Genomic DNA, 72,089 nt, shown 5'->3' with positions numbered 1-72,089 from the left:
ACGCAACATCCAGGCGTGTACATATCATAGCATACATTATTGAACCAACCAATGATGCATAAGGAATCCCACTCATTCGTCTATGCTCATCTAGTGTTTTTGGGCACTGGGTCTTGCTTAGAGTCATTCCATGAGACACGGGTAGGTAGCCTCGCTTGGAGTCTGCCATGTTGAACCTTTCAAACACCTTATTGATATAAGTGCTTTGACTAGGTCCAATCATCCTTTTAGATCTATCTCTGTAAATCTTGATGCCCAGTATGTACTATGCTTCTCCTAGATCCTTCATCGAAAAACATTTCCCAAGCCAAATCTTGACAAAGTTCAACATAGGAATGTCATTTCCGATAAGTAATATGTCGTCGACATATAATACTAGAAAAGAAATTTTTCTCCCACTGACCTTCTTGTATACACAAGATTCGTCTGCGTTCTTGACGAAGCCAAAGTCACTGACTGCTTCATCAAAACGTATATTCCAGCTCCTTGATGCTTGCTTCAATCCATAAATGGATTTCTTAAGCTTGCATACCTTTTTAGCATTCTTTGGATCCCCAAAACCCTCAAGTTGTGTCATTAACACAGTTTCTATTAAAACACCGTTTAAGAAAGCAGCTTTGACATCCATCAGCTATATTTCGTAATCCTAATGTGCAGCGATTGCTAACATTATCCGTATAGACTTTAGCATTGCAACTGGTGAAAAGGTTTCATCGTAATCCACACCGTGGACTTGCTTGTAACCTTTTGCACCAATCTAGCTTTGAAAACTTCAAGTTTCCCATCCTTTTCCTTTATCAGTTTGAAAACCCATTTGCTTCCTATGGCTTGGTAGCCATCTGGCAAATCGACCAAATCCCAAACTTGGTTTTCAGACATGGAGTCTAATTCAGATTCCATGGCTTCGTTGCTATTGCTTGGAGCTAGGACTCCTCATAGCTTGTTTGTAAGTCGCAGGTTCATCACTTTCTAGCAATAGAACTTCATGGGTCTCATTCGTCAAAATACCTAAGTATCTTTCCGGTTGAGACCTATATCTTTGCGATCTACGCGGGGTTACATTTTTAGATGGTTCTTGATTCTCACTGGATACTTCTAAAGATCTCTGAGTTTAATGTCATCTTGAGCATTCTCTAGAGTTTGTCGTTCGACTCGAATTTCTTCGAGGTCAACTTTTCTCCCACTTGTCATTTTGGAAATGTGATCTCTTTCCAAAAAGATGCCATCTCGAGCAACAAATACCTTGTTCTCAGATGTATTGTAGAAGTAATACCCCTTTGTTTCCTTTGGATAGCCACAAGGATACATTTGTCAGATTTTGGTTGAAGTTTGTCTGAAATTAATCGTTTGACGTATACTTCACAACCCCAAATCTTAAGAAAAGACACATTTGGAGGCTTTCCCAACCATAACTCATATGGAGTCTTTTCGACAGCTTTAGACGGAGCTCTATTTAGTGTGAGTGCAGTTGTGTTTAGTGCATGTCCCCAAAACTCTATTGGAAGTTTGGCCTGACCCATCATTGATCTAACCATGTCTAGCAAGGTTATGTTCCTCCATTCTGACACACCATTCCATTGAGGTGTTCTAGGAGGAGTCAATTCTGATAGAATTCCACATTCTTTCAGATGGTCATCAAATTCATAGCTCAGATATTCACCGCCTCTATCAGACCGAAGTGCCTTAATCTTCTTGCCTAACTGATTCTCTACTTCACTCTGAAATTCCTTGAATTTGTCAAAGGATTCAGACTTATGCTTCTTTAGGTAGACATAACCATATCTACTGAAGTCATCAGTGAAAGTGATAAAGTAGCTGAAACCACCTCTAGCATTTGAACTCATTGGTCCACATACATCTGTATGGATTAAACCCAATAGTTTAGTTGCTCTTACTCCAACTTTAGAGAAAGGTTGCTTTGTCATTGTGCCAAGTAAGCATGATTCGCACTTACCATAATCCTCTAAGTCAAATGGTTCTAGAATTCCTTCATTTTGAAGTCTTTCCATGCGCTTCATGTTAATATCGCCTAATCTACAATGCCACAGATAGGTGGCATCTGAATCATTCTTTTTGGTTTTTTTGAATTTGGTATTTATGTTATAAACTTGTTTGTGGTGATCTAGTAAATAAAGTCCATTGACTAATCTAGCAGATACATAAAACATCTCTTTAAAATAAAACGAGCAACTATTGTCTTTTATTAAAAAGGAAAATCCCTTAGCATCTAAGCAAGAAACAGAAATGATGTTTTTAGTAAGACTTGGAACATGAAAACATTCTTCCAGTTCCAAAACTAGCCCAGAGGGCAAGGACAAATAATAAGTTCCTACAACTATTGCAGCAATCCTTGCTCCATTTCCCACTCGTAGGTCGACTTAACCCTTGCTTAATCTTCTACTTCTTCTTAGTCCCTGTGAATTGAAACATAAGTGTGAGCCACAACTTGTATCTAATACCGAAGAAGTTGAATTAGCAAGTATACAGTCTATAACGATAATACCCGAAGATGGAACGACCGTTCCGTTCTTCTGATCTTCCTTAAGCTTCAAGCAATCTCTCTTCCAATGCCCCTTCTTCTTGCAGTAGAAGCATTCAGATTCAGAAGCGGGTTGGCTCACCTTCTTCTTTTCATACTTGGTGCCGCCAGCTTGCTTAGTTGGGCTGGTCTTCTTGCCACCTTTCTTAGCATTCCTCTTCTTACCAGATTTCTTGAACTTGCCCCCTCGCACCATAAACACATCTTGCTTATCACTTTTGAGCGTCTTTTCAGCGGTCTTCAGCATACCGTGAAGCTCAGTGAGCATTTTGTCCAGACTATTCATACTGTAGTTCAGCTTGAACAAATTATACCCGCTATGAAGAGAATGGAGGATGGTGTCTACAGCCAATTCCTGAGAGAGCTGCTGATCTAGCCGACTCACATTCTCAAGGAGTCGAATCATTTTGAGAACATGTGGACTTGCGGGCTCGCCCTTCTTGAGCTTGGTGTCAAGAATTCGTCTATGAGTCTAGAATCTTTCGACTCGAGCAAGATCTTGGAACATGTTCTTTAACTCACTGATGATTGTGAAAGCATCTGAGTTGATTAACGTTTTCTGTAGATCTGCACTCATGGTTGCAAGCATTAGACATTTTACATCCTTGTTGGCATCAATCCAACGATTGAGGGCTGCCAGAGTGACCCTGTCCGGCAGGTGTGAATAAAATGAATCCAAGATCCTTAAATCATTGAATAATTAAGCACATTATGTATTTAGACTTAATTCTAAAATATTTTAGGTAAGCAAAGCCTTTGCTAATAGTCTAGAAACTACTCTTGGTTGATAGGTACGTCTAAGAACTTATTAAGTAAACCTATCTCATTTGCCACAACATAAATGGACTCCTTACTTATATCGTTGACTTTCACCAAAACTAACATGTACTCACAATTATTTGTGTACCTTACCCCTTTATGGCGGAAAACTATAACTAAGATTGATGTAAAGGTTATCTAAGTAAGTGTTATTTTGGCATGGCACCTTTTAACTCAATTTTTAAAGTTTGTAACTTAAGGCTCTTACTATATTGGTTGGATTTTAAGTGAACTAAAATCATTAATCATGCAACATAATCAAGCCACAATCTCATGCATAATTAAGACATATTTAAAGCAAAAAATAACTTAAAGCATGCATAAGATATAAATGTGATCTAGTATGGCCCGACTTCATCTTGAAGCTTCAACTTCAAACTCCGTCTTGAATTTCACCATGGGAGGCGTCATTTTCTTCAAATAGGATAAGCTATAATTGAAACTAATTACAACTATTTGATGGTACGCAGACCATATTTAAAATTAAAAACTTTGGTTCATTAGACCAATTTTACATTCAAATTATTGGTACTCAGACCATATTTTCTATCCTATTTGGGGCATACTAGTCACTTTCCATAACCTGAAAATCAGTACATTTACAGTATACCATTCACCCATTCATTTATCAATGAATGTCCCACATAGCAAGTTAGTAGAACATATTATGCATCACATAAACATTTGGAACAACTAATTAAGGCTTCCAATAATCTACAAATAATTTAATCCGATCCTTATTAGTTCTAATCGAGTTGTTTTAACCTTAAAGGAATGTAGACCTAATCAAGAGTTTAATGACTAGAAGCTCCCACTAAAACCAAGAAATTTACATGCTTTATAATTTTTAAACATAAAAATGTATTTCCTAGTCCAACCGGAAATTTACAAATTTAATTAAAATTTAAAGCTCATATAAAATATTATTTAAATCCATTTATTTTATTTTCAGTTGATTAAAATTAATTAATTTAAATTTTATCAAGGTTTTAATTTTAGTAAAATAATTAGTATAAATAAATTTATAATAATTAAATAAATCAAAATTAAATTCCGAGAAAAAATTAAAATACGAAATTTAATTTAATTAAAATCGTTTTCAACCGAAAAATTAAAACGAACCAACGGGATAAGACAAAGCAACGGGCTTGCGCCCATGCTTCATCGAAGCCTTGTAGTAGCAGCGCCCATGGGCCGCGTGCACGAGTGCAGCGCCCATGGCCTGCCACTGCGATGGTCGTAGCACAAGTGTCGAACATGCCACGCAAGGCACGCAGCAAGCATCGCTCGCTGGGACGAGCCAGCGCTCGCTGGGCGGACCAGCGCTCGCTGGAGCGTACCAGCGCCCGTCGCTTGCGCGCGCGGCTTGTGTGCGCGTTGCCTTCGTCTCGCCACTTGCTCACATGCACACAGCACACACCGCACAGGAGGGCAGCCCCCCCCCGCGCTCGTGTGCCCGTGCTTTGCTCGTTGCCTAGCACCACATGGGCGACGAGCTCCCTTGCTCGTCGTCGCATGCCCGCACCATGAAACACCCCTTAAGGGTAACACTTAGCTTCCATTGCTTCGTGCGTACAATATTTGTGAACGATTTACATAAAAATCAAAACTTTTATAATTAAATTTATTGACAAATTAATAACTCATATTAATTTCATAAATTTAGGCGAAAAATCAAAAATTTATTAATCATATTAATTTCCGATTATATTTATTTTCTTGGATTCAAATCTAGGTCATAAAATTTTTCAATTTTAACAAATTTCATGGTGGTTTTTAATCATAGGATCCTAATTAAATTGCTAATTAATTATGAAAATCAAAACAAATTCTAAATTATTCGAATTTCAACAAATTAATTACAATTACAAATTAGGTTGTATAATTAACAAGATTAGGCTTTAAAATTGTTAAACATATACAGTAGGTCAATCATAGATTCAAGATTTACATACAAGATTCGCAAATATTTAATTTAACATCATAAAAATTACAAATTTTGCGTTCGAAAAACTAAAACCTCCGAAAAGTCATAGTTAGGCTTCGAATTTGGGAATTCTGGGTTCGGCGACAAATCTATGATTTTTTTAAAAAAATTTTAAAACGTCGTTTACATGCGAAATTCACTATAGAATTATAAGATTCCGACCATTATTGACAAAACTGCTGAAAAATCCTGCGAATATATAATCAAATAATCGCACAAATTTGCAATTAATTACATACACGGAATTAATCACCCATTTTAATTCATTGCAAATTTATAAATTTATCCATGTTAACTCTAATCGATTATGGAATTAATTAGAGGCTCGTGATACCACTGTTAGGTTATGACAAATATAAATCATATATTTCATGCGGAAAAACCATAAAGCCAGGAATCCAAATTAATTACCACATAGTCAATTAGCGTAATTTAGGATACATACATGTGATGCGTGCCTTCCCTAGCTGCTCTCGAACCGAACAAGTTTAGGACTCCAAATCTCCCCCTCCGTAGATAGTCCACACACGTTCAGATCCGCCTTAGATTCTATTAACTATAATATTATCGAAGGTTTTATGTTTATTCGAAAGCTTAATTATATATTTAGGAAAGTTATTAAATCCGTACTTGAACTTAAACTATATAAATACTTGTTGATTATGATGTATAAATTGTAATTATGTATCACCTATTTATAGGGAGGAAATATCTGTGAGGTTATGATACATATGAATAAACATAAATCATGCGGAAAAACCATAAAGCCAGGAAACATATTATTTACACATAATCATTTAGCATAATTCAGATGCATACACTTTGTAGCGTGCCCTCCCTAGCTGCGCCCGAACCAAACAAGAACAAGTATTTAGGACTCCAAGTGTCGTACCTCCGTAGATAGTCCACATCACGTCCGAATCCGCCTTAAGATTGACCAACTAGAATCGCCCTTAAGGTACTAAGAATTTTCGGCTAATAGGCTACAAGTGTTTGGCTGATTTTGTTCCAAAATCTTACCTTTGAATAATTCAATCCTCGATTTAAATATGTGACCCTAGGCACCTATTTATAGAGTTTATGGAAAGGAATTATAATCCTATTAGGATACTAATTAGTTTAATTAGAATTTCATTAAAACTCTTTTAAACTAATTCTATCTTTATTAGGATTAGGATTTAATCAATGAACGAATTCCATCAGCTTTAGGATTCGTATCGAATACAAACATTGCACGACCACGAGCGTGCCGCACAGCCCGCGCAGGCCTTGCGGCCCACACGAGCAGGCGCTGCTCGCAGCCCACGAGCGTCAGCCCCCGCGCGCGCGCCTTGGCCTTTGCTGGGCCTGGCCTGGCGTGGCCTTGGCTGCGTTGTGTTGGGCGCTTGGCTTGCTGGACGCGGGCCTGGCTTCGTGTTGGGCCTTCGTCTAGCAATTCTCGTCCGATGCTAATTCGTACGATACGCTTCCGATTAAATTCTCGATTCCGGAATTCATTTCCGATATGAACAATATTTAATATTTCCGGTTTCGGAATTAATTTCCGTTTAGAACAAATATTTAATATTTCCGTTTCCGGAATTATTTTCCGATTTCGATAATATTTTCGATTTTGACAATATTTCCGTTTCCGGCAATATTTCCGATTCCGGTAATATTTCCAGTTCCAATAATATTTTCCGATACGTACCATGTTTCCGTTTCCGGCAACATCTACGACTTGGATAATATTTATATTTCCAATACGATCCATATTTCCGTTTCCAGCAATATCATCGTTTCCGGAGTATTCACTTGCTTGCCTTTGACGATCTCATCTCCCACTGAAACCAAGATCCGTCGATTCCGAATATCCATAGATGGAGTACTTAATTCCATTAAATACTTGATCCATTTACGTACTATTTGTGTGACCCTACGGGTTCAGTCAAGAGTAAGCTGTGGATTAATATCATTAATTCCACTTGAACTGAAGCGGCCTCTAGCTAGGCATTCAGCTCCCTTGATCTCACTGAATTATTAACTTGTTTAATTAATACTGAACCGCATTTATTAGACTTAACATTATATGCATACTTGGACCAAGGGCATTATTTCCTTCAGTCTCCCACTTGTCCTTAGGGACAAGTGTGCATTTCCTAATTCCTTTGTCGCTCGATGCTTGCTCTTGAACATAAGGTAAGAGTTGTCATCCTTATTACGTCCAGAGGTGTTTCTCGGTTTCAGAGTTCAACTGATCAAATAAACAGATAATCATAGCCTATGATTCATCCGAGCACGGCCATGCATTTTACAGTTTCTAGCTCTCCGAGTGGCCTTGTACAACTTTTAAGCATCTCATCCCAATTTATGGCAGGACAATCCCAATCTTGCGATCTTGAGATTAGACTTTGTTTGATAGGTGATTACCTGAGCGTTGCCTTTATAGCCTCCTTTTACGATGCGACGGTTGGTCAACGTCAAAGTAAGCAGTTCTCAAACAAGTAATCTCAAATCACTCAGGTATTGAGGATTTAGTGTCTAATAATTTTAATGAAATTTACTTATGACAGATTTTCATCTCTTAAAGTAAAGTTTCATAGGTCTGTCCGATACTAGTCTTCCCAAAGTTCAAGAACCAGAACTACTAGTCATGTTGCATTCTAGTCGTCTAATGTTTTCTATGCGTCCATCTTTATAGAAAACTCCGACCAGGGACCATTTTCAACTTTTGACATTCAAGTTCACTTGATAGACATTTCTTAGTCACAAGACTGGTCCTGACAGTCTATCTTGAATATATCGTCAAATTGAAGGGACTCATCATTTAATACTAAACCAAGATTAAATGGAATATGAAAATACATTTCATATATGATCAATGTTCAACTATGCTTGATTTCTAGTACCACAATGTGAGTGTTGTTTCTCACTTGTTGCATAGGTTTAGTTATCATGCTTTGCCAATCTTAATATCCTTTTCATCGAATAATATTCGAGATATGATGATAAGATCTTTTGAGTTTGTTTATTATGTGATCAAGTCTTTCTTAATACAATAGTGGTTCTACGCATTTCTCAATGAAGAACCATCAAGTTAGCAGACGTTTTTCTTGCTTCAAGAGTGGTTCTACGCATTTTTCAATGAAGAACCATCAAGCCAGCAGATAGGTGATCTACCCAAGTTTAGTGAAGAACTTTAAACAACCCTGCTTTATTGCTTCTTAGGCAATAATTACTTTTACTTCAACTGTATAGGTTGCTAGTGATGCTTTGTTTGGATTTACCTATCCAAGCAGTTCATAGATATGTGGAAGACTTTCCAACTATATCTTAGAACATAGAAATTTTTATTTTAATTTCCCACGCAACAACTCATGGTCTTCAATCCATGTTGCCATTTCAAAACACGATGCTCTATAGCTCGTTCTTGCCAATGGTTAACTCCAAAGGGTCTTGCTTGATCCTTTGCCAGTGTTTATGCGTGTAGCATCAATATTTAGCATATCTTTATTTCCTTGAATCAAGAACTAATCTTATGTACCTTTTCAAGTACCATACGTTTTTCTTGATTTCAATCTAGTTGATCTTCACTTAGATCAATAAAGATTGGTATATGTTCGTCATGCCTAAAGTCATACGATACGTTTTTGGCGATCCTCATATTATATCATACATGATAAATTCTTTTGCAGAATAATTCCCAATTGAATTCTATTCATGTAACTTTAGCTCATTCTAGTTTCAGTAGATACTAAATCCAGCTAAATTCTTTGACATATAATATAGGTTTAAGAATCTCATTTAGATCCTTTGATGTTTAACTTAGTAAATGCTTATACATAGTTCAAAGATTCATTACTTAGATTTATTCACATGGGTCGATTATCTCCAATGCAGTCTTTTGTGTTTGATTTAGTAAATGCCATTACTTAATCTAAAACAATATCATAAGATCTTTGTAAATAGATCTTAATACCCAGTATGCACTAAGTTTCGCCATGGTCCATCATTGATGAATAATTTCAAATCTAAGTCATTAGCATTTGAATGTTATTTCACAATAGAGAGATATGTATGTGATACACATAGGACCAATTAAGTTTTATGTACTCCCACTAAACTTCTTATATATCTATAAGAATCATGTACATTTTATGAAACTAAAATACTTATTAGCTTCACTTAAAATACAATTTAAATTCCCAATTGCTTGCTTAAATCTGTATTTAGATTTTATAAGCTAGCTTTCCTTTTCAAGCATTTATTTGGATCCACAAATCCTATGACATTCCATGTACATAGTTTCTTCCAACATTTGACTGAGAAAGATGTTTTGTCATCCAATTGCCATATGTACCAATATGCAATCATTGCTTGAATTATAGACTTGAGCATTACGATTATGCATGAGGTTTCAACACGTACAATCCATGCCATGAATTTTGTTGTAACCTTCAGCAACTAATCTAGCTTTGTGTGTGAACATAATTCCATGTTAGATGGTTTTTATCCTTAAAACAAACTTGCAACCAAAAGGTGTAAACCATTCTTGCAAATCAACAAAATTTTAATTTTGTCATTAAAACATTGGTTATGTTTTATGGCCTTTAACCATCTAAAACATTGAGTCTATATATGGACTCTAACCATTTTAGGGAATCTAGGTTTCGTCATAGCTTTCTTACAAGTTCACAAACTACATGATAAGAGTTTGACTGTAAGTTGTAGGTTTCTTCACTATCTAACAGAAGAATTTCATAGCTTCAGTGACCTGAACTCCATGCCTACTAGGGTATAGAACATCGATCAAACAATAGAATATCACCAGCCACTTGAAAGTCCTTTGATTATTCTGTTCTCCTTGAAGCACTTGTGAAGTCTTCTAAGAGATGTCTATTCTTTAAAAGCCACTTCTAAAGTCCTTAAAGAATACGTGTTCGGATTTTCTAAAGAACTTCGAAAAGCCTCCGGAATGTCCGTTTATGTTTGTTGTTCGCCTCGAAGACTTTCGAGGTCTATTTTCTCCCACTTGTCATTTTGGAAACGAATCTCCAAAAGGACATTATTTCGAGCAAACAAACATTGTGTTCTCAAAAATTCGTGGTAGAAACAATACCCTTGTGTCTCATTTGAATAAATCACAATGAAACATATATCTATACTTGGGCCTTAGTTTATCGAATGAAAAACACTAAGCTCCCACTGAGTTTAGCAACTCTCTAGATATATATTATGAAAAGATATTACTTTTCAATAGCTTTTAAGAATTTGGTTTAGTTTGGTGGTAGTTGAGCATTTTGTTTTAGAAATTATAGGAAAAGTCTTTATGATTCATCATTGATCAAATCAAGTACTAATTGATTTTGATTATTCCAACGTGAAAACACAATCATTGATGATCATTTTTGGTCTCAAGTAATCATTAACATGATCTATCCTAGATCTTTATGACTTCTTACCAAGTGGATTTTATACTTCTGAATCTTTGAACTAGCCAAACAGATTCAAACTTATATCACTTTGAGTAAATAAACCTATATTCACTCAAATCTATGTGAAATAATAAAGTCATAAAATATTTCTTTAGCTTTGAACTCTATTGTCTAGGTGTTCTAACAATAGTTCATATCTTTTGTTACTTTCAACAAGTAAGACTTGCTTGTCTTAAATTGATCTAGAAATCAATCAACTTTCAAAAGTCCATCAAAATAGAGCTTATGAATGTTAACTTGTTGATATGGTCTAAGCAACAATGCCAAAGATTAGTGGAACTCAAATCAAGGGGTTGATTTGAACCTAGTAAAGTTTTTATTGTTAAAGAGTTGTTTGTTTTAATCAAGCATATTGACTTAACCCGTAAATGACCATTTCATTCAAATAAACAAACAAACATTGTTTTTGTTCTTCTTGAATGTGAGTCTTTCTGTGTTTGAAACAGAAATTTAGGTATGCTGATTATGGAACAAAATAGCCATTAAGTTCCAGCCTTTGAAAGGACTTAAAACAAACTAGATGACCCTACAACTAATGTAGCATTGCCATGCTTCATTTCCCACTTGTAGGTCATTAGTGTAGCCTAGCTTCCATTGTTTGAGTTATTACCGAAGTAAGAACCTCAAGCGGTATATGATACCAAGGAAGTTTGATTGCTAGGTCACTTCTCTTTAAACATAAACTTATAGGTAGAAACGGAATCGTAAATTCCTTTCATTTGTTCCTTGCTTTCCTATTTCTTGTACCCTTTCTTATAGTTTTAAGAATTGACTTCTCTAGTGTTGACTTTTATACTTTGTTTAGACATGTCCAATGTCACTCCAACAAAGTTCTTACCATTTTATTTATGTTGAATATTCTGTTTCAACTAGATGATCTTACCAGAAGCTTCTAAAGTTCTCTAAGCATCGATCTATTCGAATGTCTAGGGACTAGACTCATTCGAGAAATAAATGGACAAAGACATTAGGTTGTTAACCATTGGTAAAGATGAGCGTTTAAACTCGATTCTTTATGATCTCAAAACTACAGTGTATTTTGAATTCACAAGCACCAATCGGTTTGCCATTCGACTTTGATACTCGAAAATAACCATAAAAGTCGCTAAAAGAAACGTACATTTTAAATTGCTCATTTTCTCTCATTTCCGTGAATCGTTCTTTGATTTATTGCCAATCGAGGAAATTTACTGTTACCTTTCTAAAAGGGTTTACTACAGTGCTAGATATTTAGTTATAAAGAATAATTAAAACATACATTGAAGCATGCAAAGTCTAAACATTTATCATGAATAACAACTTGAAAATTAAAGCAATCATGCAATTTAAACAAGTGATTAGCATTTTATTCGAATTTATTGTTCCGGCAGGTGTGAATAAAATGATTCCAAGATCCTTAAATCATTGAAGAATTAAGCACAATATTTTGACTCAATTCTAAAATATTTTAGGTAAGCAAAAGCCTTTTGCTAATAGTCTAGAAACTACTCTTGGTTGATAGGAACGTCTAAGAACTTATTAGGTAAACCTATCGAATTTGCCACGACATAAAAGGACTCCTTACTTATATCGTTGAGTTTCACCAAAACTAACATGTACTCACAATTATTTGTGTACCTTACCCCTTTAGGATCAATAAGTAACACCTCGCTGAGCGTAATCTATTACTAGATTGATGTAAAGGTTATCCAAGTAAGTGCTATTTTGGCATGGAACCTTTTAACTCAATTTTTAAGTTTGGAACTTAAGGCTCTTACTATGTTGGTTAGATTTTAAGTGAACTAAAATCCTTAATCATGCAACATAATCAAGCTTCAATCTCATGCATATTTAAGACATATTTAAAAGCAATAAATAACTTAAAGCATGCATAAGATAAATGTGATCTAGTATGGCCCGACTTCATCTTGAAGCTTCAACTTCAAAGTCCGTCTTGAAAATGGATTGGAAACTTCGTCTTTGAATTTCACTGTGGGAGGCGCCATTTTCTTCAAACAGGATCAGCTATGATTAAACTAATTACAACTATTTGATGGTACGCAGACCATTTTTGAATTGAAAAACAAATTTGGTGCATTAGACCAATTACATTCAAATTAATGGTACGCAGACCATATTTTCTATCCTATTTGGGCCATACTAGTCACTTCATAACCTGCAAAACAGTACATATAGAATATATACCATTCACCCATTCATTATCATGAATGGCCCACATAATTGGTTAGTAAAAACACATTGTATGCATCACATAAATATTTGCAGCAATTAATCAAGGGCACCAGTAATCTACCAATTATTCAGTCCTTATTAATTCTAATCAAGTTGTTTAACCTTAAAGGATTTGTAGACCTACTCAAGAGCTTATGACTAAAATTGCTCCCACTTAAACCAATAACTTTATATGATTTACTAATTTTAAACATAAAAATGTATTTCTAGTCTAACCGGAAACATACAAATTTAATTAAAATTTAAAGCTCATATAAAATTATAATTGAATCCATTTATTTAATTTATTTTTCAGTTGGATTAAATGAATTTAATCTATTTCAAGGTTTAATTTTAGTAAAATAATTAGTATAAATAAAATTTATAATAATTATAATATTCAAAATTAAAATCCGAGAAAAAAATTTAAATTATTAATTTTAAAATTAATTAAAATAATTTCCGAACTGAAAATCTGAAATTAAAATTCAAAACGCGTCAATCGTAACACGACGAGGCACTTGGGCTTGCGCCCAAGCCCCATCGAGTTATGAGGCATCCGCGCCCCATCGACTGATCGCTAGGCGCGCACGAGCAGGCCACACGCATCGCAGCTATGCCAGGCCACGCTGCGCGCAGCCCGCATAGCACGACACTACTGCTTTGCTCGCTGGGCGAGGCAGCGCGCGCTGTGGCGCAGCTCGCTTGCTGCCCACACGCATCTGCTCGCCTGGCACACGCCACGCCCTCCGCCCATCGCCCATTGAGTCGCACACGCCCAGCTCCCTTACTTCGCGCGCGCGCCTCTTGCTTGTTGCTCGTTGCATTCGTACCGCATGGGCGACGAGCTCCCTTTCTCGTCGTCGCATGCCCGCACTATACAACACCCCTTAACGGTAACACGTAGCTTCCTTTGCTTTGTGTGTGCAACATTTATGAGCGTTTTCATAAAAATTTAAAATTTTTAATTTAAAATTAACGACAAATTAATAAATCATATTAATTTCATAATTTTAGGGCGAAAAATCGAAAATTTATTAATTAATTAATTTCCGATTAACATGGATTCAAATATAGGTCATAAAAATTTAAAATTTAACATAAATTAACAATTTTTATGGTGGATTTTAATCATGGATACCTAATTAAATTATTAATTAATTATGAAAAACAAATCAATTCTAAATTATTCGAATTTCAACAAATTAATCATAATTACAAATTAGGTTGTATAATTGTGAGGGGGTCAAAAAAGCACGAGGCTAATGCGTGACCTCGTCCCTCGTGGGCGTGACGTTGTCAGATCAAGTGTAATTGGATTTCCTGTGAGTTTACACCCAATCGACTAGTAATATAGGAGTCGTCATTCAGTTTTTAACGACAATGAGAAAAACTAACAAAACCCGGTTATCGTGACATAAAGGGAGTGCAATTATGTTCGACCACGACGGCCATAGGTTCCCTAGTGATCCCTGGTGTGGGGATCGCTCAACGTACACCCGCAGGGCAGAGATTGAGAGTTCGGGGGACTGTAGCTACCGAGAAGAGTGCTCATCGATAATACTCCAGAGGCAGGTTATCCTTACTAGCTCAGCATAAATAATTGAAAGGACATGCGTTAAACTATTAAACTATTCTGAATTGATTTTAGCAATATGCAACACATAATACTAAATCGATCGTGATTATCTTATTTAGATTGATTTAAGGTACCTAGCATGATAATTCAATTGTCCAAGGTATTATCTTATTAGGCGTGATAGATCAATCAAGTTAATAGTTCGACAATTTTATAAAAGGGTGATAGATTAAATCATATGAGGGACACATTACAACGCACCCTTGAGAGGTGCGTTGTGGTTCTCAGAAAACTAACCACTTGGCTTTGCTATTTCTCCTTTTATTTAACGAATCTCAGGTTTCTAAGCAATGTTCCAGTATTTAGTCTTAACTCATCAAGCTACAAGGGGCAGGATGCGTTCTGTTCGACTTTTGGGTCGATTGCGACAGAACGCTGGATCAATTTCGCAGCGTGAGGCTTAGGCTTAAGGCTAGAGTCAATACTTAGGTTATGCAATTGTGTGTTCCTTTTCACGTCGGTTTTAGGCTGTATTTATAGGAAAAGGGTGTGTGGAAAGATGGATTTTAAGATACGAATCCAAGAAGAATCCGGAGGTAAAACGGCCCCAGGCATTTTCAGCGCCCAAGGCTGGGCGCCGAAGATTTCGGCGCCCAGATCCAGGCGTTGAAAATGGGATCTGGGCCGAGTTCTTTGTCAGATTTGGACTCTTAGAATACGGAGATTTTGAGATTTATCCGAGTCTTTTAGTGCGTATTAATTTTATGACGGAATGCGTCTGGGCCCGTTACGAACTCTAGGTTCGTTAGGAATTTAATTAATACGTAACTCTTATTTTCGAATTATACCAGGAATGCAAATTCTATCTCTTTTAGGATTTATGTTGGAGTGCAACACCTAATTCTGACAGGTTTCTATCTTTTACGACTTTGCCACTTTTAGCAACTACCTTTTACGGCAGTTACTATTCTTAGCAGGTTTCTATAAATAGTAGCTTTGGATGAAATGAAAGGGTGATTGAGATTCGTTATTTTATAGGAGATGTGTTGCCAAGTGGAGATTTTATGTTCTCATCATCGAACCTTCCCTTTCGGGAATGGGGACAAAAGTAGGTGTCTACAGTTAGCCCCCACTTTGACTGAGTCTCGAGATGAGACGATGGTCAAAGTACTAGACGGAGTGCGTCATACAAGCCATGGTGTATGTGACTTGTTTTGCGAGGGTCTCACGAGCCCCCGAGTGATAACATTTGACTTAAGGGTCATCACTTGAAGTGTTAACACATTCCTCACGTGTCATTGGAATTTGTTAACTGATAGAAACTCCCTCACTTTGTCATTGGAAGTATCTAAGATGTTTTCGAAATCAAAGCTATAAAGTGTAACTAGGCCTGGCCAAGCCCAATCATGAGGTAAAATGTTTTAAAGATTCTCATTTTCAGGGTTAGCTAAACGAGAAAACCCCCTTGTTTTTATAGGACGTAAAACGAAGGAAAATCCAGCACATCGCTCTTTTTTGGAAAAACGGAAAACCAATCCTTTGATTTTTGGAAAAAGGGAAACTATCCTTTGATTTTTGGAAAAGGAAAACCATCCTTTGATTTTTGGAAAAGGGAAACCATCTTTTGATTTTTGGAAAAAGATAAACCATCCTTTGATTTTTGGAAAAAGATAAACCATCCTTTGATTTTCGGAAAATGGAAACCATCTTTTGATTTTTGGAAAAAGATAAACCATCTTTTGATTTTTGGAAAAAGATAAACCAGGAAAAGTTATCGTTGCAACGACTAAGGACCTGCGCGGTTTAGCGACGCAGACCCCGCCCGCTGAAGGTGGGCGAGCCTGTCAACTGAGGGTGGACGCCCCGTCCGATAGAAGTGGACGAATCTGTTTTGATGTTTTTGAAAATAAGGACCTACGCGGTTTGTGACGTAGACCCCGCCGGCTGAAGATGGCGAGCCTGTTTTTTTTTTTGAAGAATTTATTTTCTTTTCATTTTTGAAAACTGAGGACCTGCGCGGTTAGTGACGCAGTCCCCGCCAGCTGAAGATGGCGAGCCTGTTTTTATTTTGAAGATTTTATTTTCTTTTCATTTTGCCTATATATATTTTTTTCAATAAAAGGCTTTTATGATTACAACCTGTTGGTGGGTCGCAATATTTTCCAATTGGTTGTGTCCTATAAGTGGGTCCACACTGTGTATGTCTCTCGTTAATAAGTAACGAGATTTTTGGAATACCGTTGTTTTTCCGCGGGAAAGGAATATTAAGACAACAGATAATCTTACAAAAGGAAACTCGCGCATGCCCCGACAGCGAATATTCGCTGTCTGGGGAAGCATTTTCAGCGCCCAGCATTGGGCACAAGAATTTTTAACGCCCAGAGTTGGGCGTTGAAAATGCGAGGGGAGGCTGGCCTTTTAAAGGCGCGATCCGTCTCCTTCTTCCCCCATTCTTTCGCCATTTTCGTTAAAACTTCCTTCTTAACTTACTCATTTTTCACTCGTTTCTTTCATTTTTCTTCACGAATCCTACTCCAAATCACTTCCTAGTCCTCCCAATGTAAGTAATTTCCAGTAATTTTAAGCTTTTTTGTCAAATTTGAGTATTTTTTGTTGAGTGTTCTTGAGCTTGAAATTGATTTGGGGGTTTTTGATTTTGTGCCCCTTTCTTTCAATTAAATAGTTGAAAATGTTCTATATGACATGTTAATTAGTTTGTGCATGTCAATTTTCACAAGTATGTTGGTTTTTGTTGAATTTGGACATATTTATACTAGCCCCCAAGTGCACCTACGATTCTAGTATTTTCTTGCAATGTAGGTGTTCTTGTTATACTGCTTGCGTTCTTCATAATTCATGAGTGACGAATTATGAAAGAATTTTGATTTTGTTGGAGTTAATTTTGTTTAGGGAGGTATTTGCTCAATTTGAACTTAGTACCATGTTTTTAGGGAACAAAATTGTATGACTCCATTTTATGAGCGGAATGCACTCTTTTTAGAGATGGTAAGTGCCATCTTTGTTAAAGGTATAATGCCTTATTGTTGTGTCGTTGACCAGCATGTCTTGCGAGTCATCATCGTCTTCTAGCGACCACGCGGAGCGCGGTATGACACGATAGTCCATCGGCGCGGGACCCCTGTGGATGGGTCCTGTGTATTACGACGGTCGGGACTTGCATTACGACCTGGAGCACCACGTGACTACCCGTCTTCACGCGAGGAGGGATACTACAGTCCGTGGTTACGGTGCGGCGACGAGCGAGACCGTTTTTGGCTACCTGAGTTCGGACGCCCAGGCTTTGGTGAGGGCGAGTTCGCTGTTCCCGGTAGTTGAGACTTTCTGGGAGATACTGCGACTCAACATCTCCCTATCTTTCTTACGGTCATTTATGAGGTGGTGGTGGGACACTACCAACACCTTCCATTTTCCTTGGGGCGAGATGACGATTACTCCCGAGGACTACACCGCTTTGACGGGCTTGACCTTTACGGGGATTCCCGTTCGACTGAGGTCTGATGGCCCGCTGCCAACTGTTGTTGAGGGCACTAGCCTCATGGGCTCGTGGCTGGGTCGGAGATTGCCTTCGTATCAGGCCCGTGGGATACCCTATGCTTATTTGATGTGGGGCCTGGAGCATGGGGTGGAGGAGTCGCCTTTGAGACAGGCCCGGTTGTTTTACCTCCACTTCATCACTTCCACTTTTCTGTCGGGTCCTACTGACACCTTTGGCCCGAGGTGGATAGACCTGGTGCAGCACGTGTCTTCGCTAGGCGCGTACCGCTGGGGCGACTTGGGCTATGCGACGCTCGTAGGCCAGATGAGCTTGGTGGTGCGAGAGTCGGATCCCCGTAGACATCATTTCGTCATTGCCTTGGCGGGGGTGCCGCGCTTGATTGAGGTATGTGCCTCGCTCCTTCTTTTGCTTTCTTGCCTTATTGGGCTTTTTGATGTACATTTTGTTTTACTGCCCATTCTCTCTCTTCTTCTTTTTTTTTTTCTTTTTTTTTTTTTTTTTTTTTAGCTTTGGGCCTTTGAGCACTTACCTTGGCTGGATCCTCGAAAGGGGCACAGGCCTTTGGAGTACCCTGCTGGTCGTCGTTGGGGCTGGAAGAAGAAGATGACGACGCGTCCGCCGCCTGATACCGTGTGGGATCTTATTCGGGACGGGAACCCCGAGCATGTAAAGCACCTTTCCCTTATCTCGTTTTATATATTTTTTTTTGTGCGAGATCTGATTGTTTTTGTATTCACAAATAGGTTGGTCTGGACCCCATGGATCTCTTTCAGGGGTGCCTACGCTTCAGTCAGGGATAGTTATGCCCTGAGCCAAATGCGGGTTTTATTCATTGGTCGCCGTGACCCTGTCTAGTACCTGGGGAGCGGGTATGTATGCAGACCGTTGGAGTCTTCTCAGTGCCTCATCCTCCCCCTGCGACCATGTTGGCCACCCGTTCGATAGGCGAGGCCTAGAGGGTTCATTCGAGGGAGGGCGTCCCGGCGACTGAGTTGGTCATAGCGGGAGCTAGCTATCATCAGTTCATCCTGGATTCTCTTCGTCTCCCGGAGCCTGGCGCTGTAAGTCGCTCTTTTTTTATTTTTATTTCTTGCTGCATTCCTATGCTCGTACCCACATATTCATGTTATCGTGTTTCATGCAGGAGCATCCTGATCCTGCGTTAGGGGGGTGGGCGCCTCCCGATGCTCGGATCTCATTTATTGGGGAGGGTGGATCCAAGTTTGTGGAGATTATCCCGGAGGGCCGGGTTTTCCATGCTCCGCTCCCTGAGGGAGTACAGGCGGTATGCACCTTTCATTTATGCATCTTTCTTATTCTCTTTTTTGTTTTCTTTTGTTACTGACATTCCCATTTCAGGTCCCGGACCGTACGGCCAATGCGATGGTGGGGGTGATCAACCGGTTGAAGTCCGCGTTGGTTCGGGCCCGATCCGCACTTTCTTGCAGGAGCCCCCGCTCTACTCAGGTAATGTGCCTGCTTTTTGAGGTTTTTTTTTTTGAGATGTACGTTTCCTTTGGTTTTCTGTCACTTACTTTTCTTTTTGTTTCTACAGACGGAGACAGGGCGAGCCGGGGCCGATGACGCGGGGCCGTCGGGGTTCGGGGGACGCGGCCCCGAGGAGAGAGAACGGGAACGGCACTCTCCCCTACGGCATCGTCGTTCTGACGTGGGGACGAGTACTTCTGGGGAGCGATCTGGGCCGGAGCGTGGGCGACGTTCCCTGTCAGTGGCTCGTGAGCCTAGCCCCGAGTTGCAGCCACAGCCTCAGCATTGGGGAGGTTCAGCTTGGGAATCCTCGCACCATGGGGGGTGGACGGGATGGACCGGTGAGGCTTGGAGGGGTGAAGCCGAGGACGAGTCTTAGGCTTACTTCCACCTTTATATTTTATTCATTCTCGTATTTCGCATGTATATATGATTTATTATTTTTTTGCGAATCTTTGGTGCAAGAATGTTTGAGCCTTCATTGGGCTCGCTAGGTTGCCTTTACACTAGTAGAAAAAACCCCTGTTGCAGCCCCCTTGTTGCAGCGTACATGTATTAATACGCTTCAACAACTAGTCGGTCAACGCGGGTCAAACCATTTAAATGGTTGTTGCAGCGTACAATTTAATTGTTCCCTGCAAAAGTGTTTGTTGCAGCGTACATTTTAAAAGCCCCCTGCAATAGCCCATTTTTATTGCAGCGTACATTTAAAAGCCCCCTGCAATAACCCGGATAAAAAAATTCGCTGCAATATTGGTTGAATACTACGGAGTAATTCAGAACAAATTAAGCATCTCAAAACTTCAGCTCTCGCGCGCGCTCAACTCCCTTCTTCTTCCCCTTAGCTTTCCCTGCGTCGCCCCCCTCAAAAAAAAAAACCATTCCTGCGTCATCAATCTAGCTTCCTCGTCGAGTCGTCGGTGGTTCTGGCCTCCTCGCCAGTCGCCGGTGGGTCTCTTTTCTCGCCTCCCCTGCAGATGCCGTTTTGTTCAATTCATTTTTTTGAGTTCTGTGCTTCATTTTAGGTTTTGTTCAATTTGTTTGTTCAATTCGTTTTAGGGTTTGTTCTATTCTTTTGTTCAATTCGTTTTTACGGCTCAATTCGTTTGTTCAATTCGTTTTTAGGGTTTGTTCAATTCGTTTTTTAGGGTTTATTCATAGATAAAGATGGGGCGGTGTTGGAATTAGAGAATGGTGGTGGTGGTGGTGGCGGTCGTGGTGGGGTGGAGCAGGGGAGGTGGGTTGACTGTTGTTAATTGCATTGTACGTACTATTGAAATGTGATTTTTCATGTTATAATTCTTTACCTTCATTTTTTATGGTCTTGTTGTATTTTCATCCTATCATTTCCAGAAGCTGTATTGATCATAAATCTCTGAAGCAAAGTGGTGACCTTTTCTCTGAGTTGTTCATTTGACGTTCACTTAATGTTGGATGTACCAAGAACACAATTGATGCTATTTTCTTACAAATTATGGGTGTTTGGAAATATTAACTCATTATGAAATGATGAAAGTAGAATATTTAGGCTTTTGCTTTGTATTATTTAAGTAGACCTTATGACCTAATTATCTTCCTTTCAGGCCACAGATTACTACGGAAAAGCTGTGCAGTTGAATTGGAATAGTCCCCAGGTTTTTTTCTTTTTGTGTTTGGCTATTTTATCTTTTTACTACAATTCTTTAGATTTCTGTTCATTTTTGTCAATGTAACAATCTCATTGTTCCTTTCCAGGCGCTTAACAACTGGGGACTTGCACTGCAGGTAATATTTCTCATCTATACAGTGAGAAATGCAGAAAGGAAAGGCTGAGAAGTGCATTTTTTTTACACTAGAAAGTTAGTGGCAATACAATGCTCTCAGACTTTGGGTTTACCATTCCTTGTTTTGTGATACAGGAACTCAGTGCGATAGTCCCTGCTAAGGAAAAGCATAACATTGTTAAGACGACAATTAGTAAGGTGCAAACATATTACTTGATAAACTCAAGATAACTAAATGATTTTAGGTGTGGGTTACATACGAAATTATGAATATTATTGAATCTTCACTATTATTTGATTCTCTGTAATATACCTTGATGCAGTTCCGTGCAGCAATTCAGTTGCAGTTTGACTTTCATAGGGCTATTTACAACCTCGGAACTGTTTTGGTTAGTCCTCAATTATTCTTTTCTGTTTTAGCAATGCTTGTCCAGTGCTTTCTTCTTTCTTTTATTATTATCATCTGGATATTGTGTTGTATTGAAGGGTTACACGGTCACTGAGATCGGATGATAAGGTGAGTTATGTATATTTTGGTTTTGCAGTATGGCTTAGCCGAGGACTTGCTAAGAATCGGGGGATCAGTCAGCCATAATGATATTTCGCCCAATGACTTGTATAGTCAGTGCGCTGTCTATATTGCAGCTGCTCACGCATTGAAGCCAAATTACTCGGTAAGCTCTCTGCAATTCTGGTTTCTCATCTCCACCCTCCCTGCCTCTTCAGCGGTCCTCACGAAACATTGATGCGGGTAGGCTTGTATACACCTCAACCTTCCTAAATCTGCTTTGGTAGAATTCTTGGTGGGTGTTTTTTTGTCTCTTGAAATTGGACCTATTGGGCTCTTGCGCTTTGTATTTTTCATCCTGATACAACTTTCAAGCTCAGAATATTATTGGAGAAATGCAAGGAAAAATTATAACGCAAAATCATTATGCTAGGCCAATGTATTCCTATTGCAAACAGTTGCATCATATCTGTTTTCTGTGACGAGGTTTCTTGTTGAGTTGTAATTGTGACAGTTTTTTTGGTTTTGCTTTTAAACTTGTAGGTCTACCGCAGTGCACTGAGGCTAGTCCGTTCTATGGTAAGAGTGCTTTACATAAAATCAACAGAAAATGTACATAGTTCTAGTTAAATTTCAGCATTTTACGTGACTGTAAAAACCACATTCTACTTTCCATTTAGTTATCCTCAATGCTAGTTTGACCCTCTCCCCACCCCTCAATTTTTCCTTGCATAATGACTAAAATGCATAGATTTAACTTTCTAAAACTCATTTGAATCTATTTATGCACATTTAAGGCTCATTGGGTCGTTATAGGTCATATTTAGGCTAAAATGACATTTATGCTCCCAACTTTGAACTAAAGAACATAAGGACTCATTTGATTCTTATGACATGACTAATATGCATAGTTTTAACTTTCTAAAACTTATTTGAATCTATTTATGCACATTTAAAGATCATTGGGTCGTTATAGACTTATAGGTCATGTTTAGGCTAAAATGACATTTCCGCTCCCAACTTTGAACTAAAGAACCTAAGGATACATTTGATTCTTATTACATGACTAATATGCATAGTTTTAACTTTCTAAAACTCATTCGAACCTATTTATGCACATTTAAGGCTCGTTGGGTCGTTATAGGACATATTTAGGCTAAAATGACATTTTCGCTCCCAACTATGAACCAAAGAACCTAAGGACTCACTTTAAACTTACTAAATGTTTTATATGCTTATTTTTAACTTTCTAGGACTCATTCCAATCCATTTATGCACATTTAAGGCTCATTGTGTCGTTATAGGTCATATTTAGGCTAAAATGACATTTTCGCTCCCAACTATGAACCAAAGAACCTAAGGACTCATTTTAAACTTACTAAATGTTTTATATGCTTATTTTTAACTTTCTAGGACTCATTCCAATCCATTTATGCACATTTAAGGCTCATTGTGTCGTTATAGGTCATATTTAGGCTAAAATGACATTTTCGCTCCCAACTTTGAACTTAAGAACCTAATGACTCATTTTAAACTTATTATATGATAAATATGCTTAGTTTTAAGTTTCTAAGACTTATTCTAATCTACTTATACCCATTTAATGCTTGTTTGATAGTTATAGGTCATATTTAGGCAAAAATGAGGCATTTTCGCTCCTAACTTTAAAATAAAGAACCTAAGCACTCATTTTAAACTTAATACATGTTTAATATGCATAATTTTAACTTTATAAGACTCGTTCCAATCTATTTATGCACCTTTAAGGCTCATTAGGTCGTTGTACGTCATATTTAGGCTAAAATGACATTTTCGCTCCCAACTATGAACTAAAGAACCTAAGGACTCATTTTAAACCTACTAAATGTTTTATATTCTAGTTTAACTTTCTAGGACTTATTCCAATCCATTTATGCACATTTAAGGCTCATTGTGTCGTTATAGGTCATATTTAGGCTAAAATGACATTTTCGCTCCCAACTTTGAACTTAAGAACCTAATGACTCATTTTAAACTTATTATATGATAAATATGCTTAGTATAAGTTTCTAAGACTTATTCTAATCTGTTTATGCACATTTAATGCTTGTTTGATAGTTATAGGTCATATTTAGGCTAAAATGAGGCATTTTCGCTCCTAACTTTAAAATAAAGAACCTAAGCACGCATTTTAAATTTAATACATGTTTAATATGCATAATTTTAACTTTATAAGACTCGTTCCAATCCATTTATGCATATTTAAGGCTCATTGTGTCGTTTTAGGTCATATTTAGGCTAAAATGACATTTTCGCTCCCAACTTTGAACTTAAGAACCTAAGGACTCATTTTTAAATTATTATATGATTAATAAGCTTAGTTTTGAGTTTCTAGGACTTATTCTAATCTACTTATACCCATTTAATGCTTGTTTGATCGTTATAGGTCATATCTAGGCTGAAATAAGGCATTTTCGCTCCCAACTTTAAAATAAAGAACCTAAGGGCTCATTTAAAACTTATTACATGTTTAATATGCATAATTTTAACGATCTAAGACTCGTTCCAATCTATTTATGCACCTATAGGCTCATTGGGTCGTTATAGGTCATATTTAGGCTAAAATGACATTTTCGCTCCCAACTTTGAACTAAAGAACCTAAGGACTCATTTTAGACTATTAGGACATTGTCATTAGTTTCTTGAATGTTAAAATGTGATATTTAATTTGTATTTAATCTAATGTTTAATTTAAATTTCTGTTTTTGTAAAGGTCTACACTCCGAGGATTGCGCCTTATGCGAGGAATTTGATGTGGTTCGTGAGCAATGGGCTAAGTTTTTTACCAACAAGTATTTATTATTGGCTTTAGCGCGCTTGATCGAGTTGGTTTAGTTGTTATAGAATAAATTTTATATTAAAATGTATGTTTATGTTGAAATTGGAACATATATTTAAATGTAATATGTGCACTTTGGTTTTGGGATATATAGTATACAAAACTCCAGTTGTTGTTTTTATATTTGTTATACAGGTTGCGTTATTCTATTATTGTTTTGACAGGTTTCTATATTTGGTGCAAGGCACTCTAGGTATCCCTAAACAAAATTAGAATTTTCCCGCCAAAAGTGCTTTTTTGCAGCGTACATATATGTTGTACGCTGCAACAAGGGAAAAAAATTTCGCAAAAATTCAGACTTGTTGCAGCGTACAAATAAATGTACGCTGCAAAAAATTGAGTAATTCAGACTTGTTGCAGCGTACAAATAAATGTACGCTGCAAAAAGTTGAGTCTTTTGCAGCGTACATATATATGTACGCTGCAACAAGTCCAAAATTTTGCCAATTTTTTGGCACTTGTTGCAGCGTACATCTAAAAGCCCGCTGCAACAAATCACTTTTTGCAGCGAACATTGTACGCTGCAACAAGTTCAGACTTGTTGCAGGCCCCCCAGTTGCAGCATACGATGTACGCTGCAACAAGGGTCTAAAAGCCCGCTGCAATAAGGGTTTTTTCTACTAGTGTTATCAAATGAGGTTTCAACACGTAGCATTATGACGGTACTAAACTTTCAAACCAACGACAATTTTTGAAAAAAGAAAGGATTCCATATATTGTATTAAAAAAGAGTGAGTTTTTTACAAGAGTGCACATATACTAGACTAGCCGACTATTTGGGGGGTATTACATATGTATATTTTCTTATGTCTACATTTGGGGTTTTCGTCCTTGTCAACTCGTGCCATACTCCTTTGTTTGGGCTGAAGGAAATAATGCCCTTGGTCCAAGTATGCATTCAATGTTAAGTCTAATAAATGCGGTTCAGTATTAATTAACAAGTTAATAATTCAGTGAGATCAAGTGAGCTGAATGCCTAGCTAGAGGCCGCTTCAGTTCAAGTGGAATTAATGATAGTAATCCACAACTTACTCTTGACTGAACCCGTAGGGTCACACAAATAGTACGTAAACGGATCAAGTATTTAATGGCATTAAATACTCCATCTATGGATATTCGGAATCGACGGATCTTGGTTTCAGTGGGAGCTGAGATCGTCACAGGCAAGAAAAGAATACTCCGGAAACGATGATATTGCCGGAAACGGAAATATGGATCGTATCGGAAATATAAATATTATCCAAGTCGTAGATGTTGCCGGAAACGGAAACATGGTACGTATCGGAAAATATTATCGGAAATGGAAATATTACCGGAATCGGAAATATTGCCGGAAACGGAAATATTGTCAGAATCGGAAATATTTTCGGAATCGGAAAATAATTCCGGAAACGGAAATATTAAATATTTGTTCGAAACGGAAATTAATTCCGGAATCGGAAATATTAAATATTGTTCGTATCGGAAATGAATTCCGGAATCGAGAATTTAATCGGAAACGTATCGTACGAATTAGCATTGGACGAGGCCTGCCAGACGAAGGCCCAGCACGAAGCCGGGCCATCGCCCAGCAAGCCAAGCGCAACAACCACACGCCAAGCATACGACCAGGCCCAGCGCAAAAGCCAGGCCCAGCCGTAGCTTGGGCGCGCGCGCGGACAAGGCTGCGACAGTGGGCCTTGCGCTGTGCGCTCGGCGTGGGCCGCAAGGCCTGCGTGCGGGCGTGCGGTACTTGTGCGCCACTCGTGTGTGTTACTCGGAATCCTAAGGCTACCGGGATTCGTAATATGATTAAATCTAATCCTAATAGATAAACCTTGTTTAATTAGAATCCTAGTAGGGTTATAATTAAATAGATTTGTATTCTAATAGGATTATAATTCCTTTCCATAAACTCTATAAATAAGTGCCTAGGGTCACATATTTACAACGAGTTTTCAAGTATTCAAAGTGAGTTTTTGAGAGAAAAATTCAGTCACACATTTGCCTAAAAGTGCCGAAAATAATAGTACCTTAAGGGCAATTCTAGTTGGTCAATCTTAAGGCGGATCCGGACGTGCTGTGGACTATCTACGGAGGGACGACACTTGGAGTCCTAAAGACTTGTTCTTGTTCGGTTCGGGCGCAGCTAGGGAAGGCACGCAACAAAGAGTATGCATCTAAACTATGCTAAATGATTATGTGTAAATAATATGTATTCCTGGCTTAATGGTTGTTTCCGCATGATTTATGAATTGTCATATGTATCATAACCTAACAGTGGTATCACGAGCCTCTTATTATTTTCATAATCTAAATTGCATGAACATGGTTAAATATTACAAATTTGCAAGAATTAAAAGGGGTGATTAATTTTCGTAATTGTTAATTAATTGCAAATTGCGTTTATTTAATTATACGTACGCAGTTTTTCGGCAGTTTCTTCGTTACTCATCCAAATCGAGTGATTTTTGTAACAATTCCGCATGTAAAAGGCATTCTAAAATTTTGACAAAAAGACTATTTTTCTGCCGAACCCAGAATTCTCAAATTCGAAGCCTAACTATGACTTTTCGAAGGTTTTAGTTTTTCGAATGCAAAATTTCGTATATTTAAGATGTTAAATTAAATATTTGCGATTCTTGTTGATAAATCTTGAATTTTTGATTGACCTACTGTATATGTTTAACAAGTTTGAATGCCTAGCCTTGTTAATTATGCAATCTAATTTGTAATTATGATTAATTTGTTGAAAATTAGAATAATTTAGAATTAATTTGATTTTCATAATTAATTATAATTTAATTAGATACCTATGATTAAAAACCACCATAAAAATTGTAAATTTATGATAAATTTTAAATTTTTATGACCTAGGCTTGAATCCATGATAATCGGAAATCAATTGAATAATAAATTTTCGATTTTTCGCCCTAAAATTATGAAATTAATATTATTTATTAATTTGTCATTAATTTTAAATATAAAATTTTAAATTTTATGCGATTCGTTCATATAACTTGCACGCACAAAGCAATGGACGCTACGTGTTACCCTTAAGGGGTGTTGTATAGTGCGGGCATGTGACGACGAGCAAGGGAGCTCGTCGCCCATGCGGCACGAATGCAATGAGCAAGGCCATGGTGCACGAGCACAAGGCAGCAACCCTGCCTTGTGTCGTGGGCTATGAGCAATGGACGAATGGGCGAGGGCGAATGCAAGGCACAGCAGTCGCGTGTGGGCAGCAAGCGAGCTGCGCCACAATGCGCACTGCCTCGCACAAGCGCGCGCAGCCTCGCGCGCAGCGAGCGCAAGCTCGCGTGCCACGAGTGCTCCGCCCAGCGTCAATGCCTCGCGCAGCGAGCGCTGGCTCGCACAAAGCAATTGCTGGCGAGCGCGCGCAGCGAGCGCTGGCTCGCATCAAGCGAGCGCTGGCGAGCGCGCGCAGCGAGCGCTGGCAAGCGAACGCAGCGAGCGCTGGCAAGCGAACGCAGCGAGCGATGGCTCGCGTGCATCGAGCGCTGGCGCGCGCGCAGCGAGCACAAGCTCGCGTGGAGCCTTGCGAAGGATAGCAGCAGCAGCTATGCAACGCAGCGCATGGGCTGCGCGCACATGGCCAGCGATGGCTGTGTGCGTGTGGCCCATGGGCGTACGTTGCGTGGGGTTGTTGCGTTACGATTAGATCGTTTTGAAATTTTAATTTGAAATTTTCAGTTTACGTAATTTTAATTAATTTTAAAATTAATAATTTAAATTATTTTCTTGGATTTTAATTTTGAATATTGTAATTATAATAAATTTTATTTATTCTAATTATTTTACTAAAATTAAAATCATGAATTAATTTAAATACGACTGAAATTAAATTAAACTTTTTGGATTCAATTATAAATTTATATGAGCTTTAAATTTTAATTAAATTTGTATGTTTCCGGTTAGACTAGAAATATATTTTTATGTTTAAAATTAGTAAAGCATATGAATTTATTGGTTTAAGTGGGAGCCCTTTTAGTCATAAACTCTTGATTAGGTCTACAAATCCTTAAGGTTAAAACAACTTGATTAGAATTAATAAGGACTGAATAATTGGTAGATTATTGGTGCCCTTGATTAATTGCTGCAAATGTTTACGTGATGCATAATGTGTTTTACTAACCAGCTATGTGGGCCATTCATGATAATGAATGGGTGAATGGTATATATTGTATATGTACTGTTTTGCAGGTTATGAAGTGACTAGTATGGCCCAAATAGGATAGAAAATATGGTTTGCGTACCATTAATTTGAATGTAATTGGTCTAAAGTACCAAAGTTGTTTTTCAATTCAAATATGGTCTGCGTACCATCAAATAGTTGTAATTAGTTTTAATTATAGCTTATCCTATTTGAAGAAAATGGTGCCTCCCACGGAGATTTTCAAGACGGACTTTGAAGTTAAAGCTTCAAGATGAAGTCGGGCCATACTAGATCACATTTATCTTATGCATGCTTTAAGTTATTTATTGTTTTAAATATGTCTTAAAATGCATGAGATCAAAAGCTTGATTATGTTGCATGATTAAGGATTTTAGTTCACTTAAAATCTAACCAACATAGTAAGAGCCTTAAGTTCCAAACTTAAAAATTGAGTTAAAAGGTGCCATGCCAAAATATACACTTGCTTGGATATCCTTTACATCAATCTAGTAATAGTTTTCGCTCAGCGAGGTGTTACTTATTGGTCCTAAAGGGGCAAGGTACACAAATAATTGTGAGTACATGTTAGTTTTTGTGAAACTCAACGATATAAGTAAGGAGTCCTTTTATATCGTGGCAAAATCGATAGGTTTACCTAATAAGTTCTTAGACGTACCTATCAACCAAGAATAGTTTCTATACTATTAGAAAAAGGCTTTTGCTTACCTAAGATGTTTTAGGATTAAGTCGACAAACTGTGCTTAGTTCTTCAATGATTTTAGGATCTTGGAATCATTTTATTCACACCTGCCGGAACACATAACTTGAATAAAATGCTTAATAAACATTGAATTATGCATGTATGCTAGAATTTAAGTTTATTAAGAGAAACTGTGAATGGTTATTTATTTGTTTATTCTTTTCAATTGTAGTTTTTAATATGGCAAACAACAATTCATTCAACATTCGATCAATTCTCGAAAAGGAGAAGTTGAACGGGAAAAACTTCCTTGACTGGCAAAGGAACTTGCAAATAGTTCTTATGCAGGAAGAAAAGGAGTATGTCCTAGAAGAGGCGATGCCCGAAGCCGCAAGCGACGGGGTCACTCAGGCAGCCCTCAATCGTTGGATTGATGCCAACAAGGATGTGAAATGTCTAATGCTCGCCACCATGAGTGCGGATCTGCAGAAAACGTTCATCAACTCAGATGCTTTCACAATCATCAGTGAGTTGAAGAACATGTTCCAAGATCTGGCTCGAGTCGAAAGATTCGAGACTCATAGGAAAATTCTTGAGACCAAGCTTAAGAAAGGCGAGCCCGTAAGTCCACATGTTCTCAAAATGATTGGACTCATTGAGAATATGAGTCGGCTAGATCAGCAATTTTCTCAGGAAATGGCTATAGACACCATCCTCCATTCTCTTCATAGCGGGTATGATCAGTTCAAACTGAACTACAGTATGAATAGTCTGGACAAAACGCTCACTGAGCTTCACGGTATGCTGAAGACCGCTGAAAAGACGCTCAAAAGTGATAAGCAGGATGTGCTTATGGTGCGTGGGGGCAAGTTCAAGAAATCGGGAAAGAAGAGGAATGCTAAGAAAGGTGGCAACAAGGCCAGCCCAACTAAGCAAACTGGCGCCAAATCTGTAAAGAGGAAGGTCAGTCAACCCACTTCTGAATCCGAATGCTTCTACTGCAAGAAGAAGGGGCATTGGAAGAGAGATTGCTTGAAGCTAAAGGAAGATCAGAAGAACGGAACAGTCGTTCCATCTTCAGGTATTTTCGTTATAGACTGTATACTTGCTAATTCAACTTCTTGGGTATTAGATACAGGTTGTGGCTCACACTTATGTTCCAATCCACAGGGACTAAGAAGAAGTAGAAAGTTAAGCAAGGGTGAAGTCGACCTACGAGTGGGAAATGGAGCACGGATTGCTGCATTAGCTGTAGGAACTTATTATTTGTCGTTGCCCTCCGGGCTAGTTTTGGAACTGGAAGAATGTTTCCATGTTCCAAATCTTACTAAAAACATCATTTCAGTTTCTTGCTTAGATGCTAAGGGATTTTCCTTTTTAATAAAAGACAATAGTTGTTCGTTTTATTTTAAAGAGATGTTTTATGGATCTGCTAGATTAGTCAATGAACTTTATTTATTAGATCACGACAAAAAAGTATATAAAATAAATACCAAAAAGGCCAAAAAGGATGATTCAGATCTCACCTATCTGTGGCATTGTCGATTAGGCCATATAAACTTGAAACGCTTAGAAAGACTTCAAAAGGAAGGAATTCTAGAACCATTTGACTTAGAGGATTATGGTAAATGCGAATCATGTTTACTTGGCAAAATGACAAAGCAACCTTTCTCTAAAGTTGGAGAAAGAGCAAATGAACTATTGGGTTTAATCCATACAGATGTATGTGGACCAATGAGTACAAATGCTAGAGGTGGTTTTAGCTACTTTATCACTTTCACTGATGACTTCAGTAGATATGGTTATGTCTACCTAATGAAGCATAAGTCTGAATCCTTTGACAAATTAAAGGAATTTCAGAGTGAAGTAGAGAATCAATTAGGCAAGAAGATTAAGGCACTGCGGTCTGATAGAGGCGGTGAATATCTGAGCTATGAATTTGATGACCATCTGAAAGAATGTGGAATTCTATCAGAATTGACTCCTCCTGGAACACCACAATGGAACGGTGTGTCGGAACGGAGGAATAGAACCTTGCTAGACATGGTCAGGTCAATGATGGGTCAGGCCAAACTTCCATTAGAATTTTGGGGACATGCACTAAATACAGCTGCACTCACTATAAATAGAGCTCCGTCTAAAGCTGTCGAAAAGAATCCATATGAGTTATGGTTTGGAAAACCTCCAAATGTGTCTTTTCTAAAGATTTGGGGATGTGAAGTATACGTCAAACGATTAATTTCAGACAAACTTCATCCAAAATCTGACAAATGTATCCTTGTGGGCTATCCAAAGGAAGCAAAGGGGTATTACTTCTACAATACATCTGAGAACAAGGTGTTTGTTGCTCGAGATGGTGTCTTTTTGGAGAAAGATCACATTTCCAAAATGACAAGTGGGAGAAAAGTAGACCTCGAAGAAATTCGAGTCGAACAACAAACTCTAGAGAATGCTCAAGATGACATTCAGGATGAAACTCAGAGATCTTTAGAAGAATCTGGTGAGAATCATGGTCAATCTAGAAATGTTACCCCGCGTAGATCGCAAAGATACAGATCTCAACCGGAAAGGTACTTAGGTATTTTGACGAACGAGAGCTATGACGTTCTATTACTTGAAAGTGATGAACCTGCGACTTACAAACAAGCTATGACGAGCCCTAGCTCCAAGCAATGGCAAGAAGCCATGCAATCTGAATTAGACTCCATGTCTGAAAACCAAGTATGGGATTTGGTCGATTTGCCAGATGGCTACCAAGCCATTGGAAGCAAATGGGTTTTCAAACTGAAAAAGGACAAGGATGGGAAACTTGAAGTTTTTAAAGCTATATTGGTTGCAAAAGGTTACAGGCAAGTCCACGGTGTGGATTACGATGAAACCTTTTCACCAGTTGCAATGCTAAAGTCTATTCGGATACTGTTAGCAATCGCTGCATATTACGATTACGAAATATGGCAGATGGATGTCAAAACTGCTTTCTTAAACGGCATTTTAACAGAAACTGTGTTTATGACACAGCCTGAAGGTTTTAAGGATCCAAAGAATACTAAAAAGGTATGCAAGCTAAAGAAGTCAATCTACGGATTGAAGCAGGCATCCAGGAGCTGGAATATACGTTTTGATGAAGCAGTCAGTGACTTTGGTTTCATCAAGAACGCAGAAGAATCTTGTGTATACAAGAAGGTCAGTGGGAGCAAAATTACTTTCCTAGTATTATATGTCGACGACATATTACTTATCGGAAATGACATTCCTATGTTGAACTCTGTCAAGATTTGGCTTGGGAAATGTTTTTCGATGAAAGATCTAGGAGAAGCACAGTACATATTGGGCATCAAGATTTACAGAGATAGATCTAAAAAGATGATTGGACTTAGTCAAAGCACTTATATCAATAAGGTGCTTGATAGGTTCAAGATGGCGGACTCCAAGCGAGGCTACCTACCCATGTCTCATGGAATGACTCTAAGCAAGAATCAGTACCCAAAAACACTTGATGAGCGTAGACGAATGAATGGGATTCCATATGCATCATTGATTGGTTCAATAATGTATGCTATGATATGTACACGCCCGGATGTTGCGTACGCACTCAGTGCTACGAGCAGATACCAGTCAGACCCATGAGAGGCACATTGGACTGCTGCCAAGAATATTCTGAAGTACCTGAAAAGGCACAAAGATGACTTCCTGGTCTATGGTGGAGATGATGAATTAATTGTTAAAGGCTATACGGACGCAAGTTTCCAAACCGACAAAGATGATTTCAGATCACAGTCTGGGTTTGTCTTCTGCCTCAACGGAGGAGCAGTAAGCTGGAAAAGTGCTAAGCAAAGCACTATTGCGGATTCTACAACTGAAGCGGAGTACATTGCTGCACATGAAGCAGCAAAGGAAGCTATATGGCTAAGGAAGTTCATAGGTGAACTTGGTGTAGTCCCCTCCATTAAAGGACCAATAGCCCTGTATTGTGATAATAACGGAGCTATTGCACAGGCAAAGGAGCCTAGACACCACCAGAGAGTCAAGCATGTACTTCGTAGATTTCACCTTCTTCGAGAGTTCGTTGAAAGAAAAGAAGTCAAGATAAGAAAAATTGGAACTGATGACAACATATCAGATCCATTGACTAAACCTCTGCCGCAGGCGAAGCACAACTCGCACACTGCAGCTATGGGAATCAAGCATATTGGAGAATGGCTTTGATGTCTCTGTTTAATGTTTTAAAGTTTTAGAGTTTAAATCTTTGTAAAACATTATTGGTTAATCATTCACAATAAATGAAAAGAATTCATTTTTCCATTTAATTTGTGGTTTATTAAATGATGAGTCCCTTCAATTTGACAATATATTCAAGATAGACTGTCAGGACCAGTCCTGTGACTAAGAAATGTCTATCAAGTGAACTTGAATGTCAAAGGTTGAAAATGGTCCCTAGTCGGAGTTTTCTATAAAATTGGACGCATAGAAAACGTTAGACGATTAGAATGCAAGATGACTAGTAGTTCTGTTTCTTGAACTATGTGGACATGGCAATGTCATAATCATTTGCATAGATACTTACTTTGAAACACTAGTATCGGACAAGACCTATGAAACTTTACTGTAAGAGATGAAAATCTCTCATAAGTAAATTTCATTAAAATTATTAGACACTAAATCCTCAATACCTGAGTGATTTGAGATTACTTGTTTGAGAACTGGTTGCTTTGACGTTGACCAACCGTCGCACCGTAAAAGGAGGCTATAAAGGCAACGCTCAGGTAATCACCTATCAAACGAAGTCTAATCTCAAGATCGCAAGATTGGGATTGTCCTCCCATAAATCGGGATGAGATGCTTAAAAGTTGTACAAGGCCACTCGGAGAGCTAGAAACTGTGAAATGCATGGCCGTGCTCGGATGAATCATAGGCTATGATTATCTGTTTATTTGATCACTTGAACTCTGAAACCGAGGAACACCTCTGGACATAATAAGGATGACAACTCTTACCTTATGTTCAAGAGCAAGCATCGAGCGACAAAGGAATTAGGAAATGCACACTTGTCCCTAAGGACAAGTGGGAGACTGAAGGAAATAATGCCCTTGGTCCAAGTATGCATTCAATGTTAAGTCTAATAAATGCGGTTCAGTATTAATTAACAAGTTAATAATTCAGTGAGATCAAGTGAGCTGAATGCCTAGCTAGAGGCCGCTTCAGTTCAAGTGGAATTAATGATATTAATCCACAGCTTACTCTTGACTGAACCCGTAGGGTCACACAAATAGTACGTAAACGGATCAAGTATTTAATGGCATTAAATACTCCATCTATGGATATTCGGAATCGACGGATCTTGGTTTCAGTGGGAGCTGAGATCGTCACAGGCAAGAAAAGAATACTCCGGAAACGATGATATTGCCGGAAACGGAAATATGGATCGTATCGGAAATATAAATATTATCCAAGTCGTAGATGTTGCCGGAAACGGAAACATGGTACGTATCGGAAAATATTATCGGAAATGGAAATATTACCGGAATCGGAAATATTGCCGGAAACGGAAATATTGTCAGAATCGGAAATATTATCGGAATCGGAAAATAATTCCGGAAACGGAAATATTAAATATTTGTTCGAAACGGAAATTAATTCCGGAATCGGAAATATTAAATATTGTTCGTATCGGAAATGAATTCCGGAATCGAGAATTTAATCGGAAGCGTATCGTACGAATTAGCATCGGACGAGGCCTGCCAGACGAAGGCCCAGCACGAAGCCGGGCCATCGCCCAGCAAGCCAAGCGCAACAACCACACGCCAAGCATACGACCAGGCCCAGCGCAAAAGCCAGGCCCAGCCGTAGCTTGGGCGCGCGCGCGGACAAGGCTGCGACAGTGGGCCTTGCGCTGTGCGCTCGGCGTGGGCCGCAAGGCCTGCGTGCGGGCGTGCGGTACTTGTGCGCCACTCGTGTGTGTTACTCGGAATCCTAAGGCTACCGGGATTCGTAATATGATTAAATCTAATCCTAATAGATAAACCTTGTTTAATTAGAATCCTAGTAGGGTTATAATTAAATAGATTTGTATTCTAATAGGATTATAATTCATTTCCATAAACTCTATAAATAAGTGCCTAGGGTCACATATTTACAACGAGTTTTCAAGTATTCAAAGTGAGTTTTTGAGAGAAAAATTCAGTCACACATTTGCCTAAAAGTGCCGAAAATAATAGTACCTTAAGGGCGATTCTAGTTGGTCAATCTTAAGGCGGATCCGGACGTGCTGTGGACTATCTACGGAGGGACGACACTTGGAGTCCTAAAGACTTGTTCTTGTTCGGTTCGGGCGCAGCTAGGGAAGGCACGCAACAAAGAGTATGCATCTAAACTATGCTAAATGATTATGTGTAAATAATATGTATTCCTGGCTTAATGGTTGTTTCCGCATGATTTATGAATTGTCATATGTATCATAACCTAACATGGGCTTGCACCTTCATAAATTCCTGTGGCTACCTTTTGTTCTATTTGGACTTTTAGCCTTGCTCGTGCATGGGTCGGGGTATAGTGCCCTTGTAGTGTCTTTTCTTCTTGATGTGTTCTATGACTTTATTATTCTTTTTTTTGATCGGACCGAATCCTTGATAAGGATTGCCTACGTATCTTCGTCAGAATCAGGTCGTGCGTAGTTCTAATTATATATATATATTTTTTTTATGAAAAGGGTGTTTATTACACGTCTGCTACCCCCCTAAGTGTTCGTGATTCTTTTGATAACTCGAGAAAGAAGTACGAACACTTGCAGAAGCGGGAGGACTGGTGGCAGAAGAGAATGACGCCCAGGTATGGGCGTTGGAAAAGATCGGCGCCTAGGTCTGGGCGTGAAAAATAATGGCGCCCAGCCCTAGGCGTTGAAACTAAGTTCTTCCGAGCTTTTTCGTTTTTTATTTTAGTGAGTCTTATGCCGTTTTGTTAGAGTAGTGTGCAGAATGCTTGCTTATGAGTTTAATGCGTATTATTAAATGCCTTAACTCCGGACTGAACTTTATTAAATATAATACTTTTTCAATTGGTCTAAATTCGTGAGGTTAGCGAATTCCGCTCCATCTATGTCAGCCAGTTAGACTGCACCGCCTGGTAGGATGGTTTTTACAAAGTATGGTCCGGTCCAATTAGGCCAGAATTTTCCTCGGGGATCCGTGGTAGGTGCACGGACCTCTTTTAACACGAAATCACCTTCTTTGATATTTCGAGGTTTGACTCTTTTATTGAATTGCCTTGCGATACGCTTTTGATACACTTGCACGTGATGTAAAGCTCTCAACCTCCGTTCGTCTAAAAGGACGAGCTCGTCGTACCTAGCTTGAACCCAATCGGCCTCGGGTAGCTTGCTTTCTAGGACGATCCGGAGGGAGGGAATTTCCAACTCGATCGATTGGACTGCTTCCATTCCGTATACCAAGGAGTAAGGTGTTAACCGAAAGGAGGTGCGGATTGAGGTTCGATAACCCCATAATGCGAAGTGTAATTTGTTGGGCCAGTCTCTATAATTTTCGGCCATTTTTTCAATTATGACTTTAATGTTTTTATTGGCCGCATCTACCGCGCCGTTCATTTGCGGCCTGTAGGGAGAGGATTTATGATGTTTAACATGATATTTTTCGAGTAGGTCTTGGACTTCGGCCCTAAGGTGGGAACCTTGGTTGCTTATGATTTCATGTGGAACCCCATATCGACAGAATATGCTCTTTTCGAGAAAGCGAGCTACATGCTTGGCCGTTAATTTCGCGTAGGAGACTGCCTCTACCCATTTAGTGAAGTAATCAATTGCGACTAAAACGTACTCGTGTCCCCCTACACCTGTGGGTGTTACTTTGCCAATTATGTCTATACCCCAGGTAGAAAAGGGCCATGGGGAAGTGAATGTGTATAGTTCTTAGGGAGGTAAGTGGTTAAGGTTACTGAAAATTTGGCATTTTGGGCAGGTTTTCACAAAGTGATGGCAATCGGTTTCCATGGTGGTCCAATAATATCCTGAGCGGGATATTTTTCGGGATAGCATTTTGCCGTTTATATGAGGTCCACACACGCCGTTATGGTATTCTTCCATTAGTCTTTGGGCTTGGTTTTGGTGAACACAAAGTAACTTGATTTTATTCGGCGTGTATTTGTACAATTCTCCCAAGATTATGCTATATTATGACGCGAGGAGGCGTAGGGCCTTTTGTGCTCGCGGGGAGGTGTTTGGGGGGAATTCCCCACTTGTTTTATAACGAAGGATGTCCGTATACCATGGTTCTTCTTCGGTATTTTCAGGTTCGGAGTCTATGGCACAACAATAAGCCGGCTCTTTTCTTCGTTCGACCCGAAGGGTCCTTCCGTCCCACTCACTCGGGATGTTGAGCATCGAAGCTAATTTTGCTAGTGCATCCGCGAATTGGTTGTCGTCTCTTGGTAAGTATGTATACTCGATTTTTTCGAATTGCTCAACTATTTGGTCTAAGTGGGCTTGATATTTTGAGAGACTAGTGCTTCGGACTTTCCATCTTTTGGATATGTGGTTGATTATTAGGGAAGAATCCCCGAAGACTTGTAAATGTTTGACTCCGAGGCTAACCGCGGCCTCTAGCCCGACTATGCAGGCTTCATACTCGGCGGCGTTGTTTGTGGCCTCGAAGTCAAGTTTGACGGAAATTGGTATATGGGCCCCTTCGGGACTGACTAGGAGAACTCCAACGCCGCATCCTTTTTGATTGGATGCACCATCGAAGTATAGTGTCCAATAGTCGTCTCTTATCATCAGAAGTTCCTCGTCGGGGAGGAGGTAATCTTCCGTGGTTTCCTCATTCGTAGCATGTTCGGCCAGAAATTCTGCTACCGCTCTTCCTTTGATTGTTTTTTCTGGCATGAATTTTAGATCGAATTCTGAGAGCATGACTAGCCATTTGGATAAGCGACCGTTTAGTGCGGGCTTTTCGAACATGTATTTTAAGGGGTCTAGTTGCGACACTATATGAACGGTGTGGGCTAATAGGTAATGTCTGAGTTTTTTGGATGCCCAAACGAGGGCGAGGCAAGTTTTCTCAAGTTTTGTAGATCTCGTCTCGTACTGTATGAACTTCTTTCTCAAGTAGTAGATGGCTCGCTCGGATCCATGTACACACTGTGAGAGCATAGCTCCCGCTGCAGTATCCGTGACGGTTAGGTATAGACGTAAAGGAATTCCGGGCAAATGAGGGGAAAGGACGGGTGGTTTGCTTAGGTATTCTTTGATTTTATCGAAGGCAGTTTGGCATTGTTCATCCCATTCGGCTTTTTCTTCTTTTCTCAATTTTTTAAATATTGGCTCGCAAGTCATAGTAAGCTGGGAAATGAACCTACTAATGTATTGCAGCTTTCCTAGGAAGCCCCTTATCTGTTTTTCAGTTTTTGGTGGGGGCATTTCGGTAATGGCTTTAATCTTGGATGGGTCAATCTCTATTCCCCGTATACTAACCACATATCCTAGTAATTTTCCGGAGGTTACCCCGAACACATATTTTTGTGGATTTAGTCTCATGTTATATTTTATGATTCGGGTGAAGAATTTCCTAAGTGCCGGGAGGTGACCGTGCCGGACTTTAGATTTGACGATCATGTCGTCTACATAGACCTCGATTTCTTTATGTATCATGTCATGAAGTAACGTGGTGGCTGTTCTTTGATAGGTGGCCCCCGCGTTTTTCAAACCAAAAGGCATTACAGTGTAGCAATATGTACCCCAAGGGGTAATGAAGGTTGTTTTTTCCATGTCTTCTTCTGCCATAAGTATTTGGTTATATCCTGCGTACCCATCCATAAAGGAGAGAAGCGCATGTTCCGCTGTGTTGTCTACTAATATGTTAATGTGAGGTAGGGGGAAGTCATCCTTGGGACTAGCTTTATTGAGATCTCGAAAATCTACGCACATTCGCACTCGTCCATCTTTTTTAGCTACGGGGACAATATTGGCCACCCATTCTGGGTAGTTGGAGACCTTTATGAAGCCCGCGTCTAATTGTTTAGTGACTTCTTCTTTTATTTTCAAGGCTATCTCCGGCTTAAGCCGTCGTAGCTTTTGTTTTACTGGCGTCATTTTGGGATCCAGCGGAATCCTATGCTCAGCGATTTCTCGATCTATTCCGGGCATGTCTTTGTAGGACCAAGCAAAGACACCCTCGAATTCCCGTAAAGTGGAGATTAGATCGGTTTTTTCAGTGGGAGTTAAGGTGAGGCCAATTTTAATGAATTTAGGATTTTCTTCTGTTCCAATATTTACCGATTCTGTGTCCTCAATTATAGGGGTTTTGAGTTCTTGTTCATTTACAGCTTTTATTAATTCGGTATATTCATCTTCTGGCTCTTTTTCGTGCTCATTAGTGGCGAGGCATTCTGCATTACTACTCGGACTTTTAAGCGGCATGTACTCAAAAGTTCTGTTTATCTTATTAAAGCCGTGAAGTATTACATCAAAAAGATCTCCCGGAGTGGATATTTCCAGGTCGAAACTAATTTTCGGAGGGATTACAATTTTATTAGGTTCAGACTCGGATTCGGACTCGGATTCAGACTCGAATTCTTCCCACATTGGACCCTCTCCCGCAGATATCTTGAACTTCATTCCACGAGCATTAGTCCATTTGAAGGTCTTGCGCCACCCTTGTTGGGTTTGGTCGACCTTTAGGGGTGATGGAGCGATCAGTTTAGTGGGATCAAATAATTCATCTTGAAGGGCCAATGCCATGATTTCTGTTTTGTTCCTTGTTCTTTTCTTTTCTAACCCAAACAACAGCCCGAAAGCATGTGCGTTGGGGGAGGCTTTTGGCATGGTGTAGTTCTTTGAGGCGAGTGGCCTTTTAGAACGTAGAGGGTCGTGTCCCAGAGCATGCATCTCTTGGGTTTGTGCGACCTCTAGGAGTAGATGTTCAGGATATGCTACTTCCATTGCGATCCTTGATGGCTATCACGGGTAGGTATTCAGGGGCCCTGTATCAACATTATGGAGTAGGAGACACATTAGTTTATTTCATGAGTTGGCTTTTTAGACACTTTATGACTACCCTTAAGTCGGACTAGTATATTTGGACTATTGTGTGTGCACTTTGAACTCTTTTATATTTTTGTAAATCTTTGCCCGTGTGACATTCAAGGTTATTTTAATCAGCATGCTCGGTTTTAGTGCCGAACGTAGTCGTTATAGGAAGCCTAACAACGACACAAGGAGTTATTTATTTTATAATTCGTTCTTAGAATCGAGCGCCTTTTTTCATATGTCCTCGTAGCAAATTTGTTACGAATTTTTTATTGCTACGTATACTTTATGCGCGGGTATCGAGGCTTTTGTGCTTGACCAAAAGGCCAGGCAGCAACTTCAGTGCCCAGCTCTGGGCGTTGAAAATGATTGGCGCCCAGCCAGGGGCGCTGAAGATGCGTCCCTGACTGGTACTCGTATTCTGTTCGCGTATCCTTTTTTCGTATATACGACTTAATTTTGCGTGCTCGCCTAATAACGTCCTTTACGCGTTGTGCAGCGTTGTGGGATCCGTTACAGGCTGTCCTGGGCGTCGCTTATTTTTGTGGCGATCGCCCGGGGTTACGGGACACGTATTTTGGTATAACTCTTTGGCCAATTGGTGTTCATGAATGTTTGGGCAATTTTTAGGGTCGTTGGTTTTCTAGTATTATTTGTCACACACAATCACATAATTCCCTACACGTAACTAACATTACAACATGAAGCAAAATAATATGTCACGTAGTTTATGATAGGCTTCTATGGGTAATATTTGCGCCGGCTTGGTACCGCTTCTATCATCGATCCAACACATGCCTCGGTCGAGGTAGTGCATTCACGAGCGAATTTCGTCCCACGAGGCCAATCACGATGTAAGCCAAGGGGGCATGGACCAATGAGAGGGACCTAGTGGGCGAGCGATTGGGTTTGGGACAGGTGTACTACTAGCGAAAGTGCCGAGTGGACAACATTCGAAGCGTTTGCACCCCCCGGGTGGCGATGGGTATCCTTATTCCCAACTCCCGAGATGAAACACACCAAGGGAGCCAAGATTCGTTGTGCGGTTCTGTCCGTTCACATTAATATGCTGATTTTCAGGTCGTCCCAACTTGATAGGGAAATAAACGCGGGGTAGGATCTTTTCACCCTTCGGCTATTTTGATTACCTACGAGCACGAGTATTTCATTAACATCCCGAGCAGAGTCGCCACTGTGAGGGGGTCGAAAAAGCACGAGGCTAATGCGTGACCTCGTCCCTCGTGGGCGTGACGTTGTCAGATCAAGTGTAATTGGATTTTCTGTGAGTTTACACCCAATCGACTAGTAATATAGGAGTCTCCATTCAGTTTTTAACGACAACGAGAAAACTGACAAAACCCGGTTATCGTGACATAAAGGGAGTGCAATTATGTTCGACCACGACGGCCATAGGTTCCCTTGTGATCCCTGGTGTGGGGATCGCTCAACGTACACCCGCAGGGCAAAGATTGAGAGTTCGGGGGACTGTAGCTACCGAGAGGAGTGCTCATCGATAATACTCCAGAGGCAGGTTATCCTTACTAGCTCGGCATAAATAATTGAAGGGACATGCGTTAAACTATGAAACTATTCTGAATTGATTTTAGCAATATGCAACACATAATACTAAATCGATCGTGATTATCTTATTTAGATTGATTTAAGGTACCTAGCATGATAATTCAATTGTCCAAGGTATTATCTTATTAGGCGTGATAGATCAATCAAGTTAATAGTTCGACAATTTTATAAAAGGGTGATAAAAGCGATTAAATCATATGAGGGACACATTACAACGCACCCTTGAGAGGTGCGTTGTGGTTCTCAGAAAACTAACCACTTAGCTTTGCTATTTCTCCTTTTATTTAACGAATCTCGGGTTTCTAAGCAATGTTCCAGTATTTAGGCTTAATTCATCAAGCTACAAGGGGCATGATACGTTCTGTTCGACTTTTGGGTCGATTGCGACAGAACGCTGGATCAATTTCGCAGCGTGAGGCTTAGGCTTAAGGCTAGAGTTAATACTCAGGTTATGCAATTGTGTGTTCCTTTTCACGTCGGTTTTAGGCTGTATTTATAGGAAAAGGGTGTGTGAAAAGATAGATTTTAAGATACGAATCCAAGAAGAATCCGGAGGTAAAACGGCCACAGGCATTTTCAGCGCCCAGGGCTGGGCGCCGAAGATTTCGGCGCCCAGATCCAGGCGTTGAAAATGGGATCTGGGCCGAGTTCTTTGTCAGATTTGGACTCTTAGAATACGTAGATTTTGAGATTTATCCGAGTCTTTTAGTGCGTATTAATTTTATGACGGAATGCGTCTGGGCCCGTTACGAACTCTAGGTTCGTTAGGAATTTAATTAATACGTAACTCTTATTATCGAATTATACCAGGAATGCAAATTCTATCCCTTTTAGGATTTATGTTGGAGTGCAACACATAATTCTGACAGGTTTCTATCTTTTACGACTTTGCCACTTTTAGCAACTACCTTTTACAGCAGTTACTATTCTTAGCAGGTTTCTATAAATAGTAGCTTTGGCTGAAATGAAAGGGTGATTGAGATTCGTTATTTTATAGGAGATGCGTTGCCTAGTGGAGATTTTATGTTCTCATCATCGAACCTTCCCTTTCGGGAATGGGGACAAAAGTAGGTGTCTACAATAATTAACAAGTCTAGGCATTCATAATTGTTAAACATATACTGTAGGTCAATCAAAAACTCAAGATTTATCAACAAGAATCGCAAATATTCAATTTAACATCTTAAATTTACAAACTTTTGCGTTCGAAAAACTTAAACCTCCGAAAAGTCATAGTTAGGCTTCGAATTTGGGAATTCTGGGTTTGGCCGAAAAATACTACTTTTGTCAAAATTTTAGAATGCCTTTTACATGCGAAATTGACACAAAAATCACTCGATTTGGTTGAGTAACGAATATTCTGCCGAAAAACTGCGTACATATAATTAAATAAACGCAATTTGCAATTAATTACGAAAACTAATCACCCCTTTAATTCCTTGCAAGTTTGTAAAATTTAACCATGCTCATGAAATTTAGATTATGAAAATAATAAGAGGCTCGTGATACCACTGTGAGGTTATGATACATATGAATAAACATAAATCATGCGGAAAAACCATAAAACCAGGAAACATATTATTTACACATAATCATTTAGCATAATTCAGATACATACACTTTGTAGCGTGCCCTCCCTAGCTGCGCCCGAACCGAACAAGAACAAGTCTTTAGGACTCCAAGTGTCTTCCTTCCGTAGATAGTCCACAGCACGTCCGGATCCGCCTTAAGATTGACCAACTAGAATCGCCCTTAAGGTACTAAGAATTTTCGGCTAATAGGCTACAAGTGTTTGGCTGATTTTGTTCCAAAATCTTACCTTTGAATACTTCAATCCTCGATTTAAATATGTGACCCTAGGCACCTATTTATAGAGTTTATGGAAAGGAATTATAATCCTATTAGGATACTAATTAGTTTAATTAGAATTTCATTAAAACTCTTTTAAACTAATTCTATCTTTATTAGGATTAGGATTTAATCAATGAACGAATTCCATCAGCTTTAGGATTCGTATCGAACACAAACGTTGCACGACCACGAGCGTGCCGCACAGCCCACGAGCGTCAAAGTGGGGGCATCTTGACTATTCTCCGTCCCTATTCGGGAACTTTGACTTTCGCTTTCCTAACCGAACGCTTAGTCAAAGTGGGGGCTTCTATAGACACCTAATTCGTGTCTCCCCTAATGGGATAATGACGAAAACATTACCCTTTTAGGTGGTTGGAACAACTCCATGCGGAAGTCCTAATTGCTAATATATATTCCGAAATCCAAAATCCGAAGTCCAATTCCCGAGCCCGTTCCCATATCGGGACTCGGTACAAAATTTAATTTCCAAAAATCAAATTAAAAATCCAAACACAATCTCACCCATTGGACCTATCCATTGGTTTTATAAGGTCGTTTCCAGTCGAAATGACATCAAGCAATCAAAATTCGGGCGCCGACCCTTAAAACTGAGCATGTCGGGCACCGTCCCGTAAAACCGAGTCCAAATTACAAAACCCGGAAGAGAAAAGGTGTGTTTTTAGTCGCAAAATTACTTAACCACCAAGTAAAGCCACGCTCCAAATTTGTACAAGGTGCAAATCTACAAAACAAAAGAAAAGGACGGTGTCCTCGTCCTTGTTTGGCATGACCTGAGACATGTCACCTGCGCCAGGCGTTGGCCTTGCGCTGGGCGCTGACGTGGCTTGGCGTTTAGCCGCAAAATCTTCTATTTAAACCCCTCATTTCCACAAAATCAGGGGGAGGAACAATTAATACAACATCGTAATACTGGTTTTTCCTCTCAAAAATTCAAACACTAATTCAATCTTCAATTTTCAATTTTCCTACAATTTTCTATAATATCAAAGCAATTGGGAGTACAAATCAGAAAATTATCCTAAACCTAGCAAGGTAAGCCGAATCCCTAATACAAATTATCATGATTCTATCGAAGTTTCTATCTTTCTAATTTCAAGTTTACTAATCCTATGATGTTCTTGTGTTGATTCATACACACTTGGACTAAGAAATGTCAAAAAGGAGTAATCTTTTAGGGGATTTCATACTTGAAATCCCCTCAAATGATCATCCAAACTCCTTCTACAAGTTTCAAGTTTCAATCTTTATCCTTTGTTTTCAGAAAACATGATTAGTAAGTTGAAGCTTTCATCCTTGAAAGTATTCCTTACAACAATCATCATCAAATCTTCAAAAAACCTCAACTTTATACAAGTTCAAGGATGTTTGGAAAAGTGCAAACCCTTTTCCAAACTAGAACACATGACCATTTCAATTCGTATCATCAATATTCAAGTTCTATATTCAATATTCAATGATGTTTAAATGAGATCAACTTCTCCTTAAACTAGAATCTATTTCAAATTATGGAGCATATTAAAGGTGAGGCCTTTTAACATGGAAAGGCCTAATCTTTATGTGTCAAGACTCCTAATTTCAATATTCAAGTTCTACAGTCAAGTTCAAGTTTCCTTTCAAATTCTATATTCAAAATCAATGATGCTTCAAGATGAGCAACTCATCTAAAGTTAAGATTTTTAGAGAATTGAATCCGTATCCGGCACACTTATTATTAAGTAGTTGTTTGGCGTTCGGATTTCAAATACAATAATACAATTTTAATATCGTCATTTAAATATCGCACTTTCAATACCGCACTTTCAATATCGCAATTTCAATATCGCACTTTCAATATTGCAATTTCAATAACGCACTTTCAATATCGCACCTTTATTTCATATGCTTGTAATTTCAATTCCGCATTCTTTACTCACCTTTTTAAGGTGATGTGGTTTTGTACGCATTTCAATAATTCCTTTATTTTGTGATGATGTTTTACATGTTTATCGATGTCATCACCTAACATGCTAAATACAACAATATACAAAGGTTACATCACGCTTAACAAAGATAATTTTTGGACAAACCGGCCTTAGGTTCCCTTAATTAACTTTAAAGCAAAGTGACCGCGTACAAGTAGAAATTTCAATGTTCTAAAATGAATGATTCAACCTAGTGTCATGATTAGGATTTCACGAAAACGATCCTTGTCTTGTATTCGAATGTATTTTTAAAGCTTGCCTAAATAAGCGGTTTGTCCCCGTACCCGAATCTCACACATTCGGTTTCAAGTTTCAATGTCTTATCCAAAAGAGTCAATTTTTGGTCCTTCCGAACCGGACCCTTAAAATGTATTATGTATTAAGAGTTTGTTCATGTTGTATCAGAAAAAAAGAGCCTAATGAAATGGAGTATGTAATTAGATTTCTAGATTATTATGAACAAACTCCTTTATGATTTTTCTCTGTCACCATGGGGGTTGTAATTTATGTACTACCAGTTTACTGTGGCAGTAGCCATTTGTACATTATGTCTTATTTAACTTACAATTAGTACTTGTTCAACCTCTCCTAAGTACTTGATTTTGAAACTGAGTGTCTAATAGTTAATTAAAGTTGATTTGCATTGCAAACTTCTTCTGTTTATTGCTGGAAATTTGTTACAAACTGCTCTACTTCATTGCTAGGAAAATTAGAAATGCAAACTAGCCGTTAGATTCAAATTCTGCAGTTTAAAAGCGGTTGGGTATTTGGTGCAAACAAGTTTACAAATGGGTGTATATTGTACAAAAAGTTTATAAATAGTTGCATTTGGTGAATTATAAACATGGCTTAACGGAAGACTAACGGAAAGTCAAAATAGGGGTATTTGGTGAACAATACGAAATAAATAAGGGCATATTATGTGATTTGAAACAGGCAGGGATATTTGGTAAATTTCGTGAAAGCTCAAGGGAATTTCATGAAAAAATCAATTTATTTATTCGAATAAAACAACAATGGAGTTTATGATAGAGATAACATGTACAAAATGATGTTTTTTTAAAAAAAAATTAAGTGGAGATTATGAGAGAGAGAAACAATCAAATATTTAAGAAAATTAATAAAAGAGACGAGGATGGTAAAATAAGGTAGAAAGTTAACAAAAATATAAATGATGCATTTAAAAAAATACCCATAAGAAGCTAGTCATGCATTTAAAAAATCGGAGAGAGTGTCATCCAACATTAATTACCAACATTAGCATATGATTTGAGTGGAGATTGTGAAAGAGCGAGACATAATAAAATATATTAGCTATGATCTTTACACTTTTTGTTTTAGTCTGTTTCATAATAGTTTTTACAATTTATTTTATTCAATTTTTTGACATGAAATTAAATTTAGTATCTTACATTTCTTATCCCACAATATCTACAACTTTTCACTCAATTTCTTTTACTTTATTCATTTTTCTCTTACCTCCACCCACTTTTTTACCCATCTACCATATTTTTTATCTATATTTTATTATATCTCCCATTAATTTACACAGTTTTCCTAGCTTGTCTTAATATTTGTGAAAATAAATAACCATAAAGATTATTCTAAAATAGAGTAGTAGTAAATATTTAAAAATGCAAAAATAATGCAATTAAAAAACATCATCACACCCTATGCTTGAAACAATAACTATATCGATTCGGGTACCCACCTTATGTATCGGATATTAGATAAAAAAAATTCGGTTTTTCTATTTTTCGACTAATTTTGGTCAGCCCTGGCTACGGCCCATAGTCAACAACCAAAACCATATAAAAAAAAAAGTTACAACGGCCAAAACCCAAGCGGTTACTCTTCAAAAATATCCCGCCTCTGTATTTATTATTACCCCATAAAAAAATAAAAATAAAAATAAAAATTCCACCTCTACCCTTTTGCCAACTGTCACCTCTCAGCCCTGTACCCTCCAAAAACTCTCCCCCCATATATTCTCTTTCCTACAACTCCCCCTCTCAACCCCCCTCACATTTCTCCCCTTATTCCTTTAGATCTTCGTGATCGTATTGTTTTTTTCAATCTTCTTACCTCCTTCATCATAAATATATAATAATAAAATAAAATGAGGGAGATCTTGCACATTCAAGGAGGACAATGTGGGAACCAAATTGGTTCAAAGTTTTGGGAGGTGATATGCGATGAACATGGTGTTGATAAGACAGGGAGGTTTAGCCTTATTGAAGGTGGCTCCGCTGATACTCAGTTAGAACGTATTAATGTGTACTTTAATGAGGCTGCTGGTGGACGATATGTCCCCCGCGCTGTCCTTATGGATCTTGAACCTGGTACTATGGATAGTATCAGATCCGGCCCTCTTGGTCAAATCTTTAGGCCGGATAACTTTGTTTTTGGTCAGTCTGGTGCTGGTAATAATTGGGCTAAGGGTCATTATACCGAAGGTGCTGAACTTATTGATTCTGTTCTTGATGTTGTTCGTAAGGAGGCTGAGAATTGTGATTGTCTTCAAGGTAATATTAATCCCTATTTTATTTCCATTTTCTTAATTCTTATTATTTTTATTGTTTGGTTTATCTTTGAGAATATTAGCGGTTATGGCTTATTATCATGTACAATTTGTAATGAATGATCATAGTTTCTTTTTTTTATTGATGGATTTTGATCGGATTTAACGAGGTTTATGATCTTAATTTTTGTAATTATCTGATTAGATTTCTTTTCTGAATTTCTTGAATTTAATCATCCCAATACGTTACTGATCTATATTGCATGTCTGTGTTGCTGATAATTTAATTTGATTTTATTTTAATTTTTTGTCGGTGATCATTGTTATAGGTTAAGATTCTCAATTTGTTTAGGAAATGGACGGTCATTTCTTAGATGAACGGTTGGGATTGTTAGGGAATGTTTGGGATTTAAACATTTATTTGCAAGCATAGGTGTCATAATCTAAAGATAGGAAATCAAGGAAAAGAAATGGAGAGGATCCAAACATTTATTTGCTATGATTGCTGATTCATTTGTGGACGAAGATCCGCTTGAAGCTGATCACTTTTATAAAAATGTATAAAAACATAGAGCAGATTTGATGGGTTAGGTGAAAAAAAAAGGTGTAGGCTTTTTGGTTTGACTTGTTACTGGTGTGGTTTTAAAAGCAAAAAGTGTCATGTAGTATCTTAATTAAGTTGGAGGTTATGTCCTAATTAAGAGTTGAATTTGATTATTTGGTGGCAGGTTTCCAGGTATGTCACTCTCTTGGAGGTGGTACAGGTTCTGGTATGGGAACTCTTTTGATTTCCAAAGTCAGAGAGGAATACCCTGATAGGATGATGCTTACATTCTCTGTTTTCCCATCACCAAAAGTCTCTGATACCGTTGTTGAACCTTACAATGCAACTCTTTCTGTCCATCAATTGGTCGAAAATGCTGATGAATGTATGGTTTTGGATAATGAGGCACTCTATGATATTTGCTTCAGGACCTTAAAGCTGAGCAACCCAAGCTGTAAGTAATTAATTTTTAAGCGTTTTGATTAGATCTGCCAATTAATAACATCTGAAGTACATGACAGTTGAATGTTATATACTTAAATTAAATAATGTGTTGTAATGGCAGTTGGTGATCTGAACCACTTGATTTCGGCAACAATGAGTGGAGTGACATGCTGCCTCCGATTCCCTGGTCAACTGAACTCCGATCTGAGAAAGCTTGCTGTGAATCTCATCCCATTCCCAAGGCTTCATTTCTTTATGGTGGGTTTTGCCCCACTTACCTCTCGTGGGTCCCAACAATACGTATCCCTTACTGTCCCAGAGCTGACTCAACAAATGTGGGATGCAAAGAACATGATGTGTGCTGCTGATCCTCGACATGGAAGGTACCTTACAGCCTCAGCCATGTTCCGTGGGAAGATGAGCACAAAGGAAGTAGATGAGCAAATGATTAATGTACAAAACAAGAACTCATCTTACTTTGTAGAATGGATTCCAAACAATGTTAAGTCCAGTGTTTGTGACATCCCACCTACTGGTCTAAAGATGGCTTCCACATTTGTGGGTAATTCAACTTCAATCCAAGAGATGTTTAGGAGGGTAAGTGAACAGTTTACTGCTATGTTTAGGCGTAAGGCTTTCTTGCATTGGTACACTGGGGAAGGTATGGATGAGATGGAGTTCACTGAAGCAGAGAGTAACATGAATGATCTTGTAGCTGAGTATCAACAATATCAGGATGCAACTGCTGATTACGAAGAAGACTATGAGAATGAAGCTGAAGAGAATTACGAGGGTTAGCAATAGACAGACAGACTCTTGTCATATGTTGCTTTTTTTTTTTTTTAAACTGTTACTTGCATTATATGAATTTCTTGTTCTTTGGTTTCTACTCCTTGTTTTATAACCTTTCAAGTATCTTCTCTTGTATTAAGTGGAAATGTTACCAAGTATTGAATTTTTTTGTTCTTGATTGTATCTGTCGGTAAATTATAAAATATTTCTCAATTAATTTTAGCAGCTGTGTTGATGGGGTCAATGCGACAAAGCCAAACAATGTTTGATTTCCATAGATATGCTACAGCAAACATCGCCCCTACATCATTATTTTATATCCTAATGTTCCAGTCTGTTTAACTTATTTTCTAAACTGCTTTCCATGTTAGTGGATGTCTCTAACTATATAACTATGTCCATTAATTCATTTAGAAGAACTTGCTGTATAATTCCAACGCGCGGAATGTTTGGCTTTGTCGCACTGGGATCAAAATACAAAAAATGAAAAAGAAAATACTCCCTCCGTTCCAAAATAGTCGTTATACTTACTTTTGCACAAAATTTTAGGTGATGGTTTTGTTTAGTTATCAATTGTTGTTTTATTGAAAAAGTGAATGTAATAGGAGTTAATGGGGTATTTTTTAATTGAATGAGAGAGGGGGTGGGGACGAAAAATAAATTTGTGGAAAGAGAGAGACAACATAATAATTGTGGGGTCATTCCTTATTTAGAAGTGTAATAACTAATCTGGTACAGACGAAAAAGTAAAATGTAACAACTAATCTGGGACGGAGAGAATATAAATTGAACAAAAAGAACATTAACAAAAAGCTGAAAAGAATATGAACGAATTCCCTAGAAATAGCTAAAATGAAAACTAATTCCCAATTCGCATTGGTATAAAAATTATTTCCCATGGTACCGTCCACGTAGGATCGGTTACGAGCTTCGCATTTTTTAATTTTTTAATTGAGAATAAACCGCTAACGATGATAGCGGTTTAATCAAATGAACCATTAACACCAGTAGCGGTTTAACATAAAGAACCACTAACACCAGTAGCGGTTCTTAACTCTAAACCCCTACTCTTGTCAGCGGTTCATATTACATGTTTCCCACGCTCTATTTCTCTTGTACTCAACCTGTAAAACAACTTCCCTGTAAACCTGTAAGAATTATTTTTTTAAAAAAAATGCACATTTCACATATTTTGCACAAATGCTCCAAAAGAGTACACCAAGTGTAATTTCTCCATAAAAATAATCTCCACCGTATGTGTTTTCTCCAACATGAATTAAGTGCACATAATTACATCAAAGTAATTAATGTTTATAGATAATTTACTTCTATGTATCTATATAACAACTAGGAACTACGTTGTTTCTTCAAATGTCTTGTCGGTCCTAAGTCAGATTCATCCACCTCTTCAATGGAGTAAAAAACAGAAGTGCGTAGGCTTCTGTGGTATGTGACTCGCAATGGGGGAGATGCTAATGATGGAGAACTAAATGGTGACGAATGGCTAGAAGGAGAAAGTGGTGATATAGGAGGAGGAACTAAAGGAGAATGAGTAGTAGGAGTAGTAGTAGTAGTAGTAGTAGTAGTAGTAGGAGGAGGAGGAGATTGATTAGGAGGAGGAAAAGGTGGAAGTGGTGTCGTAGGAAGAGATTGATCAGGAAGAGGAAGAGGTGGAGGTGGAGGTGGAGGTGGTTGTGGTAGGAGAAGAGAAGGAGCAAAGGGAGGAGGTGTTGGCGGGCGAGGAGGAGGAGGAGGAGAAAAAAGAGGAGGTGTTGGCGGGCGAGGAGGAGGAGGTAGTGGCGGGCGAGGAGGAGGAGAAAAAGGAGGAGGTAGTGGCGGGCGAGGGTGTAATGCACGAGGTACTCTGAAATTACGTGATGAGGTGGGAGAGCTATGTGCATGACCATGAAAAGCAGGGATACTAGATGACGAGGAAGACGTATGAGTTGGGATACCTAGATCTTGTAGCAGGTATTCCTTGTCAATCTCATGTAAGGCTTCGGTTCAAGAACTTGCTAAGCTTTGTAAGGTATGCAACGCCAACCCTAACGCTGTTGCAGTGGGCAAATCAGATGTAGACTCTACGGCTCGGGTACATTTCTTCACCACATCAGCTAGTACATGAGACTATATAAATAACAAAAGTGAGATATTCAAGTTCTTACAATGTGAGATAAAAAAATAGAGAACTTAGTTTTTCAAATTTATACTTTGTTTAAGTCTTACCAGTACAAACTCCATAGAGGGCAGGTTGATATTGAGTCGAACGACGCTCTTGGGTAGGCGCTGTTTGTAATCTTCTGATACCACGACATATAGGCATTTAGAGATGTTGTTTGACCCCTAGTGAAAAATGCCACCTACAACTCTATCTTCCCGCTTATTCCACTCTTCCAAATAGGTTGCATGCATTTTAACATAATTCTTGTTTTTTATTCCTCGACGATCAATACGGTGAAGTGATTTACTCGTGTCACAAGGAAGAGGGATAATCAGTTCGTATCCGAACTGGCGCATCACTCGATCGGGGCAGTGATACTCAACAATGTGAAAGCAAATCAATGGAGAGTAAGTACGCCAAATATGTCTATCATCTCGACAAATGTCCGGAAGTAAAGAAAGAATATCCTCCGTATACGGCTGCCATTTCATCTATAAAGAATAAAATACAAGGTTGTTATAAACTTATAATTAATAGTTTTAGGCAATGAAAGCACAAAATATTCATATGTGCAACAGAATATCTGAGTATACTGGCTTGTTCTGTTGTTTTAATGAAAGCCCCATTTTGGATGGGTTTTGGGTGACATGGTTGTGGAAGGGTTGTTTTCTTATGGTGGTGAGGGACTAGGAAAAGTCACATCCGATAAATGATCAACAATGTATCGATCATCAGTGAACATTCTTGTGAATGATCCAATCCCTACATTAGGAATTGTTAATGGCGAGTTCGAAGGCATACTTGTAGGAAAAGAACCAAAGTTTTCAACCACACTTTGCTGCTTAGGAACTTGTTCTAGGTATAATTGCATACTGGACATTGAATTTTGTCTCACAGCAGCCCACATGGCTCTTAATGAATTCTCATCATTCAATTGAATAGCTGCTATGTATGAGTTGTATATTGGATAACTCATTCGCATTTTCTGAAGGAAATTATGCCCTTGGTCCAAATATGCATTTAATGATAAGTCTAATAAATGCGGTTCAGTATTAATTAACAAGTTAATAATTCAGTGAGATCAAGTGAGCTGAATGCCTAGCTAGAGGTCGCTTCAGTTCAAGTGGAATTAATGATATTAATCCACAACTTACTCTTGACTGAACCCGTAGGGTCACACAAATAGTACATAAACGGATCAAGTACTTAATGACATTAAATACTCCATCTATGGATATTCGGAATCGACAGATCTTGGTTTCAGTGGGAGCTAAGATCGCCAAAGACAAGTAAATGAATACTCCGGAAACGATGATATTGCCGGAAACGGAAATATGGATCGTATCGGAAATATAAATATTATCCAAGACGTAGATGTTGCCGGAAACGGAAACATGGTACGTATCGGAAAATATTATCGGAAATGGAAATAATGCCGGAAACGGAAATATTTTCAGAATCGGAAATATTATCGGAATCGGAAAATAATTCCGGAAACGGAAATATTAAATATTTGTTCGAAACGGAAATTAATTCCGGAATCGGAAATGTTAAATATTGTTCGTATCGGAAATGAATTCCGGAATCGGGAATTTAATCGGAAGCGTATCATACGAATTAGCATCGGACGAGACTTGCTAGACGAAGGCCCAGCACGAAGCCAGGCCCTCGCCCAGCAAGCCATACGCATCAAAACACGCCAAAGCCTCGCCAGGCCAGCGCAAGGCCAAGCCCAGCAAGGCGTGGCGCGTGCGCGGAGCAAGTGGGCTGCGAAGCAATGGGATAGGCGCCGTGCAGTTCGTGTGGGCCTTGAGGCATGCGCACGGGCTGTGCGGTGCTCGTGCTCGTGTGCGTACTATACGAATCCGAAAGCTATCGGAATTCGTGCTATGATTAAATCCTAATCCTAGAAGATAGAAATTAATTAAATAGAGTTCTAAAGGGATTCTAATTAATTAATTTAGTATTCTAATAGGATTCTAAATCCTTTTCCATGATTCTATAAATATGTGCCTAGGGTCACAAATTTATACGCGAGTTCAATAAGTATTCAAACAATAAAAGCTAGGATTTTTAAGCAGAAAATTCAGCCATAAACCTTGCCTATCTAGCCGAAAATAATAGTACCTTAAGGGCGATTCTAGTTGGTCAATCTTAAGGCGGATCCGGACGTGCTGTGGACTATCTACGGAGGGACGACACTTGGAGTCCTAAAGACTTGTTCTTGTTCGATTCGGGCGCAGCTAGGGAGGGCACGCTACAAAGTGTATGCATCCTAGACTAATTATATGATTATGTGCAATTGATATGATTCCTGGCATCAAGGTTTTTCCGCATGATTTATGTTGTTCATATGTATCATAACCTAACATTTTCAACTCTACATATCGTGGATCACATCCCACAACTTCATATATCTTACTCAAAACCTCCGAAAAATTCAAATCAGAACCAATGAACAAACACTTACTTTCCCCGCCTAAATATGACACACCACCTTCTTTTTCCACAATTTCCCCACCAGTATAACAGAAAAGAGAGAAGTTTGAGAGCTCCATATTCTAATTACACAATTTTAAGATAAGAGTTATATACAACACTACAATTGAAAACAAAAGACTATTAAACTAACTTCAAAATTTACAAAAAATATATTTCATAGCACTACATACATGAGGGGAAACCAAAGTACTAAAACAGAGACAAAAAAAATCACTCAATAGAATAAAGCATGTATTAAACTCCCATCAAAATATGAAATTAAGAGCATGAAATGTAGAACTGCAAGTCCACAAATTCACAAAATTTCGGAATTAATTTCACAATTAACACCATATAATATTATTATTATTAATAATAATAATAATAATAATAATAATAATAATAATAACAATAATAATAACAATAATAATAATAACAATAATAATAATAACAATAATAATAATAATAATAACAATAATAATAACAATAATAACAATAATAATAACAATAATAATAACAATAATAATAACAATAATAATAATAATAATAATAATAATAAGAGCAATTAAGAAATTAGGGCTAACCTCACAATTGAAGATTGTAGAGATACGAGTGAGGAATGAATTAAGCTGCAGCCATAATTGACGTCGGCAAGAACCGTCTAACACCCTAAAGCACCGGTGACCACCAATCGAGCACCGACAAGCACCCGTACAGGGGGGTTTACTTTTTCGCTCCTCTGACCTTTCTTTTCTAATGTTTCGTGAAGTTGCTGAACTATGGGAAGCAAAAGAAAGAAAAGCAAGTTTAATATTCTTTGTTTAAAAATATAAATAAATGAAAACCGCTTCTCCTATTAGCGGTTTAACATTTTAAACCGACACTGGCGGTTTCGGTTATAATATATGAACCGCTAATAGCGACAGCGGTTTTATGATTTTTTTTTTTTAAAAAAAAAATACCTCGTACCCGATCCTACGTGGACGGTACCATGGGAAATAGTTTTTATACCAATGCAAATTGGGGATTAGTTTTCGTTTTAGCTATTTCAAGGGAAACGTTCAAAGAATATTGCATGTATTGCAATAATATTAAAAATACACTATAAGTAAAAACAAAAGGAACAAAATGAAAAGAACATTGAAGATATAACATATTCTCTCTCCTAATAAACAGATAAAAAAACAACTCTTTTTGAAAAGAACATCATGTGAAAAAATGCACAAGAACAACAATAAAAAATCTTCTCTTCGTGCAGAAAGATTTGACGCAGAAGTGAAGGAGCTACTGCCTACTGGGTAATTGCGACCATCTGCTCTATATGTCCTGCAATGATGGTAAGTTTGTTAATGATAATTGTGGTTGATTAAGCATAATTGAAGAAATTAAGAAATTAATTGAAAATTTATTTGAGTTTAATTCGTTCATGTAAGTAAAGTTAGAATTTTTGTGATTGAAATGTTGAGGAATGTGAATTGTGATTAGGAATGTTGAATGACATGGTTCATACATAATTGTTTCGAAATATAAACATTAAAAATCTGCCCTAAGTTTTAATAGTTTTTAATTAATCGTGGTTAATTTATAATTAATTTGTCATTGTTGTGGGTGATAAACTTTCCTAATTTTAGTCAGTGTTGTTAATTAACACTCTAATCTATTAACTCCATATACAGGGGGCGGGAAAATTGGTCACTTTGAAAATTTGGCATTCGAGTTCTTTTAGGAAGAAGGGTTCTGTGTTGGAATTTGTAGGAGGGGAGTATAAGACTGACAGGCTAAAGTCGTATCACCTAATCAAAAATAACCTAACGTTCACCAACTAAAAATGTAGCAAGGGAAGCAGGGATCGTATCCACAGGGAAACAATGTTCTTTCCACTATTAATTAACTAATCTAGACTACTGGTAACAAAGAATTGGATTGGTTTGTATATTAAGCTAAGGCAAATAATCAAACTGGAATATAACAATATTAAGGGAATCTAGGGTAGCGGTTCACCATAAATGCAGACCGGGATTGGACAACGGACAATAACAATTAATTAACAATCATAACTAGGAAAACATGCATCTCTCGAATCTTATGAATTCCTTAGGATATAACAACTAGCGGGCTCTCGCTACGTACTAGAAATAATTCCTATCTAATAGCCACAGACCAAAAACATCAGATTTATACCTCTCGGCGCATAATCTAAGGTTAATCAAACTCAAATCAAAATAGTCCGGCCGAACAGAATTGACGAGCAATAATAATAAGCTATAGAAATTATAATCAATCAATCAAATAATCAAGTCCACATATAATCCCAATCATGCATTCATGGATCTCCTAAACCCTAGAAATTAAACTACTCACTCATGATAACTAATAACAAAGCGATTAACATAATGGAAAACATGATCAAAGCAATAGAATAAATTAAAGTAAGAAACAATACCGACTTGAAGAACAATGGAAATTGAAAGCTTGCGTTTTTATATAAATCGAACTAAGTGTTTGAATTCATGTAGAGAGAAAAATAAAACTTAGAGAAATAAACTAAGCGTTTTGTGCTGAAAAATAAGATGTTTACTAAAAATAAAAGGGCTAGTATTTATAGTTTGCCCAAAATACAAGCCAAAAACCGGAAAGAAAAAACGCGAAAAAGCATAAGGGGTTGGCGTCGCCCGATCGGGCGGCTCTTCGCCCGATCGGGCGAATCACTCGATAGTCGGCCCGATCGGGCCAAAATCCGCCCGATCGGGCGGATTGCGAAATTTCCACAAAGCCTCCAGATTGACCGCCCGATCCGCATCGGGCGAGCTGCGCCCGATCGGGCTTGATGAACTTGCCTTGCTTATACTTCCTTCCGATGGTTGCATTTCGCCCTCAGCTTCCAGGGCGATTTGCAATCTTCAATGTATCTCGCCCGTATCACCAAGTCTAACTCCCGGGGCTCAACCATAAGCATCTAAGGCTCCCGAAAGTCGACGATGGAGGTCCCGAACTTCTCGGACTCATATAGTGGCCTTGATCAACAATGAAACGGGTCTAAAACGACCCATTTCTCATAATCAAACCTGAAACTCAAGGCACACTCAATAACACACATTAGTACTAGAAACGGCTCCTAAGAGCACGTTTGATACATAGAAGTACTAAGGGACGGGGGTAAAAACTCTATATAAAACGCATATATCAAACTCCCCCAAGCTAGATCTTTGCTTGCCCCTAAGCAAAGAAATCATCGATGAATACATAAATCAACTTCACCCCAAACACATCTTAAAACAATGGATACGATTCAAGGCAAAATCCAACAAGCATGCATCAATGTCAACCAATCAAATTCATTCAGCCGCCAATCCACCTCAACAATCGTCACGCAAAGCGAACCACAAGTGTACAATGGAATTCAAGACTAGTGCTCACACACTCGTCACTCATTTATGTGGCGGATAAAAATTGTACCCGTTCGCTCCCCTCCCAACATATATGTGTACAATGCCCTCCCAAACTCACAACACTCGTGTGTCTAGAAAAACATGCACTCAACCTAGTAGTCGACTCGGAATGTGTCATGTCATAACTTGCATTGATAAACAACTACTTTCACATTAATATGACTCTATGCACAAAGGTCGGAAGGTCTTCAAAGCTTGTAATGATAGGCTTAGGTAGAGGTGCGGTAAATTTGGGTATAATGTGAGCTTTAAAGCCTTGGCTTTGGGGAGCATAAATCCTAAAAACAACCGTGATCAATCAACATAATGACCATAATCTCCCACTCAACACATGACAAAACAACAAATAGCCAACACCATACTTTCTTGCATTTTTTTTTTCACAATTGTAACCAATCACTCATAAGGATATGAATTTGCAGAACTTGATTGAAACAACACTTTGAACTTTTTATGAGAGTAATAGATTTTTCTCTTTCTTTTCCTTTTCAATCTCTCTTTTTTTTTCTTTCTTTTTAGAAACCTTCACATTTGTTTTGTTCTTTCATCTCTTTTCATTTTCAACTCATTTTCAACAACAAACATGATAAGACGAACTCCTTTTTCGATACCTACTTTGTGCTCAAAATGTAGCACATTACAACTCCCTCACCTCACTACTATTAGCTCCCCCAAGCTAGGTTTGGGACTAGTAACCAATGGGGTTTTTCATGGGCTTGTAATATGGCTAGTCACCGAATAAAAGGGCACAAGCAACAACATGGGTAGAAAAGGAGGGGACAAATGTATCTAATTTCATCTGAAGGCTACCTAAATAGAAAAATGCCTTCGTCCTCCACAATGTGCATGTATATGAGTCATAAAACACTACTAATAGTTGCAAATCAATACTCAAAATCAATGACACACCAGGAAGCTATCACACATCCTAACCAAATCAACTAGTCAAGCACCAAGTCCACAAATAGTTGGTCAGAGTTGACTCATGTTAAGGCATCAAAGCAATCGAATATCAAATCATGGCTAACGCATCCACATTGCTCGTCATCAAATACCAAGAATCAAAACAATTTTCAATCAAAGGGGCACAGGGAAGCATGATATTGTATTCATCGGAACGTATTTTTGAATTTTTGTATTTTTGTATTTTTGTATTTTTTTTTTCTTTTTCAAAGCAATAAACTAATTTAGAAAGCATTAAACATACCAAAATAAACACACTAAAATAAAGAAATGCGAAAATAAAAGAAAGACATACCTACAATGTACAAGTAGTGTGAAACCCCCCCCAAACCAAATCAGACAATGTCCTCATTGGCTCAAGGGTATCGAACCTCATCATCAACATCAGCATCACTGATGGCCTTGGCCATCATCACCATCATCATCACCATCATCTCTGCCACCATGCCCACTAGGACCCGCTCCCCACCCTCCGTACTGGGTGGGTGTGAAGGTGCCCATAGAACCCGGAGCTCCATATCCCTCCGCGGGATAGGTAAACCAGGTAGGGTGCTCGTAATCTGGGGCAATATAGCCCTGCCTGGCATACTGATCATAAAATGGGAACATGGTCCTCTGGTGATCAGCTGCGAACTCCCGGAACCCGAGCTCAAGTCTGCTCAACCTCTCATCAATGGACCCCTGATCCTCATGAACTACCGGGCCACTCTGGGGCCTCCCTGTGTCTCGACGCCCCCTCCTGAAGTAGGTGCGAGGCTCTGGCTGGTACTGATGGGGCTCTGGCTGAGGGTCAGGCTGAGGCTGGGGGTCAGGCTGAGGCTCTCGCTCAAATCCAACAAATAGATAATGAGCCTGACCGGGTCTGAAACTAGTGCGGCCCTGAGGGTCAGGCAAGGTGAAAAGCCTGTTTCCCTCGAACATCCAGTACATGGCTCCCGGCCTAAATAAACCGTGCTCCCCCTGCAGCCTACGGAGTCCAGCAAAATAAGCCAAATCAAGCAAGTTGCTACCCAGAACTGGGATCTGGTTAGCCTCAGTAAAATTGGCCGTGGCCATGGCTATGTGGGTGATCAACCCACCAATGGTAATCTTGGTAGTATGTGTGGAGGGGGCTATGGAGTAAAATTGAGAGGCCATGTGATGTGCAAGGTTCATTTTGTAGCTCTCCTCTCCTTCGGAAACGTAGCCACCTAGGATCTCTAGCTCCGTACTTCTAATGTTCTGGGTCTCATCCCTACCAAAGATAGTAAATCCTAGGAACCTGTAAAAGACAATGGGTACCGGGTGTTGAATCTTGGAAGCATGCAAATGTTGCATACTCCCGGGATTATCATTGCCCGTAAGCTTTCCCCACATGGTACAGTTATTGTGAGTCTCCTTGGGTTTCCTACTATATGTGGTAGACAATCCAAAAATCCTACCAAAATCAGATAAGCTCATGGTGTAGGTTCGGTTCATGACACGAAATTGAACCGATGACACGGTTCGATAACCATCCCTACGAATATTAAAACTACTCAAAAATTCTAGAGTCAACCGCTTAAATGTGAGACGGAGCATACCATACATGCTACTCATACCAACACCAACAAAAACACGTTTTACATCACGCTCAATTCCCATTTCATGCAATGATTTTTGACATATAAAGCGAGTAGGGATTACCTCCCTCAATTTGAGGTGCATGAATCGTGCTCGTTGCTCCTCCGTAATAAAGATGACATCCGGAAAATCCGTGTCGGGCTCGAATTGCGGTGGTGGAGGTGGTGGTGTCGGTTCCCGAGCTCGGCTTGTGGAAGCCTCATGTTGATTTCTTGGTACCCTCGTGCATTTTCTTTGTGGTCTATTTGCCATTGATGAAAAATCTGAATTTTTGAGTTTTTTGAGTTTTTTTTTGGGTGAATTTGGGGATTTTGTGGGGATGAGTGAAAACTTAAATCGATTAGGTGTAGGTTGTAGAGGATGATGAGGGGATGATTTTGATGAAAATTTTGTTGAATTTGGTGGAGAATTGAGGGAGATATGGTGGTTGGAAGTTTTTTTTGAGGTTGGGGTTTAATGGAGGGAGAGAGAGAGAGTTAGGTTGAAGATGAAGAAGAAGTGAAGAAAGAAAGAAGAAACCGTGTACTTGTCGCTGAAATCGCATCTCGCCCGATCGGGCGACATTCCGCCCGATCGGGCGGTTTGCGATCCTTTTCTTCTGATCCGTACGCGCCCGATCGGGCGCAGCTCGCCCGATCCGGATCGGGCGATTCGCGATTGCCTCTTTTCGTGACTTTTTCTGCCCAGAATTCCTCCTTGACTTTTCCACGAATTTTCCTCAACCGCCCGATCGGGCAAAATAATTTCGCCCGATCGGGCATTCCACTCGCTAGACCGCCCGATCGGGCAATATAAAATCGCCCGATCGAGCATTCCACTCGCCAGTCCGCTCGATCGGGCATGCTGCGCCCGATCAGGCAGAAATAAGCTTTATGAAAATCATCCGTGCGCGCCCGATCGGGCGCAGCTCGCCCGATCCGCATCGGGCGATTTGCAGTGTGCTTGGCCTTGAGCTTAATTTCACTTTCTCGAACTTGGGGCTTTAGGCCTGCACATTAAGAAACACCCAAACAGCGTAATGCCCTCTTCTCGCCTCACTAACACCAAAAACAATACTTAAACACACGTAGGTAATAGAAATACTTAAACACACGTAGGTAATGGAAAATACTAACTAAACACACAAAAATTAGAATCAACAATCAAGCTTATACTACTAAGGCAATAAATGGATAATGAAATACTCATCCCCTATTAGATTGATGTAATGTCCCCATTACACAATCTCCGTTTATGCGCAGACAATAGACATGAAAGGGATGAGAGCCACGACAGCTCATCGAATGGGGGCACCAAAGATGGTGCCACCTGGTGTCACATCGATTACCTTGGATGAGCTGTGTGGTGCGGGAAGTGACAGATCACGACCCCGATCGTGAATACGATGTCCACCGTTTACAGAACTTTCGGCCCCTTGGGTCGTGGCATCATCAATCCGTCCCTTCTTTCGAACCCATGCCGAAGAGTGTATACTCCGATCACCTCCACCTGCAAGACAATTTGAAACATGTGCTTTTTCCGAGGAGTTATTTGAGTTAGTATGAGTCAATTCGGTATTAAAATAATCATTAGAAATATTGACTCCAAAACATGACTCCTCTACCATAGGGTTCTTAGCAACATGGGTTAAATTGAAAGTAACCTTATCATCTCCCACATTTAGCGTCAACTTGCCATTCTTGACATCTATGATTGCCCCCGCAGTGTGTAGGAAAGGCCGACCTAAAATAATAGGAATTTGCCTATCCTCTTCCATGTCTAAAACAACAAAATCAACAGGAATAAAGAATTTACCTACTCTAACAGGCACATCTTCTAAGACACCTAGGGGGTATTTTACAGATCTATCGGCCATTTGCAGAGTTATGTTGGTAACTTTTAAATCACCCATGTTCAACTTAGTACATACAGACAGGGGCATGACACTAACACTGGCACCTAAATCACATAAGGCTTTGTCAATAAAAAGGTTGCCAATATTACACGGGATAGAGAAACTCCCGGGGTCCTTCAACTTGGGTGGAGACTTATTTTGTAGTAAGGCACTGCACTCCTCAGTAAATGCAACAGTCTCCACCTCACTAAATGCTCTCTTCCTAGTCAAGATGTCTTTCATGTATTTAGCATATGCAGGTACTTGAGTAATTAATTCAGTGAAAGGGACTGTTACCTGCAGATTCTTTACCACTTCTAAGAACTTACCAAACTGCTTGTCTAGCTTGTTCTTTAGCTGACGATGAGGGAAGGGAAGTTTGATAGGTGGAACTTGTATCTCAACTTTCTTCTCAACCCCTGTGTCAGCTTCCTTATCCTTGACCACCTTCTCACTTTCTCTTGGCACAACACCACTAACAGATACTTCAACCCCTTCCTCTATAGTCATAGGTGGCCCATCATACTCATATCCACTCCGCAGAGTGACAGCATTTACAGACTCTCTGGTCACAGGCTGTGAAGGGAGTTGACCTTTGGGTCTCTCTGCAAGAGCGGTAGCCATTTGTGCCAACTGTTTATCCATGATCTTGTTATGAGCAGTGAGGGCATCGATTTTGGCATCCTTTTCGCTTAGAGATTTCTGCAATTCCAACATCATATTCCTCATCTCTACAAGCATGGGATCAGGTTGTGTGGGTTGAGGTTGTGGTGGTAAGCCAGGTGATCCACTAGGTTGCGAGTTGTAGTTGCTCCGCGGTTGGTAGGGTTGTTGTGGTGGTAGAGGGTGTTGAATTTGGTGGGGGTTCTGAACATTAGTACTCCTATATGATAATAGGGGGTTATTTTTATACCCCTCATTGTATGAGTTGGAATACGGATTGTTCTGCTTGTAGGACTGGAATGCATTGCATTGTTCGATGGAGCTTCGGCATACCTGTGCATAATGGCCCTGCATCCCACAACTATTACAGACATTAGCAGATTGGGCACTCATTGCAGCGACACTAGCATGTTGGGTGGATTGGGAAGATGCGATCTGTATATTGTCGAGCTTGTGATGTAGGGCAGTTAGCTGAGCAGTAAGTTGTTCAATAGAATTCATCTCATGCTTAACACCTCGGTCGGCAAAACCTCTAGGATTCCCATATTGGGCACTATGGATGGCCATCTCCTCAATCACCTCCAAAGCTCTAGGCACCTCCAGTTGCATAAATCTTCCACTGGCAGCTGAATCCAAAAGACACCTAGACTCATTACCCAGACCATTGTAAAACTGTTGAACCAGGAACCAGTCATCCAAACCATGGTGTGGGCACTCTCTTTGCAAGTCCTTGAATCTCTCCCAAACTTCGAACAAACTCTCATCTACTTGTTGAGAGATACCTAATATCTGACCCCTCAGACGAGTTGTCTTCTCAGGTGGGAAATATTTAACATAGAATGCGAGGGCCAAAGAATTCCAATCGGTGATTTTCATAGCTGCGCGGTTGAGACTGTTAATCCATAGCTTGGCCTTCCCACTCAATGAAAATGGAAAGAGTATCTCCATAGTCTGCTCCGGTGTTAAATTCTTCTGCTTAATGGTGGCACAATACTGAATGAAAGACTGAATGTGGAGATTGGGATCTTCACCCTTTTCCCCACCGAATTGGTGTCTCTCGATCATGTTTATCAGTTGGGGTTCAATCTTGAAATTCTCGACCGCAATGGAAGGCATGATTGCCTTGGGAAGCATAGACAGACTTGGTTTAGAATAGTCTGTAAGCCTTGGCACAAGTGGGGGTGGTGGTGCTTGGTCACCCATCTCTGAATCTGTATGGAATAGATTGCTAATCAGATGGTCGGATTCAGAGTCAGAATAGTCTCTCAACTGTTCAACGAATCTACGCCGTCTACGAAAGGTCCGTTCAGGTTCAGGATCGAACGAAGTCAGATCGCTGGTATGGACAGTCCTGGGCATAAACAAGCAAGAACTAGAAAACAGTCGTGAGATCCGGTCTCAAGGAACGGGAGTCCCTTGAGAAGTGACAAACAATAATCCAGAAAAACAATTAATAACAGAAAATAAAACCGTTTCCCCGGCAACGGCGCCAAAATTTGACAGGCTAAAGTCGTATCACCTAATCAAAAATAACCTAACGTTCACCAACTAAAAATGTAGCAAGGGAAGCAGGGATCGTATCCACAGGGAAACAATGTTCTTTCCACTATTAATTAACTAATCTAGACTACTGGTAACAAAGAATTGGATTGGTTTGTATATTAAGCTAAGGCAAATAATCAAACTGGAATATAACAATATGAAGGGAATCTAGGGTAGCGGTTCACCATAAATGCAGACCGGGATTGGACAACGGACAATAACAATTAATTAACAATCATAACTAGGAAAACATGCATCTCTCGAATCTTATGAATTCCTTAGGATATAACAACTAGCGGGCTCTCGCTACGTACTAGAAATAATTCCTATCTAATAGCCACAGACCAAAAACATCAGATTTATACCTCTCGGCGCATAATCTAAGGTTAATCAAACTCAAATCAAAATAGTCCGGCCGAACAGAATTGACGAGCAATAATAATAAGCTATAGAAATTATAATCAATCAATCAAATAATCAAGTCCACATATAATCCCAATCATGCATTCATGGATCTCCTAAACCCTAGAAATTAAACTACTCACTCATGATAACTAATAACAAAGCGATTAACATAATGGAAAACATGATCAAAGCAATAGAATAAATTAAAGTAAGAAACAATACCGACTTGAAGAACAATGGAAATTGAAAGCTTGCGTTTTTATATAAATCGAACTAAGTGTTTGAATTCATGTAGAGAGAAAAATAAAACTTAGAGAAATAAACTAAGCGTTTTGTGCTGGAAAATAAGATGTTTACTAAAAATAAAAGGGCTAGTATTTATAGTTTGCCCAAAATACAAGCCAAAAACCGGAAAGAAAAAACGCGAAAAAGCATAAGGGGTTGGCGTCGCCCGATCGGGCGGCTCTTCGCCCGATCGGGCGAATCACTCGATAGTCGGCCCGATCGGGCCAAAATCCGCCCGATCGGGCGGATTGCGAAATTTCCACAAAGCCTCCAGATTGACCGCCCGATCCGCATCGGGCGAGCTGCGCCCGATCGGGCTTGATGAACTTGCCTTGCTTATACTTCCTTCCGATGGTTGCATTTCGCCCTCAGCTTCCAGGGCGATTTGCAATCTTCAATGTATCTCGCCCGTATCACCAAGTCTAACTCCCGGGGCTCAACCATAAGCATCTAAGGCTCCCGAAAGTCGACGATGGAGGTCCCGAACTTCTCGGACTCATATAGTGGCCTTGATCAACAATGAAACGGGTCTAAAACGACCCATTTCTCATAATCAAACCTGAAACTCAAGGCACACTCAATAACACACATTAGTACTAGAAACGGCTCCTAAGAGCACGTTTGTGAAGGAAATAATGCCCTTGGTCCAAGTATGCATTCTATGTTAAGTCTAATAAATGCGGTTCAGTATTAATTAACAAGTTAATAATTCAGTGAGATCAAGTGAGCTGAATGCCTAGCTAGAGGCCGCTTCAGTTCAAGTGGAATTAATGATATTAATCCACAGCTTACTCTTGACTGAACCCGTAGGGTCACACAAATAGTACGTAAACGGATCAAGTATTTAATGGCATTAAATACTCCATCTATGAATATTCGGAACCGACGGATCTTGGTTTCAGTGGGAGCTAAGATCGTCACAGGCAAGAAATGAATACTCCGGAAACGATGATATTGCCGGAAACGGAAATATGGATCGTATCGGAAATATGAATATTATCCAAGTCGTAGATGTTGCCGGAAACGGAAACATGGTACGTATCGAAAATATTATTGGAAATGGAAATATTACCAGAATCGGAAATATTGCCGGAAACGGAAATATTGTCAGAATCGGAAATATTGCCGGAATCGGAAAATAATTCCGAAAACGGAAATATTAAATATTTGTTCGAAACGGAAATTAATTCCGGAATCGGAAATATTAAATATTGTTCGTATCGGAAATAGATTCCGGAAATGGAAATTTAATCGGAAGCGTATCGTACGAATTAGCATCGGACGAGGCCTGCCGGACGAAGGCCCAGCACGAAGCCAGGCCATCGCCCAGCAAGCACGCACGCCACAGCCCAGCGCGCACAAGGCCGCGCATGCGTGGGCCGCGCTGCGTGGGCTGCTGCTCGCATGCGTGGGCAGCCCTTGTGGCTGCCGTGTGTGTGTGAGTTTGAGCTCATGCGAGATTCCTGAATCTGCAAGAGTCAGTGTATGATTAAATGTCTATTCCTATTGGATAAATTGATTAAGTAAAATTCATGTAGAATTCTAATTCCAATTAATTCGCATCCTACTAGGATTACGATTCCTTTTCCATAACTCTATAAATAAAGGCCTAGGGGTCATAATTTATACATAAGTTTCAAAGTATTCAAAAGTGAGTTTTTTGAGAGAAAATTCAAACACTCATCTTGCCCCAAAAGTGCCGAATTTTCTGAGTACCTTAAGGGCGATTCTAGTTGGTCAATCTTAAGGCGGATCCGGACGTGCTGTGGACTTTCTACGGAGGGACGACACTTGGAGTCCTAAAAGACTTGTTCTTGTTCGGTTCGGGCGCAGCTAGGGAAGGCACGCAACAAAGAGTATGCATCTAATTATGCTATATGATTATGTGTAAATAATATGTTTCCTGGGTTAATGGTTTTTCCGCATGATCTATGTAAATGTCATATGTATCATAACCTAACAGTGGTATCACGAGCCCCTTATTATTTTCATAATCTAAATTGCATGAACATGGTTAAATATTACAAATTTGCAAGAATTAAAAGGGGTGATTAATTTTCGTAATTGTTAATTAATTGCAAATTGCGTTTATTTAATTATATGTACGCAGTTTTTCGGCAGTTTCTTCATTACTCATCCGAATTGAGTGATTTTTGTGTCAATTCCGCATGTAAAAGGCATTCTAAAATTTTGACAAAAATAGTATTTTTCTGCCGAACCCAGAATTCTCAAATTCGAAGCCTAACTATGACTTTTCGAAGGTTTTAGTTTTTCGGATGCAAAATTTCGTAAATTTAAGATGTTAAATTAAATATTTGCGATTCCTGTTGATAAATCTTGAATTTTTGATTGACCTACTGCATATGTTTAACAAGTTTGAATGCCTAGTCTTGTTAATTATGCAATCTAATTTGTAATTATGATTAATTTGTTGAAAATTAGAATAATTTAGAATTAATTTGATTTTCATAATTAATTGTAATTTAATTAGAAACCTATGATTAAAAACCACCATAAAAATTGTAAATTTACGATAAATTTTAAATTTTTATGACCTAGACTTGAATCCATATCAATCGGAAATCAATTGGATAATAAATTTTCGATTTTTTCGCCCTAAAATTATGAAATTAATATTATTTATTAATTTGTCATTAATTTTGAATATAAATTTTAAATTTTTATGCGATTCGTTCAAATAACTTGCACGCACGAAGCAATGGACGCTTCGTGTTACCCTTAAGGGGTGTTGTATAATGCGGGCATGCGACGACGAGCAAGGGAGCTCGTCGCCCGTGCGGCACGAATGCAATGAGCAAGGGCGTAGTGCACGAGCACAAGGCAGCAGCCCTGCCTTGTGTCGTGTGCCACGAGCAATGAACGAATGGGCATGGGCGAAGGGCGAGCCAAGGCAGTCGCGTGTGGGCAGCAAGCGAGCTGCGCCACAACGCGCGCTGCCTCGCACAAGTGCGCGCAGCCTCGCGCGCAGCGAGCGCAAGCTCGCGTGCCACGAGCGCTGCGCCCAGCACTGCTCGCGCGCGCAGCGCGCGATGTCGCTCGCCCAGCGAGCGATGTCGCGCACCAGCGAGCGATGGCTCGCGCGCGCGCAGCGAGCGATCTCGCGCGCCAGCGAGCGATGGCTCGCGCGCACCAGCGAGCGATGCAGCGCCCCAGCGAGCGATGGCTCGCGCGCACCAGCGAGCGATCTCGCGCACCAGCGAGCGCGGTAACGCGCGCGCGCTGCGAGCGATAGCTCGCGTGCGGTGGGCGCTGTGCGGAGGCTTGCGTATGGGACAGCAGCAGCTATGCAACGAGCGCATGGGCTGCGCGCACATGGCCAGCAATGGCTGTGTGCGTACAGCCCATGGGCGTGCAACGCGTAGGGTGTTTGCGTTTCGATTAGATCGCTTTGAATGTTTAATTTGAAAAATTTCAGTTCACGTAATTTTAATTAATTTTAAAATTAATAATTTGAATTAATTTCTTGGATTTTAATTTTGAATATTATAATTATAATAAATGGAATTTATTCTAATTATTTTACTAAAATTAAAATCATGAATTAATTTAAATGCGACTGAAATTAAAATTAAATTTTTGGATTCAATTATAAATTTATATGAGCTTTAAATTTTAATTAAATTTGTATGTTTCCGGTTAGACTAGAAATACAATTTTATGTTTAAAATTAGTAAAGCATATGAATTTATTGGTTTGAGTGGGAGCACTTTTTAGTCATAAACTCTTGATTAGGTCTACAAATCCTTAAGGTTAAAACAACTCGATTAGAATTAATAAGGACTGAATAATTGGTAGATTATTGGTGCCCTTGATTAATTGCTGCAAATGTTTACGTGATGCATAATATGTTTAACTAACCAGCTATGTGGGCCATTCATGATAATGAATGGGTGAATGGTATATATTGTATATGTACTGTTTTGCAGGTTATGAAGTGACTAGTATGGCCCAAATAGGATAGAAAATATGGTCTGCGTACCATTAATTTGAATGTAATTGGTCTAAAGTACCAAAGTTGTTTTTCAATTCAAATATGGTCTGCGTACCATCAAATAGTTGTAATTAGTTATAACTTATCCTATTTGAAGAAAATGGTGCCTCCCACGGAGATTTTCAAGACGGACTTTGAAGTCAAAGCTTCAAGATGAAGTCGGGCCATACTAGATCACAAATATCTTATGCATGTTTTAAGTTATTTATTGCTTTAAATATGTCTTAAAATGCATGAGATCAAAAGCTTGATTATGTTGCATGATTAAGGATTTTAGTTCACTTAAAATCTAACCAACATAGTAAGAGCCTTAAGTTCCAAACTTAAAAATTGAGTTAAAAGGTGCCATGCCAAAATATACACTTGCTTGGATATCCTTTACATCAATCTAGTAATAGTTTTCGCTCAGCGAGGTGTTACTTATTGGTCCTAAAGGGGCAAGGTACACAAATAATTGTGAGTACATGTTAGTTTTGGTGAAACTCAACGATATAAGTAAGGAGTCCTTTTATGTCGTGGCAAATTCGATGGGTTTACCTAATAAGTTCTTAGACGTACCTATCAACCAAGAATAGTTTCTAGACTATTAGCAAAAGGCTTTTGCTTACCTAAGATGTTCTAGGATTAAGTCGACAAACTGTGCTTAGTTCTTCAATGATTTTAGGATCTTGGAATCATTTTATTCACACCTGCCGGAACACATAACTTGAATAAAATGCTTAATAAACATTGAATTATGCATGAATGCTAGAATTTAAGTTTATTAAGAGAAACTGTGAATGGTTATTTATTTGTTTATTCTTTTCAATTGTAGTTTTAATATGGCAAACAACAATTCATTCAACATTCGATCAATTCTCGAAAAGGAGAAGTTGAACGGGAAAAACTTCCTTGACTGGCAAAGGAACTTGCAAATAGTTCTTATGCAGGAAGAAAAGGAGTATGTCCTAGATGAGGCGATGCCCGAAGCTCCAGGCGACGGGATCACTCAGGCAGCCCTCAATCGTTGGATTGATGCCAACAAGGATGTGAAATGTCTAATGCTCGCCACCATGAGTGCGGATCTGCAGAAAACGTTCATCAACTCAGATGCTTTCACAATCATCAGTGAGTTGAAGAACATGTTCCAAGATCTGGCTCGAGTCGAAAGATTCGAGACTCATAGGCAAATTCTTGAGACCAAGCTTAAGAAAGGCGAGCCCGTAAGTCCACATGTTCTCAAAATGATTGGACTCATTGAGAATATGAGTCGGCTGGATCAGCAATTTTCTCAGGAAATGGCTATAGACACCATCCTCCATTCTCTTCATAGCGGGTATGATCAGTTCAAACTGAACTACAGTATGAATAGTCTGGACAAAACGCTCACTGAGCTTCACGGTATGCTGAAGACCGCTGAAAAGACGCTCAAAAGTGATAAGCAGGATGTGCTTATGGTGCGTGGGGGCAAGTTCAAGAAATCTGGAAAGAAGAGGAATGCTAAGAAAGGTGGCAACAAGGCCAGCCCAACTAAGCAAACTGGCGCCAAATCTGCAAAGAGGAAGGTCAGTCAACCCACTTCTGAATCCGAATGCTTCTACTGCAAGAAGAAGGGGCATTGGAAGAGAGATTGCTTGAAGCTAAAGGAAGATCAGAAGAACGGAACAGTCGTTCCATCTTCAGGTATTTTCGTTATAGACTGTATACTTGCTAATTCAACTTCTTGGGTATTAGATACAGGTTGTGGCTCACACTTATGTTCCAATCCACAGGGACTAAGAAGAAGTAGAAAGTTAAGCAAGGGAGAAGTCGACCTACGAGTGGGAAATGGAGCACGGATTGCTGCATTAGCCGTAGGAACTTACTATTTGTCGTTGCCCTCCGGGCTAGTTTTGGAACTGGAAGAATGTTTCCATGTTCCAAGTCTTACTAAAAACATCATTTCAGTTTCTTGCTTAGATGCTAAGGGATTTTCCTTTATAATAAAAGACAATAGTTGTTCGTTTTATTTTAAAGAGATGTTTTATGGATCTGCTAGATTAGTCAATGGACTTTATTTATTAGATCACGACAAACAAGTATATAACATAAATACCAAAAAGGCCAAAAAGGATGATTCAGATCTCACCTATCTGTGGCATTGTCGATTAGGCCATATAAACTTGAAACGCTTAGAAAGACTTCAAAGGGAAGGAATTCTAGAACCATTTGACTTAGAGGATTATGGTAAATGCGAATCATGTTTACTTGGCAAAATGACAAAGCAACCTTTCTCTAAAGTTGGAGAAAGAGCAAATGAACTATTGGG

At 39.1% G+C, this 72,089-nt stretch overlaps 3 protein-coding genes, 1 long non-coding RNA gene and 1 other non-coding gene across 5 annotated transcripts; all 5 read left to right on the top strand.

Moving 5' to 3' along the window:
* The first annotated feature begins 18,729 nt into the window (after nucleotides 1-18,729).
* LOC130463275 (uncharacterized) lies at nucleotides 18,730-21,031 on the top strand. The gene is made up of 7 exons (XM_056832362.1): nucleotides 18,730-18,792; nucleotides 19,271-19,411; nucleotides 19,486-19,593; nucleotides 19,682-19,907; nucleotides 20,640-20,653; nucleotides 20,763-20,851; nucleotides 20,968-21,031. Exons 1-7 carry the CDS (start codon nucleotides 18,730-18,732, stop codon nucleotides 21,029-21,031), a joined length of 705 nt encoding a protein of 234 aa, XP_056688340.1.
* Nucleotides 21,032-21,103: 72 nt separating this feature from the next.
* Nucleotides 21,104-21,575, top strand: LOC110800027 (uncharacterized). The gene is made up of 3 exons (XR_002536530.2): nucleotides 21,104-21,248; nucleotides 21,349-21,378; nucleotides 21,513-21,575. It is a non-coding gene; the product is annotated as an uncharacterized lncRNA (long non-coding RNA).
* A 70-nt stretch (nucleotides 21,576-21,645) lies between these two features.
* LOC130463274 (protein HLB1-like) lies at nucleotides 21,646-22,515 on the top strand. Its single transcript, XM_056832360.1, has 3 exons — nucleotides 21,646-21,766; nucleotides 21,923-22,051; nucleotides 22,429-22,515. Exons 1-3 carry the CDS (start codon nucleotides 21,695-21,697, stop codon nucleotides 22,513-22,515), a joined length of 288 nt encoding a protein of 95 aa, XP_056688338.1. The 5' UTR covers nucleotides 21,646-21,694.
* Nucleotides 22,516-48,068: 25,553 nt separating this feature from the next.
* Nucleotides 48,069-50,549, top strand: LOC110799518 (tubulin beta chain). Its single transcript, XM_022004788.2, has 3 exons — nucleotides 48,069-48,590; nucleotides 49,315-49,584; nucleotides 49,696-50,549. Exons 1-3 carry the CDS (start codon nucleotides 48,185-48,187, stop codon nucleotides 50,370-50,372), a joined length of 1,353 nt encoding a protein of 450 aa, XP_021860480.1. The 5' UTR covers nucleotides 48,069-48,184; the 3' UTR covers nucleotides 50,373-50,549.
* Nucleotides 50,550-64,255: 13,706 nt separating this feature from the next.
* LOC130464512 (small nucleolar RNA R71) lies at nucleotides 64,256-64,362 on the top strand. Its single transcript, XR_008924916.1, has one exon. It is a non-coding gene; the product is annotated as a small nucleolar RNA R71 (small nucleolar RNA).
* The last annotated feature ends 7,727 nt before the right edge of the window (nucleotides 64,363-72,089 follow it).

The sequence above is a fragment of the Spinacia oleracea genome, chromosome 6 (assembly GCF_020520425.1).
Source record: "Spinacia oleracea cultivar Varoflay chromosome 6, BTI_SOV_V1, whole genome shotgun sequence".
In the NCBI taxonomy this organism is placed as follows: Eukaryota; Viridiplantae; Streptophyta; class Magnoliopsida; order Caryophyllales; family Amaranthaceae; genus Spinacia; species Spinacia oleracea.
Note: the sequence above shows the minus strand (reverse complement) of the source record. Positions and strands in the feature narration are given on the sequence as shown.

Bases quoted from the DNA above. Each gene is read 5' to 3' on its own strand.
- LOC130463275 (XM_056832362.1), top strand. From the start codon at position 18,730: ATGACGACGCGTCCGCCGCCTGATACCGTGTGGGATCTTATTCGGGAC. The intron at 18,793-19,270 runs GTAAAGCACCTT...TGTTTCATGCAG, and splicing joins GGGACGGGAACCCCGAGCAT to GAGCATCCTGATCCTGCGTT. The intron at 19,594-19,681 runs GTAATGTGCCTG...TTGTTTCTACAG, and splicing joins GGAGCCCCCGCTCTACTCAG to ACGGAGACAGGGCGAGCCGG.
- LOC130463274 (XM_056832360.1), top strand. From the start codon at position 21,695: ATGCAGTTCCGTGCAGCAATTCAGTTGCAGTTTGACTTTCATAGGGCT. The intron at 21,767-21,922 runs GTTAGTCCTCAA...TTGGTTTTGCAG, and splicing joins ACAACCTCGGAACTGTTTTG to TATGGCTTAGCCGAGGACTT. The intron at 22,052-22,428 runs GTAAGCTCTCTG...TTAAACTTGTAG, and splicing joins CATTGAAGCCAAATTACTCG to GTCTACCGCAGTGCACTGAG.
- LOC110799518 (XM_022004788.2), top strand. From the start codon at position 48,185: ATGAGGGAGATCTTGCACATTCAAGGAGGACAATGTGGGAACCAAATT. The intron at 48,591-49,314 runs GTAATATTAATC...ATTTGGTGGCAG, and splicing joins GAATTGTGATTGTCTTCAAG to GTTTCCAGGTATGTCACTCT. The intron at 49,585-49,695 runs GTAAGTAATTAA...TTGTAATGGCAG, and splicing joins AAAGCTGAGCAACCCAAGCT to TTGGTGATCTGAACCACTTG.